The 72,089-nt window shown below is 36.1% G+C and overlaps 3 protein-coding genes and 1 long non-coding RNA gene across 4 annotated transcripts; 3 read left to right on the top strand and 1 right to left on the bottom strand.

Annotated features, from left to right (window-relative positions):
- The first annotated feature begins 6,702 nt into the window (after window positions 1–6,702).
- On the top strand, window positions 6,703–7,239 carry LOC113326833 (cell wall / vacuolar inhibitor of fructosidase 2-like). Its single transcript, XM_026574510.1, has one exon. The coding sequence runs from the start codon at window positions 6,703–6,705 to the stop codon at window positions 7,237–7,239; it is 537 nt and encodes a 178-aa protein (XP_026430295.1).
- Window positions 7,240–31,418: 24,179 nt separating this feature from the next.
- Window positions 31,419–32,104, top strand: LOC113326081 (cell wall / vacuolar inhibitor of fructosidase 2-like). The gene has a single exon (XM_026573886.1). It carries the CDS (start codon window positions 31,453–31,455, stop codon window positions 31,987–31,989), a length of 537 nt encoding a protein of 178 aa, XP_026429671.1. The 5' UTR covers window positions 31,419–31,452; the 3' UTR covers window positions 31,990–32,104.
- Window positions 32,105–49,408: 17,304 nt separating this feature from the next.
- LOC113326744 lies at window positions 49,409–54,278 on the top strand. Its single transcript, XR_003348522.1, has 3 exons — window positions 49,409–49,497; window positions 49,602–49,784; window positions 54,169–54,278. It is a non-coding gene; the product is annotated as an uncharacterized LOC113326744 (long non-coding RNA).
- A 13,581-nt stretch (window positions 54,279–67,859) lies between these two features.
- LOC113326829 (bromodomain-containing protein DDB_G0278469-like) lies at window positions 67,860–69,446 on the bottom strand. The gene is made up of 5 exons (XM_026574503.1): window positions 69,390–69,446; window positions 68,578–69,124; window positions 68,264–68,439; window positions 67,927–68,148; window positions 67,860–67,871 (listed from the first exon to the last, which is right to left on the bottom strand). Exons 1-5 carry the CDS (start codon window positions 69,444–69,446, stop codon window positions 67,860–67,862), a joined length of 1,014 nt encoding a protein of 337 aa, XP_026430288.1.
- Between the last annotated feature and the right edge of the window lie 2,643 nt (window positions 69,447–72,089).

Raw genomic sequence — 72,089 nt, 5'->3', positions numbered from 1 at the left:
TAATGAATTAGCGGTAGCTGATTTCAGTGTTAACTTAGCCATTTAGGAAAATAGTTGGATAAAAGGTTATCCACTTTACTTCAAAAAATTGTTTCTGTCTTGTAGGCCTCAAATGAAATGCGTAGGCCCAAAACTAGGCAAGGTTTCTAAGGGAAATTCCTATGGGAATCACCAAACTCAAAAATCCATTACAAGACCACCTTAGTTATATTGAAAGGATTAGCAGGAGAAGAAGAAGATATAAAGTTTATGGAGTCAGGCTACGTTGAGAAGAAATCAGCTGAAATTGTGGGTGAAGTGCTGACAGTCGATCTGTATAAGATACATGGTAAGCTTGGCTGAGCTTCTGAGGCAACTCATATCACTTTATTTTCTACTTTGTTTGAACTTGAGATTGCATAAGTTTGATTCATAGTAAACATCCTGACGCAGGGTCTAGCATTCTCAAGTGGATTCATTTACCTTTCACATTGTCTTGATGACTAGCTATTACATAAAGACCGCGTTTGGTTGGAAGAATTGGATTACTAGGAATTCAATTATGGGGAAATCCAATTCTTGGAATTGAATTCCATGGAATTGGATGCAATTCCAAAAACTTAGCGTTTGGTTGAGGTAATCCAATTTCTTTTGTTTTTATCTTGGAATCCAATTCCATTGCACTACTAGACCAATGCAATGGAAATCAATCATTTTGGGGGGAATTGGATTCCAAGGAATCAAAATTCTCAATTACATAGAGTTGGCTTGGACCGTTTGGTTCAAGGAATTGGTCGCATTCCCAGGAATTGGAATCCAATTCCTTGAACCAAACGCGCTGAAAGCTTATTATTAATTTGTTCTTTATGTTGTCAATCCTCAACTTTATGGCAGTATTTTCTGCTTTAGTTAAGTTACATTTCTCTGTTAATATGCATTTTGTTGCCCTCTTTATCTAATTGCATTTGGAGAACATGATGCATGGTTTAGTTACTTGTTTCGTTCTTATGCATATGGAAGCATAATTGTGGAAGTGAGGGAGATTGTTCTTAATTCTTAGCGTAGTGATAGATTTTTTGGGCTCTAAATTTGCACATCCACATGTTATGCTAAGGTACCTTCAGTTTCACATCGTAGAATTAGAAGTCTGAATTGGAAACAACACTCAAGTGTTTGCCTTCATTCATCAGTAAATTTCAGTTCCTGCATATGGTACTAATGTGTTAGCTAGGTACCTAGCCATAATTGAGCTTTCTTATGGAGATGTAAACGTAGTATTATTCGAAGACAAATAATTAGCTTTGCTTGTTTTAGTTAACATCAGAGTTGATATGTAAATCATATTAGCTATCACACAGAACCTTGCCTACTAGACTCAAAGACTCGAGAGAGATACACACAGAGTATAGCATAGGATACCATTACCACAATGGATAATTTCGAATGCTAGCCTGAACCAACTTCACTTAACTGTCAGGTGGTTTTAAAGCAATAGAAAATATCCAACAATAAAGCAGCTAGATAGAGAGAAAATATCAGGTGGTCTAAAAACCTGATATAGGGCTTGTTTTGTTACTCACTTAACTATCAGGTGGTCTGAAAGAAAGAGAAAATATCCAACAATGAAACAGCTAGCTAGAGAGCATTGTGCCTGAGCTTAAGTTTAAAAGAGGTCAGAAGATGAAAACCACAACTGATTAGGCGGAATAGGAATTAAACAAATGTTTAATCCACTACAGCAGATGTGTTTGTTTTGTAATCTTAAATATGCGGGTGTAAGAATGGGTAATTCTATCCATGTGTTGAATAGAAAAGGATACCATAGGATAGTGTTACGTACTTTGAAGCTGTCAGTATCGGTTAGTTTCGTTATCATCCTTGAGAATTTTATGTTTTGCTTCCATGGACTTGTATACACTGATTGGGAGAAAATTACGAGAGAGATAGCCGTATGATTCATAATGCATGTGTTGAATAGAAAAGGATGCCTTTTTGTTCAACTGGGCCTTGTGATTCTAGCTGTTGGAATTTGTTCACTGAACCAAGAAGCAGACTCTTCAAGAGCTTCATCATTCGTTGCCAGAATGAAACTTAGCCTTGTTTCTTAATCACTTAATTCACGTCAGCAGTTTCATCTTTAAAAATGAGCCTGTTTCGGCACATCTACGCGAACCAACTAATCGTTGTCCGCAATGAAGGCTATAGATTCTTAGTTAGAGGATCCTGACTTTTTGTAATTGTGTCTATATAATCAGGTATACAGCCTCTTTAAATATATGTGAAGTATTCCCTTCCCTTATATTGCACGATAGGGAGAGTCGAGAACCTTAAAGCAAATGTTACGTTTTTCATTTCCTCTGATTTCAGAATTCTGAATCTCCCACTTTTGAACAAGTAACGTTCACAATATTTTTTTGCTTTAGTTAAACTATATTGCTTTGTTAATATGTACTTTGCTGTCCTGTTTGATCTAATTGCAACTGGAGAAGATGATGCGTAGTTTAGTCACTCGTTTCGTTCTTATACATTGGTAGCATAATTGTGAAAGTGAGGGAAACTGTGTTCTTACTTCTTATCAGAGTGATAGATTTTTTAGGCTCTAAATTTGCGCATCCACATGTTATGCTAAGGTACACTCAGTTATAGTTGGAAGTCTGACTAGGAAACCACACTCAGCTTTGTCATCATTCATCAGTGAATTTCGTTTCCTGCATCTGGTACTAATGTGTTAGCTAGGTACCTAACCGGAATTGAGCTTTCCTAAAACCTCGGATTACTCGAAGACAAATAATTAGCGTAGCTTGTTTTAGTTAACGTCAGAGTTGAAAAAATGTAAATCATGTTAGCTGTCACACAGAACTTTGCCTACTCGACACAGAGACTCAAGAGAGATAGACACAGAACATAGCATAGGATACCATTAATCACAATGGTTGGTTCGGAATGCCACCGTTCACTAATTTCAGCTAGCAATAGCGGGCTTGCTTGTTACTCACTTAACTATCAGGTGGTCTGAAAGGAAGATGAAATATCCAGCAATGAAACAACTAGCTAGAGAGCATTGTTCCCGAGCTTAATTTTAGAAGAGGTCAGAAGATGAAAAACACGACTGACTAGATGAGTTTGTCTTGTAATCTTGAATCTCGAGGGTGTAAGAACGAGTATTTCTATCCAAACTTTACTATGTACTTTGAAGTCGATAGTGTTGGTTAATTTCTTTACCATCCTTGTGTGGTTTATGTTTTGCTTCCATGGATTCATAATGCTGTATAGAAAAGGGATACCATTTGATTTTATGGGGCCTCATTGATTCCATCTATTGGGAATATTTCACTCATTCACTGAAGTAGCAGACTCTACAAGAGCTTCATCATTCCCCCCTAATGAAAATTTTCCTTGTCGCGTAGTCACTTGATTCACGGCAGCAGTTTCATCTTTAAAAATGAGCGTGAAGTCTGTATGATCAGGTACAACCCCTTTGAATATATGTGAAGTATTCCTTATTCTTACATTGCGCAGTAGAGAGACTCAAAAGTTGAGACCCTTTTCATTCTTGCCAGTTGAGATAGGCCACCTGGAATCAGATGGTCAGTATGGACCGGCACTGACAATTTAGAGTCACTATTATATCATTTCAGGTGCTCAACTTATTCATTTTATTTTTAAGCCACGACCGGGTCTATATCTTCTAAACGGATCCAATCAGCAGGATTGACATCAGGGCATATCGTACCAGCCTTTTCGCAATACAACATTTGTGTTGTCCATGGTTGGAAGTGCAGAAAATAGGGAACCAATTTCTCCTAATCTGAGTCAATTCCATATCTTGCCCACACTACGAGCCAAAGAGATTTTTTTTCAGCTCAAGTGGTTAATTGATAGTCCTAGCATCCGGTTATATAAATTTTATTAAAATCTGATTTACATTTGAAAAGTTAAGATTATCATCGTGATTAATTTTAAATTGGAGAGAGAGAAAAAAATAGGAGAGAGAAAGAACATAATAAAGAATAGAATTTAAAGTAAATGGTATATATATGGCTAAATTTTCTTACATTTTTTTCCACCAAAACCTATAGTTTGTTTGTGCATAATTCCCATTCTTTATGTCTTGTTTATGAGATAAAATAATTTTTGGTCATAATAATTTAAATAAATACTACCAACTATGATATGACTTATTTCGACCCATGAGAACTTGTAGTTATGAAAATCTTACATATTTGTCGTCCAAATAGTTATAAATATGGTCACACCTGTAATTGGTTAAAATAATAATTTCTTATAAAAGTGCCAGGTAAATTATTTTATTTTTTCCTAAAATAATAATTTTTTATCGATCCTCAAAGACTGATGGTCTTTGATATTGTTTTGTGTTGTATTCAAAATATTATATATCTTGAATCTTCGTCGATATTTGCAACCATTTCCGGATGAAAATGTAACACCACTTTGCACATTTTCCATATTCGATATTTGCAAAACAAAAACAGGAATTGAGAAGATGGAGGTGAATCGTGATAAGAAAGAAGAATTTGGTCATAGCGATGGGTCGGTAATTGAAGGTTTAGATGACGATGTTCAATCGTGTTGTTATGGGGGAAAAACAATTAGGATGCAGAAGATAAAGAATATATGTTTAGTAGATACAGATGAAAAAAAGAAACTACCCAAAAATTCAGGGAGGTTTATGAAAGATTAAGGTTTCAATGTCCGTGTAACTTTGAAAAGGAATGTGATTCCAAGGTAGATTGTCGTTCGATTTGCAAATCTAAAGAGAATTCTATCTTGCGAAATTACATGTCATATCTAGGTCAATTATAAGATTTAAAGTATCATTTGTTTTTCACTAAAATTGAAATTAGGCATATGATTGAAGAAAAAGGTTTTGGTGATTCATTATCTACGTATATTTCAGTTGTATGTATTTGTTTTTATTTTTTAATTGTTCTAAAAAAATTAATTTAAATGAAAATTAATATTTCATATTTATAACATAAAGTTTTTTGTTCTTTGCAGGTTGATGAAGGACAATTAATTTATTTTAAGGAAGGTTACAACTCTTACATCCGTCGGATGTCTTTGGATAGGATGAAACTTGGATGGTCGGATGTAATGTTTGTCTCTCAAAATGTTATCCGACCGTCCAAGGCTCAAAAACCCATACTGTTTTGTATTATAGATACTGTATATGACCCAATTTCCGTAAAATTTCTACATATTTTGAAAATGTCATCACATTATAAAAATATCTTAATATCTCCTAATTAATGAAACAAAATAATATATTGGAGATCTGCAATCAAGTCATATATATACTCAATATTTTGTTTCCCAATAATCATATCTTTCTTCCAACATTAACATTCACAACTTCCCTATAAATACCATTCTTTGCTAAATATCCAAATTACAAATCAAATCTCAATAAAAAAGATTTTTAATCGGAGGAAAGCCAATATTACTAAAGGAAAAGATGACCATAGTCTATTTTATTTGACTCCATTTTAATATTGGGTGGATATACTAATAAGCTTTGCCCTATCAAAGATTATTATCGTTGGAGTTTAGTGTCCGATATCAACCTTTAACCTTACGCCGTTTGTACATCAACCCAAACTGTAGCATGTTATTTTGTCGCGAACAATCACTCAGTACACATTTCTTCGTATTTAGTTTAACTATATTTAAGTCCTTGAGCAACCTAACTGTTGATTAGTTATCCATTGATGAGTTGCTAAGGCACCGATTTATGTAACAGCAAAATGACTTCCTAAATGGCCATTGTAAATGATGCTTAATCAATTAACAAAATACTATCTGGAAAACTAAATAAGCAAGTTGATTATGAAGAACTCGTTAGCTTGTGTAAAAGAGTTCACAAATAAAAGAATAATGATTGTACCATGATTGCCTTTGGAATTGTTTTAGATTGATAGCAATTTTCTTCCACAACCTGGTATCTGCAACTTGATTCCCATCCTCCAGCTTAGCTTTATACAGTCCCATAGATTCTTCCCATGAACTCTGCATTAGCTTCGTTTGATTCTTCAATTGCGAGTGATGTAGAGTCGTTGTGGATATGATAGTTTTCTCCCACTTTGCTTTACTATTGCGATCAAAGTAATGTTCTTCATAGATGATTGGATTTTCTAGGGTTTCCTAATATTTTGAAGGGAACACTTTAATCTTCATACAGAGTGCATTTTAATCTTGATACGTAACAAGAGAAACCTAGGGTTATAAGGTTAAAGGGTGTCGCAGGAAACTAAACTCCAGCGATAATTTTTGATAGGGGGAAGATTATTAGTATATCAACCAAATATTGACACGGAGTCAAATAGACTAGACTGGGGTCAGCTTTCCCTCTAATAATAGTGGCTTTCCCCCTATCAAAAATAAAAAAAAATCCGTTTCGCTTATAGAATTGACTCAGGTTATTGACCTGATTAATTTTAAATGGGAGAGAGAAAAAAGAATAAGAGAGAGAAATGACATAATAAAGAATAAATTTTTTCTAGATCTTGAAAATGTTATCACATTATAAAAATATCTTAATATCTCCTAATTAGAGAAACAAAATATATTTTGTTTCCCAATAATCATATCTTTCTTTCAGCATTAACATTCACAACTTCCCTATAAATACCATTCTCTGCTAAATATCCAAAGTACAAATCAAATCTCAATAAAAAAAGTTGAAGAAGAAAAAAGAAAAAAGAAATGGCTTCATCAATTGTCCTCCTAATCTCCATTCTATTACCTCTTTCTCTCGTGCTCGGAGACGCTGACTTGATCCAGAAAGTTTGCCAGAAGACACAGTTTCCCGATCTATGCACATCGACATTAAACACCTCCCGGTTTAGCAAACCTGCAGATGTAAGACGTCTAGCCACTATTATGATTAATGCTGGCTCTGCTAGTGCTGCAGACACATTCAGATTCATACTCGCTGAGCTTGTTAAAACTGTTTCTGATCCAGCCGCAGTTAAAGCGTTTAAGAGATGCAGCGAAGAATATAAAGAAGCCAAGACTTCTCTGGATATATCAAGTGAATATTCGAGCTTCTTGGACTACGAAATGGCATTGAAAAAATTAAATTATGGCAGAGATCATGCTGATAGGTGCCGTGATTCGTTTACTTTGTTCAATCCTCCATTGTCTTATCCTGATGCACTGGAACAAAGAGAAGTCAGATTTGTGGAGTTGGTTGATGTTGCTGCTGATATCATCAAACAACATCTTGTGCATGTTAATTAATTAATTAAGATGGAGTTTTAATAGTGAGATCTTGATTTACCGATCAAAACAAAATAATGATTTAATGTTCTTTTAAAGTTATTTCGAACTATTAATGAGAATTGATTAAGTTTCCTCAAACAACTCCCTGCTTGCACTACATATATCTCAGTTCCTAGAATATTTTCAGTAACCTGGAAAAAATTGATCCAAGTAATTCCCATAATTATGTCGTTTTAAAGATAATTATATTACGGAATATCTTGAAGATTTGGGTTTACAAAACAATAAATTATGGGATATTCTCGTACCAAATAACTGTGAAATATGCAATTAATTTAGAATATTTGATTCCCATAATCAATTCTTTATTCCGACAATAACTTTCCTACATTCCACTATATGTATAATTCTCGTCGATAGATCAAAGTATAATTCAGTTTCAAGAAAGAAAAAGAATGGCTTCATCATCAATCGTCTACCTAATCTCTATTCCGTCCCTCATTTTCATTGTTCAAGAATCATCTATTCTTGTATTAGGAGATGCTGGATTGATCCAATCTACATGCCAACAGACGCGGTTACCCGATCTCTGTACATCGACATTAAACGCCGATCCTTCTAGCCAAACAGCCGATCCGTGGTTAACTTTCACAAAGTTAATTTTTTTCTTTAGTCACACTATATTGCTTTGTTACTATGCACTAGTATCTAACCCGTGCTACGCAATGGGAGGATGGGATCAGCCAATTTAGTGTGACGGGGCTTTGCCCCGTTCCCTGGTCAAATGCATTAGATTCTCTCTGAATAATCTTTGATTAGATTGATTTTTTAAAGAAATGGTAAACTATGATATGTTTAGGTATCTAATGATTTGACGATTGAAATTTGGAATGATAAACCCAAATTCATATATTTGTTTTACCAGCATATATTAAGATAAACCAATGAAACGGTTCATTATTGGAAAAATCAAAGGCTCAACTTGTCGAGGTTTTTTACAATATGTTATTAAAATGGTTTGGTTAACAGCTTCGGCCACTCTTGGAGCTCAACAATTAGTTAATCATAAACATATTTTAGTTAATGGTCATATGGTAGACATACCAAGTTATCGTTGCTAACCCTGAGGTATGCACCATGTAACTCAATTCATGAGCAATACAAAACATCCAATTTACATGTCCAATTTTGGCAATGATTTATTTGAGCATTATGAATTGTGCATGATTTATCCGAGCGTTTTGAATTATTTTACTTGGCATGACACATGCTGATTAGTATTTGAATTTATTTTATTGATTAGTTTAGCTGTGTCATTTTCTAACATCACGGTCTAAAAACCTTCTGGACTCCATTGATGAAGCGATTCAGAAAAGGAATGTTACTCTAAAGTGTGTTGGATCTAAACATATCAACTGACGATGATTGGTTCTTTGTTTCCATTTTGGGATTAAATTACTGAAAAGTTTGGATTTTTACGCAGTTCTCCAAATGCTTTTTTTCATCCCCGTCGATCAAATCGCTATGTAGGCTTTGTAAATTGTTAAATTATCTTCGTAAATCAGAAAATGAGGATTTCTTATAATGATGTTTTGTAAATTCCTAAATTTCATGTAGTCTATGTAGCTTCAATTGAGTTACTTTCTGGCCCTTATGGTCTCTCCTTGTGCATATTTGAATTGTCTTTCTGTTCTTTTTAGTCTTTCTTATTTTAAGAATTTTTTTTCTTTTTTTTGGTTTGAGTAATTTCTTTAAATTTTGAATGTTTTAGTGGTTGTTGAAGATTCTATTAAAGTTATCCGGGTATTATAATTTATTCCTTATTACGCTATTTTATAATTTACATAATTTCTTATCAAACTCGTGATTTTTTTTTTTCTATTTCGAATAGTTGTACCCTTTGGATGTTTTTTTTCTCATTTGTTTTCTTGGGTAAATTGCAGATTCCACTAAGCTGGAAGCATTCAACTCTTGGCAGGACACTGGTTGTGCATGCTGATATCGATGATCTCAACAGAGGTATGCATTATATTCTTTCACAGAACTCTTTGAATAAATGAATATATAGGAATTTTAAAGCCGAAACCGTGAATCTCTTGATTGAGATGTTTGTATGTAAACAAATCAATTCTTTTAAGTTTGAGCAGTTCGGGGGTATGTTTTTTTTAAGCAGAATGAAGTTTGATTTCAAGTCATTAGCCATAGAGTTTTTTAAATACACCACAGTTGTTGGCAGATAGAGTTATCTTCCATCTTGACTCTGCTTTAAGTACTTCAAATCCACGTATCTCTTTGCATCCTCTCGTATCACTGATGAATCACTAAGGTAGGAGAGAGGAACTGACGAAGCATTAAACAACTTCGGTATAAATTTGAAAACTTTTAGAAAAGTTAATAAAAACATTTTCTCGAAATATTTTTCTCTCACATCTTCTTTTTTATTAGAATTGTAGCCATGCTGGAAAGGATTTCAAATGTTGTTGGTTGATCAATGACCATCCATACAGAACCATCGAGGCATAAGAATTATAAAGGACCTCATTTCTTGTAAATTATTCGGGTTTGGTCTAAATCAACATGAGAAACAAAAGGCAATCTTAAATTAGTAACTGCATAGTATATATAATTGATGCATACTCTCTATGTACCACACATATAGCCGGAGTTTTATATTTTGGTTGTTCCTTTAGATAGGCGAATCTCAATTTTCAAGATGGGTTTTTCCACATGTGACCCCTATTTAATATGCATTGGTATCACCACAATTGAGATATTGTTTCTAGCATTGGAAATTGGATAAGGGAAAACACAGGAAAGAAAGTGGATATTTATGAAACTAAAAAAGTTTCTTAATCTAAGAGATTTTGCTTTTGTCGCCTATATATCTGGTACGGAGGGAGTAATTACCATCTAATAAATTAAAATTGCATAATATCTTTCCAACATCAGTGCGTGAGACCCTCGTTGCTTTCTTATATATTTGACACACAAAAAACAAAAAGAATAAGATTGGACATAACTGGAGTCAAATAAAATTAATGTACTCCATGTTTAAAGAGTTTCAGTTGGTTGTGTTAATTTCGATGAACACCAAGCTAAAGTAGTCCAAATCTTAATCCTACTTTTAAGTTGTACCCACTATGGTCACTATAAAAGCCGTTCTTTCATCGTATTAAGACTGATTTGCAATAAGCGAGTTTTATAACTTATATTACAAATGACGCAGCCAACCCAAAAACCGATAATCGTTAACCTATTCAGAAAAAATCATTTTGAAGTACCAAAATAAAATTTACCTTAAAAATATGTAGTAGACAACAGATCACCCTAGGACCAATGAAATTACCGGTGGTTATTGACCCAATTAAGGATCCGGTCAGTCCCTAGAGATTCTAATGCTCAGTCATATCAGTACCACCTGGTTCAATTGAATCCTAAAAGTAGAATAACATATTCAACTTGAAATGAAGCTATCATGTGATATCAGCACTATAATCATCGTCACCACCACACCTTCCACCAAAATAAATTTCTCCGGGACTACCATAAAAATAACAGAAAATTAAATTGGAGCAAATATTATATTTTATTTGGAAAAATACTAAAATATGAAAAATAAGTTAGCATGAATGAATGAGTAATATTACCTTGATGTTCGAAGTGAATGGAAAATCACATCCGGTATCTAATATATGCATTTTGGACAATCAAAGAGATGACGCATGTGGTGAGTACAACCACAGTATGAACATGATAACCCTTTTAAACCAATAAATTAATGACTCATTACCTTTCCAACACAAATTTATATTTACACACTGATAATCACCTCAAACAGCTTGTAACTGTTTTAGTAACTTAAGCATAATCATAGTTACTATATTACTATATAAAGAGAAACCACCAATCATCCACTGTCAAAAATAGTAAAAATATCAACAAAAAATTAGAATTACAAATTTCAAAATTTATACAATTGAAACACAACAAAAAGAATTAAAATGATATGAAGTTAAAAATTAAAATGAGATAAAGTCTAACGGCAATTTGTAATGATAACAAAAATGTAAGTGTGTATAACTGATTAAAATGCCTTCAATGACATCGCGTGAGGTTCTACTAAAAATGGAAACATAATCTTACGTTTTGAATATGGGTCGTATAGACTTGTTAGAAATTCCTTCAAAATGGCATCGACAACTGGTGCTGATTATAACCTGTAACCATTTCAAGAAATAAAATATGAATATTATATCTCAAATTCTATTCCAAGTTGTGCAACAATAAATGATAAAATTTAAAATGCCTAGACAACGCATCAGAATAACATGAATTATTCCCTGACTCAATATGCCCGTGGGCACCTCAATTGCAAGCAATTACTTCAACATACAGGTACTCAACATCTAACAGAAAACAACTAAAATAAAATTGCGAATTAATATTTTCTTGATCATATTAAGCTAGGTGAAACACCATATTCAATTAATTGCCTTCACATTTTCTTTTTCGGAGTTGAATTTTGAATTTTAAATTAAGAAATATCACGCATTCATTAATAACCTTTGTCCTCAACAACCCACTTCCATTTTGCATACTGTTGATGAGTAGAATGTGGGAAGGAGGAATTATCCCTAATCACAGAAAGTACTCCCAAGGAGAAGGTAGATAGTTATAAGTGATGGGGAATTAATGATGATATTAAGAAGTGTACCTTCTTTTCCTTTTATAATGTCCCTCTTATGGATAAACACCCATAAGGTTACCATATTACTAAACTGCCATTTCCCTCTCCTTAAGTTAATACCAAACCCTAAAGGGTGTTTCTCTTTAATCCAAAGCCCAACTTCCTTAGTGTTTTATTGTGTGGACTAGAACTTCCCATCTTAATGGGTTAGACCTAGTCCCCAAGTCCCTTTTATTCCTAAAAAGAGGAACCTTGGTAGGTTAAGGAGAGGCTATTTGTATGATTAATCATATTCATGTATGGTCAAAGACCATGTCAACAGTCACATGTGTGCGTCACGATTCCAAAAGGAAGTTATTGGGCGGTTTAAGTTCACGACTCTTGGAAGACGTCGGTTACTGATCTATTCAGTAACCGCTCCTCCTTTTACCATCCTATAAATAAAGGAGACCTCGCCTCACAATCTTCATCTTTTACATTCTCTCTTTCTCTCTCTTGTTCGTTCTTTTTGTTCATCATGTCCGACGGATCACCCGTCCGTGAATCTCCTCCTAGGCTTGATCCATATACATTAGAAGACTTTGTACACAATCCCAGTTTCAAAGAGAAAATCAGGCCCCCCGCTAGGGATGATGGCACTACTCTTTTCCCTGCCGACGATGTTTGGGTCACGCGCATGCTTAATCCTCACCCATTTCCTCCTTCCAGGTCTGTAGAATGACTTATTCGCTCAGGACGACTCACCCACTATGCCTTCTTTCGAATATTCTCCTCGCTTGGAATTCCATAGGGGAGATTACACATTTCCTACGATTCACCATCGTTCGTCCACTGAATCGCATGAATCGTGGGAACCATGGATTGACTACATCCACTCGAATCTAAAAAACGCGGCTACCATTCTTTCTCTGGGTATAAAGGAGGCTTTGGATTCTTCCAAGTTTAGGGATGTCCGGCGGGATTATAACAGCGTAAATCGGTTGTGCGCTCGCTGGGGCATCGATCCTCATACATTTTTTTTTCCTGGGGTGAAGCGACCCCGGTCTTAGAGGATGTAGTGGCGCTTACCAGTTTGCCTGTTCATTGTTTTGTAGTCTATGACAGCTGCTGTCTTTATAAATCTCTGGATGAATAGGACGACATGATTCCCCTGCACACGTTTCATCTTCCACGAAACTCATGGTATCTTCCATAAAAGCCGCTCGGCAACAGCCCTCTCCTGTTGAAGGGGCTAATGATGTAAAGGAGGTGAAAGGAGGTCAAAAGCAGAAGTCCGGACAACGTCGAGCTTCTTTTTCATGCTGGATCAAGTACTAGGGTCCTTTGCAGTCTGGTTCTGGCAAGGGTGTTCCTCCTCGATAAAGGGAGACGGACAAGGCGGAACTGGCTGCATTTATACTCTTTTGTCTTTGTCATGATGTCTTTGAATATAATCCCCGGGATACTATCAAGAACGAGTTGATCCCTATGGTGGTATCAATGTCTCGTGGTGTGTCTTTCCCACTTTCCCCTATGTTTCTGGGTGGTCTGTATCATCATCTAGACTTGCTGGTTCGCGATATTCGTCGCGTGGATGGATCCTACACGTTTGAAACTTTCCTTCCTGCCAACTTCATTCAGGCGTGGACTTGGGAGCGCTTCCCTAAGTAAAGGCCTTCTCATTTGAATCCTTTGTCCCTTTCTCGGCAAGTGGAAGTCGTTCGAAAAGATGGGTCCAAGCGTTTGGTGACAAAACCAAAGTGTCATCCCCGGATGGCTCTTTATCACAAGAAAGGTCATCACCCTAAGGAGAAGCATAAGGACTTTATGTATAAGGGTGCAGAATATAATCCCCTCACATATCAGGATGGTCGTACTGGTTCTCTCCACTACAATTTTGTTAGCCAAACCCAACGAAGGATTTCTTCAGCAAAGACGCCTTCAACGGATGAATTTGATATGCTCGTCTCTGTTTTACCTGGGCGTCTTCCTGGATTTTATGGTGGGAAATTTTCTTCCGAGTCGTACAACACTGTTCGTGTCACGCGACAATTAAGCTTTGATCAGGGAGTTCCTTTTGATGTTTTCCTTCCTTCTTCAATTGACGAGGACAAAGAGGTCCGGAAAAGCTTTGATCGCTGTGTTTTCAAAAGTGGGCTTCGAATGAGCGATCACCCGTCCTTCTTTGATCTTAGTTATCCTCAACCCCGCCGCCAAGTTCATGTTACCAAGGAATGGCTTGGGTATCGCAATAGTGTTAGTCCGAATGTGCTTAACCTACTCATCAAGGAGCCATATGCTCCCCGCCCTTTGACCGAGATGGATTTCAGGGAGATGCATGCCTCAGTTCGTGTGAAATTGAATGCTGAGGTTGCTAAGAAGTATAAGCTATCTTCCAACAATAAGGGTCGCCTCTCTTTATCAACCAGCTGGGACCCCCTTATAGGTGACGAGCTTTCTCAAGGAGATGGGAAAGGTAGTGATCTTCCTCCATCCAATTCCAAGAAGAGGAGGCGTGTTCCTCCTATGAAGCCTTTGCAAATTCCTTCGGCTGCGTCAACTCCTCCTGCTAAGGTATTCCCTTACTCTTTCTGTGTTATTTTTTTTATCAAGTAACTTACTTAGTTATTTTGGTTCGCCACACATTTCTAGAATTCTCTGCCTGTCTGCTGCAAACCTATAGGCCTCATGTTTGAAGAATATATTAACCTTCCCATAGAAGAGTGGAGGGACGATCGACTTGCTAAGAAGATGAGACGATATCCTGTTATATTACCCAATCCGTGATTGCCTTCTTTCTGGACCGCTAATGTTTCTCCTTTCATTTTCTCCGCAGGCTCCAAAAGTGGGGTCATCATCCGCCAGTACTTTTATTGAACATGTGGAGCGTCAACTTGGTCGAGAAGTTAGCCAGAGCGGTCCTGAAGTACTTTATCCCCGTATGACTCTTCACTCTACTCGTCCTTTAATTGTTCGAACGATTAAACATCCCAATCATCCTCTTCACACTCCTTCCGACATGTTAGGTGATAAGTCAGAGTCGGATCGTTCCATCAATGATTATTCTCAAGAGGGTAGTGGTCTTAAAAGCGGGGCCCGGGGTCAGAGTTCGTCCCCTCGTAAATCCTGTGAGTGTACTGTGTTCATGATTATTTAACTTTGACGTATCGACGCGTGTCGATTAAAATTTTTCCGTTACAACTTATTTAACGCATTTGACCACCTATATATGTATCTCCACTTCCCTCATTTTGAGTGACTATTTTATTTTTCTCTCTGCTTTCGATTTCTCTTGCCCCCTAGGTCATTCTGAACCGGATGTGTCAAGTTCGTCTTCTTCTTCTCGCCAATCAGTTCATTCTCCTGTTAATTCACCTCCTCCTTCCGATCCGTATGCGTGTATTTTGAATTTCTCTTACTGTTCCAAGATATCTTGCCTATAATTGTTTTTTCTTAATAGCCGTCTTCTTTTTTTTCTTTTAGAATATGGGAAAACGCGACGACGCTCAAGGGAAGGGAAGCGGTTCAAATCAACCTGTTAAAGGAAGCGAATCTGGTAGCGCTAGTGGCAAGCGTCAAAAATCAACACCCAAAGTTTCTCAGGGCGTGAACGCGGATGCTGAACTGATGGCTATTCCGGAGGATCCCAAATTTTAATACACGCGTGTCGTGTCTTCGGCGGAGGCTGATTTGGATAACCGTTACATTCTAGTACACGAATTTTGGGTTCCTTCTGCTAAAGCAGCCACCTATCGTCGCATAGTGGAGAAGTTTGGTCATATGTGCATTCATGAAGAAATGCCTATCAATTCCTTGATCGTGGCTACCGAGGACTTACTCGACATAACGGAAGGGCTTTCTTTGGCGGAGGAAACTCCAATTGATCCGGATGTTTTGAAGAAGTGAGACGCTAACATTCAGAGCCTGATGGATCTTCGCTTCCCCATCAAATGGATCAAGGAATCGTTGGACTCAGCAAAGGCTAGTCATAGTGCATGGATCACTCTACCTCCCTTTGTTGCTGCTCTTATTCCGCGACTCTTTTTATTTCTTGTTTTCTAATTTTGGGTAGGATTTTGCACCTACTAATCCATGGCGGATTAATTGCCTAGTTCGCATAAGCTTAATTTCGACAGGGGAGGTCTAATATACTGCGCAGGGCGCAAAACCCTAATTTTTGTAAATTAGTTAGGGTAATATCTGAATTTATGAATTATCACTAACTTGATTGAATTCTATGTGTTGACACAAAGTTCTTTTTAAGTTTATTTGCCAGAGAGCAGTATGATTTCCGATTGAATACTTTTATGCAAGGACCTTAACCTTGATACTTGGAAATTCGTGCTACTCTGTTGCGAATGAACACAAATTCTCATGCCACATCAATAGTAAGGGTTCAGCCGGGGAACACAGCATAGAAAGCATTCAAAGAAACTTATATTAACTGAATAATACAGGCAAGGTGCTAAAATTTACAGAATATCTGGGATTATTGCTACATGCACCATTCTGGATAAATTTCATGTGAATATATTGAATTCCTCAATAAATGTGCCAGCGTAGAGGTTAAACACTCGTCACTTTTACATGGCTCCGTTTCTTTGCTGAGTGACGACACATTAAATGCAGGGTTTTACAAATTTTAGCCCTGAACTAAAAACCACCATCAACACCTGTCAAATTATACAGGTAACCAAAGAAAAAGTTTGGTTTCCTGTGCTCTTTCACAGGTTTCCGAACTTGTTCGCTGTTTAAATATTATGCCGAAATATACTCTGTAGCGTGTTGATTGAGTTATTGGATTCTACTTACAAGTCACAAGTCACACGTAAAACTAAAACCTAAACCCAATCAAAAAAAATATAAAAGCGTAATATATACCAAACTAATTTTTTAAAACACATAAACAAACGTAACTAAACCATACGAAATCCATATCTAAGATGTTTTCTGAAACTACAACCATACGAAACCCGTAACTAAGATGTTTTCTGAAACTAAACAGTACAAAATCACTGACGACCACTACGACGAACCCTTTTCCTTACTCGTTGATTACGAGTGTTAGGTTGAACTTAATCCTCACTTGGGGTTTCACCTCCTGCACCAGTTTCTTACACCGTGGGACGAACAACGCAAGTTGAAAATTCTCCTTGTTGTCGACCCTTCTTCAATGGCTTAGACTGACTTGGATCCACCATTCTTTGAGATATAATACCGTCCCACTAGCCATAGATGTCAATTTGTTCCTAAGTCGACATCGACTCTCCATTACGGATTTTGGTCAGCGTTTTCTTCAACAATTTCTTACCCTTCTTCACTTGATTTCAATTATAACCACAATTAAATATATTTTCAACACTTTGTAACAACTTGAAGTATAAAGAGAAGAAAGTTTCTTACCACATTATCCCATAACTTAAGGTCATCTTCTCCACAAATAAGTATCTCCTCCTGAACTCTCTCAGCCTCCTTCTCCTTCACCTCCGCCTTATCAGCACGAGATTGCTGTTGTATTTATTACAATATGATGACTAATACCTTGATACCGCTCCAAATAATTTTTGACACATTCATCTGGATCTTCACCTAAAGTTACATAATCAATTAAAGGTAAATAATTAATACTTATTAAGTTCAATCCAATGTTGTACCGATGAAGTTGGTTCATGTTTTAGGATAAAACAATTTTCAGTATTATTTGTTCCTCTAACCACCAAATTGAAATTTTTATTCTCCTGCTCGGGTATAATTTGGATACAGAAAAGTTACTTATTACTCTCTGTGGATTATACATTGAGTAGCCGTTAGGATACCAAAAGGGTCCATAGTAACCCTAGGCCAAAGACAAATCCTAGATTTCGACTTCGACTTCATCTTCATCCTCATCTAGTTCATCAGGTACACCATATGGGTGAAACACCACATGTTTCAACGTCATATTATCCAATTTATCCCTCAATGAAATCAACTGAATTTTTTTGGACTTCTCTTGCGCGTCCACGAAAACCCATTTTCCTATCGTAAGAGCGCCGTAAGGATAATGTTTCTTCTCCGAAGCCAGTTCCTCGGAGAAGTGGTCGTACACCCAAACCTATGTGAAGAACCGAAAATATTAACCCCATAAATAAAAAATAAATTGGAAGACCAAAGTCTTGTCGAACAATATGATAATTTTTAATGTAAAAGGTCATCTAAATAAGTGTTAAGTAGACCCCAATTTGAGTTATCTTAATCCTCGACCATTTTTTTATCTCTCCTTGAATGAATGCAAGCACCTAGTGGCCCAAGAGTAGTTTTTCATCTCATCGAGGTCCTTCAAAAGTTGTATATAATGTGCATAGAACCTATATCCAGAAGTGTCAGGAAAAATAATAGTTTCTAGCTGATATAACCAATGAGCAGTGATATGGTTCTTAATATTCTCCTCGTCCATCGCAAACTTTCCCTGCTTTACCTTTCTTGTTGTCCTTCCAAATTGTTCCTTCAAGGGTACCAACTTGAATTTCTTCACCATTTTTTTCATCGCTCAATTTGGCTCTCTTCGGATTATACTCCTGGTTAGGATCGGCTCCGTCACAGAATGTCTAAACTCACATTGTGTCTTTCATGCATCCCATACTATACACTTTAGAGTGAATGCTTCAAGAGCTTCATAACGTATCGAGTGGTTGTATCCTTCTCGAAGACATTTACCTCCCACTAGTAGGATGTTGATTCTCATGCAATGAACGGGAGTAATTGTCATCTCGCAAAACAGAAGATGTATGGTATCCTGGCCATTGTCTCTCGAGAAATGCAGATATGGTGACAACATCAAATTATTCATTGCGTAATTAATGATGACACATTTTTTAACCTTCTCCTGAAACTCGTCACACTCCTTGAAAAGATCCCATTTGGCCGCCTTTTGATGACGAATAAGACGAACTGCATCATTATGATCGTACAAAAAGAACATCACACTATTAATACTTAACAAAATATATGTACAAAAAATAACCATACTTGTTTTGATAGTTAAGAATAGATTTGTCGCATCCCATGAGTGTTTTTAACCAAACAATACATTCCCTCCATCATTTAGAGTACCATAAGTTGGTCTCTTTGGCGACAAACACAAATCATCATGAGGAATGTGTGAACATTTAGGACAAGGCGGCTTCGACTTATTTTTTTTTTATCATGAACAATTTGCTTCTTTTCCTCTTCTTCCGACTCTTCCTCTTTTTCCAACTCTTCCTCTTCTTCTTGACCTTCTTATTTTTGTCCTTCTTCTTCTTTAGACTCTTCCTATACTTTTTTTCCTTATTATTCTTTGTAATCTTGATCTTGTTATCCTTTTTTGCCTTTTCCTTGTTTTTCTTCCTCTACATCTTCATCCTCTTCATTTCCTTTCTCTTATTCATCATCTTTTTCTTCTTCAATAGCATGATCAACTGTATTCTCTATCACCTCTTCATTAACATCTTGGATTACATTCCGAACATTCTCTTGGTTGACTTCCGTTAACGATCCCCCTCCATGTTAAGTCTTTTTGGTACAACGGTTTCGGAAATCTAAGTGTATTCTACCACGATGGTTGGGAGTTCTCAAATCTTCGTCAAGGTGTAGATTAACTTTTCTTCATTTGGTCTTAATGAATGAAAACCAAAGTATTGGCCTAAATTTCTCACTTATGCTATAAAATATTTTGGTCTTTAGTTCTGCTAAATTTTTCTCACTTATGCTAAAAACTATTTTCTCTAAAAAACCCTACTAAATTCTAGAAATTTAGGCCTTTTGAGATTGGATATAAATATACAAAAGAGGGTTTGTTTAAGGTTTCGGGGAATATTCGATGGAATCTTACCTATGAATAGTTGGATTCATCTTTCTTACGCAGTTTCCAACTTATAGTAGTATGGAACTATAACAGTTGTGCCACTATGTGAACTAGTATGCATACTGTCTTGTATCCAGATGTACAATAGTTCTATATCTCTCTATTAATCAATTCGCAACATTCCTGAATAACATCAATGACACATATCACTGTTCCAGGCTATTTTCAAATGATTAAATCTTGAATCATAATTTATATCATAACCAATAAATTTTTCTTAACCAAATTCATCAAGCATGAACAAATGTTCTTAAGCTTAGTCAACATATTTCAAGAATGATTAACAAGATAAATTTGACTCGAAATTTATTTATGCATGTACCTATTTAGTCACGCAACAGTGTCTCATAGATAGAAAGATGAAAACTTAAGTAATATGAGGTTCAGTCTTCACTTACCTTTTGTTAATGAAGTTTTTCAAAATCTTCGGTTGATCTTCGCCTTTAAACAGTAGAACACAATGATGTCTGATACTAAACTACACACTTATATCCTAATCCATTACTTGACTAAAATGTAGATCAGAAATTAAGATATAGTTTTGATCAACTAAATTTGACAACAAGCTTGAGATAGAAACGCTTGTGAGTTTGACCAAGCAATGCACTAACACCATGTTTATGCCCACATAGCTCGATTCAGTTACGATAGGGATAACCGTTTTTTTGTAAGTTTTTTGTGTTAGAATTAGATTACATGTTTGTCTACAAAAATCGATTGTGTATCCTTCGATTTCTCAACTGCTTATCCCATAATCGGATTATATGAGCACTTATAAAAATCAATTCTTGTTGTGCAATGTTAGGAATCAGTCTTTATATGTATATCTTGTAAACCGACTCTTGTGAGCAAAAATGCCCAACATTTCTGTATGTTTTTTATTTTAAAATCAAATTACATGAGAACTTATATAAACCGATTTTTGATGTGTAGTGTTAGGAATCGGTCTTTATATGTGTATCGTGTAAACCGATGGTATACCTTGAATTACAAAATATACATTGAATTCCATTGTTGTTTGTCGTTTATCTTCGTATTATCCATGGACAACAAGGACAAGCAACAAATGCAAGATGAAAATAAATATATGAAGAAACATGACATTGCTTTTCCTCAAAGTTCGTAACCTCGTCGAAAGGACGGTAAAAATTTGGATGCTTCCCTCCGAAGGGTTTCGGAGGAAAACCGCGTCAATGCCACACCACCTCAACCGGAGCAACAAACAAAAGAAAAATCCGATTCCGCTAAACCTATTGAAGAAGAAGGTAATGAAGAAGAAATTGGTGATAAAGAAGTTGATGAATAAGAAAGTGGTGACGAGGAAGTTGACGAAGAAGAAAGTGACAAAGAAGTTGGTAAAGAAGAAAGTGGGAAGGAAGTTGATGAAGAAAGAGGAGAAGTTCAAGAACAAGTCCAAGGAGGATAAATTCAAGAACATGTCCAAGGAGGACAAGTACAAGAACAAGTCCAACAACAGTTTCAACAACAAGGTAAGAAACATGGTAAGAATCGTAGTCCAAAGAAGAAGAAAGGGGACCATGTGTCCAACCCGCTGAATATGTATTTTCGCGGCCCATGAAGGACAATTGTTATGGGGGTACATAGAGAGTTGGGCCGCTGTTGTCTGTCATAACATAGTAACTACCTAAACCTTATGTTATGTAAGATAAGACTTATTATTTGTTTAGTGTTTTGATTATTGTGTATCGGATTTATTTTGTTTTATAGGATCATAAGGATGTCGTTCATTGTAGAAACCAGGAACGTCAGTGTGGATGATGAAGAATTGTCCACTGGAAGCAATAGAATCAACCGTAGGAGAAGTAGAGGAAGTAATCGATCTAGTCAAATCAACAGGGTTGTTGGCTGCGTCGACAATTTAGTTGTTGGTTACGACATACCTCTTGTTTTCGCCTTCGCCAAAATATTTTATGGGGAAACAAATACTTTCCATCTTTCGGTTGGCGACATGAAGATAACTCCAAATAATGTGAAGTTGATTATCGGGCTAACGGTAGAAGATAAATCCGTGAAGCACAAAAAATAGGTTCAAGAGTTTGAGTGGGACAAGATTTACGAGTTTACCAAGAATGTGTTCGAATGGGATAAGGAGATGACCAAGTTATAGATGCTATTAGGTAAAGAAAAGCAGGGTATATTTCATCTAGCGGGTTTGAGGTACCACTTCGTGAGAACAAAGAAGCTTCGTGCTCAGGAAAAAGAAGTGACCAAGGAATGTATCTTCGTTACAACCAATGGATATGTCCTCTACATCCTGGGATCTGTTATCTTCCCCGACATTTTCGGTGAGCGTGTGAACGCCAACTTTATTTAGTGGTTGCAACCATTTGACAGGATTCACGAATACTCTTAGGGATCTCCCATCCTAGCACACTCGTTGAACGAGTTGAGAAAGGATTCTATGGCTCTAAGGAACAAAATCGGAGGGAATATGGCTTTTCTGCTTGTGTGGATATATTTTCACTTCTTAATATTTGCTAAAAAGGCTTTTGTGAACAAGCAATGGGACAGTCAGTGTTATGGATACAAGTACAACTTCAACGGTAATTCGAAGTCCCAAGATGAGGAATATCTAGAATTGAGACGTCAGTTGGACAACTTGACGACAAAAGATGTTGTATTTCACCCTTACAAGGAAGTTTTGGCTAAAGTAAAGATTGTTAGATATGCCGAGCAAGAACGTTATTTTGGGCCTTTGTTTCACCCATGAGGATATGTAATGTACAACCCGACGAGAGTCACAAGACAATCCGGATACGTACAAAAAATCCTAGAGGGACACAAGAAGTTTAAAATCAATGAGACCGAAATTCATTCAGTTGATAATGATATTAAGGTTGTTCACAAACCTTTACCAACATCTAAATACTGGGAATATAGAAGGTACCGAAAACATGATATGGATGGTTGTTCACAAACAGATGACGAGGAAACTCCGGATGACATCCCATGGTACCTCAACGTTTCACATACTCGAGTGATACGAGTATATGAGTGGCCCCAGATACATGACAAAGATACAAATCTCGAATACCTGGTGCATATTATTTCTCAATTATGGTTTTGTTAATGGTTTTTCCATGATTTGTTGAATGTTTGTTGTTTAAAATGGAAACAGAGAAGACGAATCAGGCATCTGATAACCCAATCAACGTTATGTATTAGGGAAGGGAAATATGTTGAGGCAAATGAAAAAATGATTGATAAATTGAACAGTCTCGAAGATGTAGATGCGGGTGCAAGGTTTATGGAAGCGGTGTTGTAGAACAAAAAGAAAAAGATGAGGAAAGCCATTCAGAACATGTACTCTTAATGTGAATCGAGCAGCGCGCAAAATATGCATGATGTCGGCGAAGAAGACCTGCTAAATGAGGACGAGGTGGTCGTGGTACTGGACGTGGACGTGGTCGTGGTGGGAATGTTGATGAATGAATGGTTTCTTTGTTTTCCAAACTTATGTCTTTAAGTATGGACAATTATAGAGTCAAAAATTATGTCTTAAAATTATTATCGAATAATTTTTGGTTGTGTTCTCTAGTTTATCAATGATTGTGGTTTGTTTTGATTTTTTTTTTGTGTTTGCTTAAGATGCGACAAAAGAACCAACTACAATGTGTGTGCAAAAAAAGGCAGGATTCTGGCAGTTTTTTCAGTCAGAATCGGTTTACAGTTACCTACATAAAATCCAATTTTCTAATTTCTCTATGGGTACAACTTCAGAATCGGGTTTTAGGGGTGCATCACATAGATCAATTATGAGAATTCCATGCACTATATTCAATTATTTTGAATGAGGATGAAAAATTCTATTATGACCGCACCATGAATCCAAAAGACCGTAAATGGAGAGACTTAGCTTTTCGATTCCAATACATTGAAATTGCAACGCGAGAGTATGCTAAAATTAGAAGAATGGTGTACGACCATCATCCACAAGCTCCTCTAAGTGAGAAAGGGAGTAATCCGACATTTTTTATAGTACCCATGACATTATTTAATGTTTGCATACTAACATTTAATTCATTTAACTGCAGTTGGAATTATTCACCGGCCTATGGAGAATTCGTAATGGGGAAAAGAAGTTCATTCACCACAAGGAATACATGGTGTTGTACCCTTGTGCTCGGAGGTTTATTGACGATGTATTGATGTGCAAGATTTAAGAATTCGCATACTGAATTGTCCTATATATATAATGCGCTAATATCCTGAATTATGTAATGAATAATTTTTTTTGTAAAAATATGGCATAGTCGGTTTATATAGACGTTTATAAACTCTGTTTTTTATAATCGATTTATGTCTACATAGACAAAAACTGATTCTGAGTTTTCTTCGTCAATTGAAAAAACTCAAACCAAAATCGGTTTACTACTGCACTAACATCAATCGATTTTGCGTTTAATTTTTTCAATTTTCTTATAGAATTTTTTCAAGTTTTGATAATGAATTAGCGGTAGCTGATTTCAGTGTTAACTTAGCCATTTAGGAAAATAGTTGGATAAAAGGTTATCCACTTTACTTCAAAAAAATTGTTTCTGTCTTGTTGGCCTCAAATGAAATGCGTAGGCCCAAAACTAGGCAAGGTTTCTAAGGGAAATTCCTATGGGAATCACCAAACTCAAAAATCCATTACAAGACCACCTTAGTTATATTGAAAGGATTACCAGGAGAAGAAGAAGATATAAAGTTTATGGAGTCAGGCTACGTTGAGAAGAAATCAGCTGAAATTGTGGGTGAAGTGCTGACAGTCGAGCTGTATAAGATACATGGTAAGCTTCGCTGAGCTTCTGAGGTAACTCATATCACTTTATTTTCTACTTTGTTTGAACTTGAGATTGCATAAGTTTGATTCATAGTAAACATCCTGACGCAGGGTCTAGCATTCTAAAGCTTATTATTAATTTGTTCTTTATGTTGTCAATCCTCAACTTTATGGCAGTGTTTTCTGCTTTAGTTAAGTTACATTTCTCTGTTAATATGCATTTTGTTGCCCTCTTTATCTAATTGCATTTGGAGAACATGATGCATGGTTTAGTTACTTGTTTCGTTCTTATGCATATGGAAGCATAATTGTGGAAGTGAGGGAGATTGTTCTTAATTCTTAGCGTAGTGATAGATTTTTTGGGCTCTAAATTTGCACATCCACATGTTATGCTAAGGTACCTTCAGTTTCACATCGTAGAATTAGAAGTCTGAATTGGAAACAACACTCAAGTGTTTGCCTTCATTCATCAGTAAATTTCAGTTCCTGCATATGGTACTAATGTGTTAGCTAGGTACCTAGCCATAATTGAGCTTTCCTATGGAGATGTAAACGTAGCATTATTCGAAGACAAATAATTAGCTTTGCTTGTTTTAGTTAACATCAGAGTTGATATGTAAATCATATTAGCTATCACACAGAACCTTGCCTACTAGACTCAAAGACTCTAGAGAGATACACACAGAGTATAGCATAGGATACCATTACCACAATGGATAATTTCAAATGCTAGCCTGAACCAACTTCACTTAACTATCAGGTGGTTTTAAAGCAATAGAAAATATCCAACAATAAAGCAGCTAGATAGAGAGAAAATATCAGGTGGTCTAAAAACCTGATATAGGGCTTGTTTTGTTACTCACTTAACTATCAGGTGGTCTGAAAGAAAGAGAAAATATCCAACAATGAAACAGCTAGCTAGAGAGCATTGTGCCTGAGCTTAAGTTTAAAAGAGGTCAGAAGATGAAAACCACAACTGATTAGGCGGAATAGGAATTAAACAAATGTTTAATCCACTACAGCAGATGTGTTTGTTTTGTAATCTTAAATATGCGGGTGTAAGAATGGGTAATTCTATCCATGTGTTGAATAGAAAAGGATACCATAGGATAGTGTTACGTACTTTGAAGCTGTCAGTATCGGTTAGTTTCGTTATCATCCTTGAGAATTTTATGTTTTGCTTCCATGGACTTGTATACACTGATTGGGAGAAAATTACGAGAGAGATAGCCATATGATTCATAATGCATGTGTTGAATAGAAAAGGATGCCTTTTTGTTCAACTGGGCCTTGTGATTCTAGCTGTTGGAATTTGTTCACTGAACCAAGAAGCAGACTCTTCAAGAGCTTCATCATTCGTTGCCAGAATGAAACTTAGCCTTGTTTCTTAATCACTTAATTCACGTCAGCAGTTTCATCTTTAAAAATGAGCCTGTTTCGGCACATCTACGCGAACCAACTAATCGTTGTCGGCAATGAAGGCTATAGATTCTTAGTTAGAGGATCCTGACTTTTTGTAATTGTGTCTATATAATCAGGTATACAGCCTCTTTAAATATATGTGAAGTATTCCCTTCCCTTATATTGCACGATAGGGAGAGTCGAGAACCTTAAAGCAAATGTTACGTTTTTCATTTCCTCTGATTTCAGAATTCTGAATCTCCCACTTTTGAACAAGTAACGTTCACAATATTTTTTTGCTTTAGTTAAACTATATTGCTTTGTTAGTATGTACTTTGCTGTCCTGTTTGATCTAATTGCAACTGGAGAAGATGATGCGTAGTTTAGTCACTCGTTTCGTTCTTATACATTGGTAGCATAATTGTGAAAGTGAGGGAAACTGTGTTCTTACTTCTTATCAGAGTGATAGATTTTTTAGGCTCTAAATTTGCGCATCCACATGTTATGCTAAGGCACACTCAGTTATAGTTGGAAGTCTGACTAGGAAACCACACTCAGCTTTGTCATCATTCATCAGTGAATTTCGTTTCCTGCATCTGGTACTAATGTGTTAGCTAGGTACCTAACCGGAATTGAGCTTTCCTAAAACCTCGGATTACTCGAAGACAAATAATTAGCGTAGCTTGTTTTAGTTAACGTCAGAGTTGAAAAAATGTAAATCATGTTAGCTGTCACACAGAACTTTGCCTACTCGACACAGAGACTCAAGAGAAATAGACACAGAACATAGCATAGGATACCATTAATCACAATGGTTGGTTCGGAATGCCACCCTTCACTAATTTCAGCTAGCAATAGCGGGCTTGCTTGTTACTCACTTAACTATCAGGTGGTCTGAAAGGAAGATGAAATATCCAGCAATGAAACAACTAGCTAGAGAGCATTGTTCCCGAGCTTAATTTTAGAAGAGGTCAGAAGATGAAAAACACGACTGACTAGATGAGTTTGTCTTGTAATCTTGAATCTCGAGGGTGTAAGAACGAGTATTTCTATCCAAACTTTACTATGTACTTTGAAGTCGATAGTGTTGGTTAATTTCTTTACCATCCTTGTGTGGTTTATGTTTTGCTTCCATGGATTCATAATGCTGTATAGAAAAGGGATACCATTTGATTTTATGGGGCCTCATTGATTCCATCTATTGGGAATATTTCACTCATTCACTGAAGTAGAAGACTCTACAAGAGCTTCATCATTCCCCCCTAATGAAAATTTTCCTTGTCGCGTAGTCACTTGATTCACGGCAGCAGTTTCATCTTTAAAAATGAGCGTGAAGTCTGTATGATCAGGTACAACCCCTTTGAATATATGTGAAGTATTCCTTATTCTTACATTGCGCAGTAGAGAGACTCAAAAGTTGAGACCCTTTTCATTCTTGCCAGTTGAGATAGGCCACCTGGAATCAGATGGTCAGTATGGACCGGCACTGACAATTTAGAGTCACTATTATATCATTTCAGGTGCTCAACTTATTCATTTTATTTTTAAGCCACGACCGGGTCTATACCTTCTAAACGGATCCAATCAGCAGGATTGACATCAGGGCATATCGTACCAGCCTTTTCGCAATACAACATTTGTGTTGTCCATGGTTGGAAGTGCAGAAAATAGGGAACCAATTTCTCCTAATCTGAGTCAAATCCATATCTTGCCCACACTACGAGCGAAAGAGATTTTTTTTCAGCTCAAGTGGTTAATTGATAGTCCTAGCATCCAGTTATATAAATTTTATTAAAATCTGATTTATATTTGAAAAGTTAAGATTATCATCATAATTAATTTTAAATTGGAGAGAGAGAAAAAAATAGGAGAGAGAAAGGACATAATAAAGAATAGAATTTAAAGTAAATGGTATATATATGGCTAAATTTTCTTGCATTTTTTTCCACCAAAACCTATAGTTTGGTTGTGCATAATTCCCATTCTTTATGTCTTGTTTATGAGATAAAATAATTTTTGGTCATAATAATTTAAATAAATACTACCAACTATGATATGACTTATTTTGACCCATGAGAACTTGTAGTTATGAAAATCTTACATATTTGTCGTCCAAATAGTTATAAATATGGTCACACCTGTAATTGGTTAAAATAATAATTTCTTATAAAAGTGCCAGGTAAATTATTTTATTTTTTCCTAAAATAATAATTTTTTATCGATCCTCAAAGACTGATGGTCTTTGATATTGTTTTGTGTTGTATTCAAAATATTATATATCTTGAATCTTCGTCGATATTTGTAACCATTTCCGGATGAAAATGTAACACCACTTTGCACGTTTTCCATATTCGATATTTGCAAAACAAAAACAGGAGTTGAGAAGATGGAGGTGAATCATGATAAGAAAGAAGAATTTGGTCATAGCGATGGGTCGGTAATTGAAGGTTTAGATGACGATGTTCAATCGTGTTGTTATGGGGGAAAAACAATTAGGATGCAGAAGATAAAGAATATATGTTTAGTAGATACAGATGAAAAAAAGAAACTACCCAAAAATTCAGGGAGGTTTATGAAAGATTAAGGTTTCAATGTCCGTGTAACTTTGAAAAGGAATGTGATTCCAAGGTAGATTGTCGTTCGATTTGCAAATCTAAAGAGAATTCTATCTTGCAAAATTACATGTCATATCTAGGTCAATTATAAGATTTAAAGTATCATTTGTTTTTCACTAAAATTGAAATTAGGCATATGATTGAAGAAAAAGGTTTTGGTGATTCATTATCTACGAATATTTCAGTTGTATGTATTTATTTTTATTTTTTAATTGTTCTAAAAAAAATTAATTTAAATGAAAATTAATATTTCATATTTATAAAATAACGTTTTTTGTTCTTTGCAGGTTGATGAAGGACAATTAATTTATTTTAAGGCAGAAATGAGAGTTTTAGATATTGTAACCACAAATGTTCTTGTGTTATTTGTTCTTAATTTGTGGGATGATGAAGGTGGGTTAGTTCGATTTTAAAAAGATATGAGTTAATTTATTTATTTTAATAAAAAATATGATTTATGAGTTTTACATAGTTGTAGCATTTGATTGGTAAGAATTTTTGTTGTTGCGCAGTATTCTTTTTAATTGGTAAAGAACTAATTATGAGGCTTATCAGCGCATACATCCATACCTGAAGGTTACAAATATTACATCCGTCGGATGACTTTTTCTGGGATGACACTGAAATGATCAGATACAACCAAGTAGACGTTTGTAATTGACCATGTAATGAGCGATTATTTTCCTTTACGCTACTATGTATGACATGTTTTCCTTTCTTCTATTAAAACAACTCTTACATGATCAAAGCTTAGATAAGTATATTCTTAAAAATAAAAGAAAATTTGTTAAACCAAGATTTTCTAAAAGATTTAAAAAATTAACTTATTGTGCTTTATTTTTAAATATTTTTATTTTACATTTAAAGGATCTTTCTCAAATATATAGAGTTTTTTTTTAAAACAAAAACCCACACTTAAAAAATTAAAATAAATGTTAATATTGTTAATAATTTAGAATTTGTAGATGTTGAAGACCTAACAATTAGTTTTAAGTCATTTGAGTTACGAGGTGATTCCAAAATACATAAATGTTATACTATTGAGGAAATTCACCATAGGTTAGACAATGTTCATATATTTATTTAACCATTTATATATTTGTAGATGGAGAATTGGAAAAATCTAATAATTAAATAAGTAAAGTAAATGAACTTTAATTTTATTTTCCATATTCATTTTTATTTATGATCTTATTATGAGGGAACCCAATCAATGCGAAGTCATAAAGAAAAGAGGTTACAACTCTTACATCCGTCGGATGTCTTTGGATAGGATGAAACTTGGATGGTCGGATGTAATGTTTGTCTCTCAAAATGTTATCCGACCGTCCAAGGCTCAAAAACCCATATTGTTTTGTATTATAGATACTGTATATGACCCAATTTCCGTAAAATTTCTACATATCTTGAAAATGTCATCACATTATAAAAATATCTTAATATCTCCTAATTAACGAAACAAAATAATATATTGGAGATCTGCAATCAAGTCATATATATACTCAATATTTTGTTTCCCAATAATCATATCTTTCTTCCAACATTAACATTCACAACTTCCCTATAAATACCATTCTTTGCTAAATATCCAAATTACAAATCAAATCTCAATAAAAAAGATTTTTAATAGGAGGAAAGCCAATATTACTAAAGGAAAAGCTGACCATAGTCTATTTTATTTGACTCCATTTTAATATTGGGTGGATATACTAATAAGCTTTGCCCTATCAAAGATTATTATCGTTGGAGTTTAGTGTCCGATATCAACCTTTAACCTTACGCCGTTTGTACATCAACCCAAACTGTAGCATGTTATTTTGTCGCGAACAATCACTCAGTACACATTTCTTCGTATTTAGTTTAACTATATTTAAGTCCTTGAGCAACCTAACTGTTGATTAGTTATCCATTGATGAGTTGCCAAGGCACCGATTTATGTAACAGCAAAATGACTTGCTAAATGGCCATTGTAAATGATGCTTAATCAATTAACAAAATACTATCTGGAAAACTAAATAAGCAAGTTGATTATGAAGAACTCGTTAGCTTGTGTAAAAGAGTTCACAAATAAAAGAATAATGATTGTACCATGATTGCCTTTGGAATTGTTTTAGATTGATAGCAATTTTCTTCCACAACCTGGTATCTGCAACTTGATTCCCATAGATTCTTCCCATGAACTCTGCATTAGCTTCGTTTGATTCTTCAATTGCGAGTGATGTAGAGTCGTTGTGGATATGATAGTTTTCTCCCACTTTGCTTTACTATTGCGATCAAATTAATGTTCTTCATAGATGATTGGATTTTCTAGGGTTTCCTAATATTTTGAAGGGAACACTTTAATCTTCAGACAGAGTGCATTTTAATCTTGATACGTAACAAGAGAAACCTAGGGTTATAAGGTTAAAGGGTGTCGCAGGAAACTAAACTCCAGCGATAATTTTTGATAGGGGGAAGATTATTAGTATATCAACCAAATATTGACACGGAGTCAAATAGACTAGACTGGGGTCAGCTTTCCCTCTAATAATAGTGGCTTTCCCCCTATCAAAAATAAAAAAAAATCCGTTTCGCTTATAGAATTGACTCAGGTTATTGACCTGATTAATTTTAAATGGGAGAGAGAAAAAAGAATAAGAGAGAGAAATGACATAATAAAGAATAAATTTTTTCTAGATCTTGAAAATGTTATCACATTATAAAAATATCTTAATATCTCCAAATTAGAGAAACAAAATATATTTTGTTTCCCAATAATCATATCTTTCTTTCAGCATTAACATTCACAACTTCCCTATAAATACCATTCTCTGCTAAATATCCAAAGTACAAATCAAATCTCAATAAAAAAAGTTGAAGAAGAAAAAAGAAAAAAGAAATGGCTTCATCAATTGTCCTCCTAATCTCCATTCTATTACCTCTTTCTCTCGTGCTCGGAGACGCTGACTTGATCCAGAAAGTTTGCCAGAAGACACAGTTTCCCGATCTATGCACATCGACATTAAACACCTCCCGGTTTAGCAAACCTGCAGATGTAAGACGTCTAGCCACTATTATGATTAATGCTGGCTCTGCTAGTGCTGCAGACACATTCAGATTCATACTCGCTGAGCTTGTTAAAACTGTTTCTGATCCAGCCGCAGTTAAAGCGTTTAAGAGATGCAGCGAAGAATATAAAGAAGCCAAGACTTCTCTGGATATATCAAGTGAATATTCGAGCTTCTTGGACTACGAAATGGCATTGAAAAAATTAAATTATGGCAGAGATCATGCTGATAGGTGCCGTGATTCGTTTACTTTGTTCAATCCTCCATTGTCTTATCCTGATGCACTGGAACAAAGAGAAGTCAGATTTGTGGAGTTGGTTGATGTTGCTGCTGATATCATCAAACAACATCTTGTGCATGTTAATTAATTAATTAAGATGGAGTTTTAATAGTGAGATCTTGATTTACCGATCAAAACAAAATAATGATTTAATGTTCTTTTAAAGTTATTTCGAACTATTAATGAGAATTGATTAAGTTTCCTCAAACAACTCCCTGCTTGCACTACATATATCTCAGTTCCTAGAATATTTTCAGTAACCTGGAAAAAATTGATCCAAGTAATTCCCATAATTATGTCGTTTTAAAGATAATTATATTACGGAATATCTTGAAGATTTGGGTTTACAAAACAATAAATTATGGGATATTCTCGTACCAAATAACTGTGAAATATGCAATTAATTTAGAATATTTGATTCCCATAATCAATTCTTTATTCCGACAATAACTTTCCTACATTCCACTATATGTATAATTCTCGTCGATAGATCAAAGTATAATTCAGTTTCAAGAAAGAAAAAGAATGGCTTCATCATCAATCGTCTACCTAATCTCTATTCCGTCCCTCATTTTCATTGTTCAAGAATCATCTATTCTTGTATTAGGAGATGCTGGATTGATCCAATCTACATGCCAACAGACGCGGTTACCCGATCTCTGTACATCGACATTAAACGCCGATCCTTCTAGCCAAACAGCCGATCCGTGGTTAACTTTCACAAAGTTAATTTTTTTCTTTAGTCACACTATATTGCTTTGTTACTATGCACTAGTATCTAACCCGTGCTACGCAATGGGAGGATGGGATCAGCCAATTTAGTGTGACGGGGCTTTGCCCCGTTCCCTGGTCAAATGCATTAGATTCTCTCTGAATAATCTTTGATTAGATTGATTTTTTAAAGAAATGGTAAACTATGATATGTTTAGGTATCTAATGATTTGACGATTGAAATTTGGAATGATAAACCCAAATTCATATATTTGTTTTACCAGCATATATTAAGATAAACCAATGAAACGGTTCATTATTGGAAAAATCAAAGGCTCAACTTGTCGAGGTTTTTTACAATATGTTATTAAAATGGTTTGGTTAACAGCTTCGGCCACTCTTGGAGCTCAACAATTAGTTAATCATAAACATATTTTAGTTAATGGTCATATGGTAGACATACCAAGTTATCGTTGCTAACCCTGAGGTATGCACCATGTAACTCAATTCATGAGCAATACAAAACATCCAATTTACATGTCCAATTTTGGAATGATTTATTTGAGCATTATGAATTGTGCATGATTTATCCGAGCGTTTTGAATTATTTTACTTGGCATGACACATGCTGATTAGTATTTGAATTTATTTTATTGATTAGTTTAGCTGTGTCATTTTCTAACATCACGGTCTAAAAACCTTCTGGACTCCATTGATGAAGCGATTCAGAAAAGGAATGTTACTCTAAAGTGTGTTGGATCTAAACATATCAACTGACGATGATTGGTTCTTTGTTTCCATTTTGGGATTAAATTACTGAAAGTTTGGATTTTTACGCAGTTCTCCAAATGCTTTTTTTCATCCCCGTCGATCAAATCGCTATGTAGGCTTTGTAAATTGTTAAATTATCTTCGTAAATCAGAAAATGAGGATTTCTTATAATGATGTTTTGTAAATTCCTAAATTTCATGTAGTCTATGTAGCTTCAATTGAGTTACTTTCTGGCCCTTATGGTCTCTCCTTGTGCATATTTGAATTGTCTTTCTGTTCTTTTTAGTCTTTCTTATTTTATGAATTTTTTTTCTTTTTTTTGGTTTGAGTAATTTCTTTAAATTTTGAATGTTTTAGTGGTTGTTGAAGATTCTATTAAAGTTACCCGGGTATTATAATTTATTCCTTATTACGCTATTTTATAATTTACATAATTTCTTATCAAACTCGTGATTTTTTTTTCTATTTCGAATAGTTGTACCCTTTGGATGTTTTTTTTCTCATTTGTTTTCTTGGGTAAATTGCAGATTCCACTAAGCTGGAAGCATTCAACTCTTGGCAGGACACTGGTTGCGCATGCTGATATCGATGATCTCAACAGAGGTATGCATTATATTCTCTCACAGAACTCTTTGAATAAATGAATATATAGGAATTTTAAAGCCGAAACCGTGAATCTCTTGATTGAGATGTTTGTATGTAAACAAATCAATTCTTTTAAGTTTGAGCAGTTCGGGGGTATGTTTTTTTTAAGCAGAATGAAGTTTGATTTCAAGTCATTAGCCATAGAGTTTTTTAAATACACCACAGTTGTTGGCAGATAGAGTTATCTTCCATCTTGACTCTGCTTTAAGTACTTCAAATCCACGTATCTCTTTGCATCCTCTCGTATCACTGATGAATCACTAAGGTAGGAGAGGAACTGACGAAGCATTAAACAACTTCGGTATAAATTTGAAAACTTTTAGAAAAGTTAATGAGAACATTTTCTCGAAATATTTTTCTCTCACATCTTCTTTTTTATTAGAAGTAGCCATGTTGGAAAGGATTTCAAATGTTGTTGGTTGATCAATGACCATCCATACAGAACCATCGAGGCATAAGAATTACAAAGGACCTCATTTCTTGTAAATTATTCGGGTTTGGTCTAAATCAACATGAGAAACAAAAGGCAATCTTAAATTAGTAACTGCGTAGTATATATAATTGATGCATACTCTCTACGTACCACACATATAGCCGGAGTTTTATATTTTGGTTGTTCCTTTAGATAGGTGAATCTCAATTTTCAAGATGGGTTTTTCCACATGTGACCCCTATTTAATATGCATTGGTATCACCACAATTGAGATATTGTTTCTATCATTGGAAATTGGATAAGGGAAAACATAGGAAAGAAAGTGGATATTTATGAAACTAAAAAAGTTTCTTAATCTAAGAGATTTTGCTTTTGTCGCCTATATATCTGGTACGGAGGGAGTAATTACCATCTATTAAATTAATATTTCATAATATCTTTCCAACATCAGTGCGTGAGACCCTCGTTGCTTTCTTATATATTTGACACACAAAAAACAAAAAGAATAAGATTGGACATAACTGGAGTCAAATAAAATTAATGTACTCCATGTTTAAAGAGTTTCAGTTGGTTGGGTTAATTTCGATGAACACCAAGCTAAAGTAGTCCAAATCTTAATCCTACTTTTAAGTTGTACCCACTATGGTCACTATAAAAGCCGTTCTTTCATCGTATTAAGACTGATTTGCAATAAGCGAGTTTTATAACTTATATTACAAATGACGCAGCCAACCCAAAAACCGATAATCGTTAACCTATTCAGAAAAAATCATTTTGAAGTACCAAAATAACATTTACCTTAAAAATATGTAGTAGACAACAGATCACGCTAGGACCAATGAAATTGCCGGTGGTTATTGACCCAATTAAGGATCCGTTCAGTCCCTAGAGATTCCAATGCTCAGTCATATCAGTACCACCTGGTTCAATTGAATCCTAAAAGTAGAATAACATATTCAACTTGACATGAAGCTATCATGTGATATCAGCACTATAATCATCGTCACCACCACACCTGCCACCAAAATAAATTTCTCCGAGACTACCATACAAATAACAGAAAATTAAATTGGAGCAAATATTCTATTTTCTTTGGAAAAATACTAAAATATGAAAAATAAGTTAGCATGAATGAATGAGTAATATTACCTTGATGTTCGAAGTGAATGGACAATCACATCCGGTATCTAATATATGCATTTTGGACAATCAAAGAGATGACGCATGTGGTGAGTACAACCACAGTATGAACACGATAACCTTTTAAACCAATAAGTTAATGACTCATACCTTTCCAACACAAATTTATATTTACACACTGATAATCACCTCAAACAGTTTGTAACTGTTTTAGTAACTTAAGCATAATCATAGTTACTATATTACTATATAAAGAGAAACCACCAATCATCCACTGCCAAAAATAGTAAAAATATCAACAAAAAATTAGAATTACAAATTTCAAAATTTATACAATTGAAACACAACAAAAAGAATTAAAATGATATGAAGTTAAAAATTAAAATGAGATAAAGTCTAACGGCAATTTGTAATGATAACAAAAATGTAAGTGTGTATAACTGATTAAAATGCCTTCAATGACATCGCGTGAGGTTCTACTAAAAATGGAAACATAATCTTACGTTTTGAATATGAGTCGTATAGACTTGTTAGAAATTCCTTCAAAATGGCATCGACAACTGGTGCTGATTATAACCTGTAACCATTTCAGAAATAAAATATGAATATTATATCTCAAATTCTATTCCAAGTTGTGCAACAATAAATGATACAATTTAAAAAGCCTAGACAACGCATCAGAATAACATGAATTATTCCCTGACTCAATATGCCCGTGGGCACCTTAATTGCAAGCAATTACTTCAACATACAGGTACTCCACATCTAACAGAAAACAACTAAACGAAAATTGCGAATTAATATTTTCTTGATCATATTAAGCTAGGTGAAACACCATATTCAATTAATTGCCTTCACATTTTCTTTTTCGGAGTTGAATTTTGAATTTTAAATTAAGAAATATCACGCATTCATTAATAACCTTTGTCCTCAACAACCCACTTCCATTTTGCATACTGTTGATGAGTAGAATGTGGGAAGGAGGAATTATCCCTAATCACAGAAAGTACTCCCAAGGAGAAGGTAGATAGTTATAAGTGATGGGGAATTAATGATGATCTTAAGAAGTGTACCTTTTTTTCCTTTTATAATGTCCCTCTTATGGATAAACACCCATAAGGTTACCATATTACTAAACTGCAATTTCCCTCTCCTTAAGTTAATACCAAACCCTAAAGGGTCTTTCTCTTTAATCCAAAGCCCAACTTCCTTAGTGTTTTATTGTGTGGACTAGAAATTCCCATCTTAATGGGTTAGACCTAGTCCCCAAGTCCCTTTTATTCCTAAAAAGAGGAACCTTGGTAGGTTAAGGAGAGGCTATTTGTATGATTAATCATATTCATGTATTCATGTATGGTCAAAGACCATGTCAACAGTCACACGTGTGCGTCACGATAACAAAAGGAAGTTATTGGGCGGTTTAAGTTCACGACTCTTTGAAGACGTCGGTTACTGATCTATTCAGTAACCGCTCCTCCTTTTACCATCCTATAAATAGAGGAGACCTCGCCTCACAATCTTCATCTTTTACATTCTCTCTTTCTCTCTCTTGTTCGTTCTTTTTGTTCATCATGTCCGACGGATCACCCGTCCGTGAATCTCCTCCTAGGCTTGATCCATATACATTAGAAGACTTTGTACACAATACCAGTTTCAAAGAGAAAATCAGGCCCCCCGCTAGGGATGATGGCACTACTCTTTTCCCTGCCGACGATGTTTGGGTCACGCGCATGCTTAATCCTCACCCATTTCCTCCTTCCAGGTCTGTAGAATGACTTATTCGCTCAGGACGACTCACCCACTATGCCTTTTTTCGAATATTCTCCTCGCTTGGAATTCCATAGGGGAGATTACACATTTCCTACGATTCACCATCGTTCATCCGCTGAATCGCATGAATCGTGGGAGCCATGGATTGACTACATCCACTCGAATCTAAAAAACGCGGCTACCATTCTTTCTCTGGGTATAGAGGAGGCTTTGGATTCTTCTAAGTTTAGGGATGTCCGGCGGGGTTATAACAGCGTAAATCGGTTGTGCGCTCGCTGGGGCATCGATCCTCATACATTTTTGTTTTCCTGGGGTGAAGCGACCCCGGTCTTAGAGGATGTAGTGGCGCTTACCAGTTTTCTTGTTTATTGTTCTGTAGTCTATGACAGCTGCTGTCTTTATAAATCTCTGGATGAAGAGGACCACATGATTCCCCTGCACACGTTTCATCTTCCACGAAACTCATGGTATCTTCCATAAAAGCCGCTCAGCAACAGCCCTCTCCTGTTGAAGGGGCTGATGATGTAAAGGAGGTGAAAGGAGGTCAAAAGCAGAAGTCCGGACAACGTCGAGCTTCTTTTTCATGCTGGATCAAGTACTAGGGTCCTTTACAGTCTGGTTCTGGCAAGGGTGTTCCTCCTCGATAAACGGAGACGGACAAGGCGGAACTGGCTGCATTTATACTCTTTTGTCTTTGTCATGATGTCTTTGAATATAATCCCCGGGATACTATCAAGAACGAGTTGATCCCTATGGTGGTATCAATGTCTCGTGGTGTGTCTTTCCCACTTTCCCCTATGTTTCTGGGTGGTCTGTATCATCATCTAGACTTGCTGGTTCGCGATATTCGTCGCGTGGATGGATCCCACACGGTTGAAACTTTCCTTCCTGCCAACTTCATTCAGGCGTGGACTTTGGAGCGCTTCCCTAAGTAAAGGCCTTCTCATTTGAATCCTTTGTCCCTTTCTCGGCAAGTGGAAGTCGTTCGAAAAGATGGGTCCAAGCATTTGGTGACAAAACCAAAGTGTCATCCCCGGATGGCTCTTTATCACAAGAAAGGTCATCACCCTAAGGAGAAGCATAAAGACTTTATGTATAAGGGTGCGGAATATAATCCCCTCACATATCAGGATGGTCGTACTGGTTCTCTCCACTACAATTTTGTTAGCCAAACCCCACGAAGGATTTCTTCAGCAAAGATGCCTTCAACGGATGAATTTGATATGCTCGTCTCTGTTTTACCTGGGCGTCTTCCTGGCTTTTATGGTGGGAAATTTTCTTCCGAGTCGTACAACACTGTTCGTGTCACGCGACAATTAGGCTTTGATCAGGGAGTTCCTTTTGATGTTTTCCTTCCTTCTTCAATTGACGAGGACAGAGAGGTCCGAAAAAGCTTTGATCGTTGTGTTTTCAAAAGTGGGCTTCGAATGAGCGATCACCCGTCCTTCTTTGATCTTAGTTATCCTCAACCCCGCCGCCAAGTTCATGTTACCAAGGAATGGCTTGGGTATCGCAATAGTGTTAGTCCGAATGTGCTTAACCTACTCATCAAGGAGACATATGCTCCCCGCCCTTTGACCGAGATGGATTTCAGGGAGCTGCATGCCTCAGGTCGTGTGAAATTGAATGCTGAGGTTGCTAAGAAGTATAAGCTATCTTCCAACAATAAGGGTTGCCTCTCTTTATCAACCAGCTGGGACCCCCTTATCGGTGACGAGCTTTCTCAAGGAGATGGGAAAGGTAGCGATCTTCCTCCATCCAATTCCAAGAAGAGGAGGCGTGTTCCTCCTATGAAGCCTTTGCAAATTCCTTCGGCTGCGTCAACTCCTCCTGCTAAGGTATTCCCTTACTCTTTCTGTGTTATTTTTTTTATCAAGTCACTTACTTAGTTATTTTGGTTCGCCACACATTTCTAGAATTGTCTGCCTGTCTGCTGCAAACCTATAGGCCTCATGTTTGAAGAATATATTAACCTGCCCATAGAAGAGTGGAGGGACGATCGACTTGCTAAGAAGATGAGACGATATCCTGGTATATTACCCAATCCGTGATTGCCTTCTTTCTGGACCGCTAATGTTTCTCCTTTCATTTTCTCCGCAGGCTCCAAAAGTGGGGTCATCATCCGCCAGTACTTTTATTGAACGTGTGGAGCGTCAACTTGGTCGAGAAGTTAGCCAGAGCGGTCCTGAAGTACTTTATCCCCGTATGACTCTTCACTCTACTCGTCCTTTAATTGTTCGAACGATTAAACATCCCAATCATCCTCTTAACACTCCTTCCGACATGTTAGGTGATAAGTCAGAGTCGGATCGTTCCATCAATGATTATTCTCAAGAGGGTAGTGGTCTTAAAAGCGGGGCCCAGGGTCAGAGTTCGTCCCCTCGTAAATCCTGTGAGTGTACTCTGTTCATGATTATTTAAATTTGACGTATCGACGCGTGTCGATTAAATTTTTATCGTTACAACTTATTTAATGCATTTGACCACCTATATATGTATCTCCACTTCCCTCATTTTGAGTGACTATTTTATTTTTCTCTCTGCTTTCGATTTCTCTTGCCCCCTAGGTCATTCTGAACCGGCTGTGTCAAGTTCGTCTTCTTCTTCTCGCCAATCAGTTCATTCTCATGTTAATTCACCTCCTCCTTCCGATCCGGTATTCGTGTATTTTGAATTTCTCTTACTGTTCCAAGATATCTTGCCTATAATTGTTTTTTCTTAATATCCGTCTTCTTTTTTTTCTTTTAGAATATGGGAAAACGCGACGACGCTCAAGGGAAGGGAAGCGGTTCAAATCAACCTGTTAAAGGAAGCGAATCTGGCAGCGCTAGTGGCAAGCGTCAAAAATCAACTCCCAAAGTTTCTCAGGGCGTGAACGCGGATGCTGAACTGATGGCTATTCCGGAGGATCCCAAATTTTAATACCCGCGTGTCGTGTCTTCGGCGGAGGCTGATGTGGATAACCGTTACATTCTAGAACACGAATTTTGGGTTCCTTCTGCTAAAGCAGCCACCTATCGTCGCATAGTGGAGAAGTTTGGTCATATGTGCATTCATGAAGAAATGCCTGTCAATTCCTTGATCGTGGCTACCGAGGACTTACTCGACATAACGGAAGGGCTTTCTTTGGCGGAGGAAACTCCAATTGATCCGGATGTTTTGAAGAAGTGAGACGCTAACATTCAGAGCCTGATGGCTCTTCGCTTCCCCATCAAATGGATCAAGGAATCGTTGGACTCAGCAAAGGCTAGTCATAGTGCATGGATTACTCTACCTCCCTTTGTTGCTGCTCTTATTCCGCGACTCTTTTTATTTCTTTTTTTCTAATTTTGGGTAGGATTTTGCACCTACTAATCCATGGCGGATTAATTGCCTAGTTCGCATAAGCTTAATTTCGACAGGCGAGATTTAATATACTGCGCAGGGCGCAAAACCCTAATTTTTGTAAATTAGTTAGGGTAATATCTGAATTTATGAATTATCACTAACTTGATTGAATTCTATGTGTTGACACAAAGTTCTTTTTAAGTTTATTTGCCAGAGAGCAGTATGATTTCGGATTGAATACTTTTATGCAAGGACCTTAACCTTGATACTTGGAAATTCGTGCTACTCTGTTGCGAATGAACACAAATTCTCATGCCACATCAATAGTAAGGGTTCAGCCGGGGAACACAGCATAGAAAGCATTCAAAGAAACTTATATTAACTGAATAATACAGGCAAGGTGCTAAAATTTACAGAATATCTGGGATTATTGCTACATGCACCATTCTGGATAAATTTCATGTGAATATATTGAATTCCTCAATAAATGTGCCAGCGTAGAGGTTAAACACTCGTCACTTTTACATGGCTCCGTTTCTTTGCTGAGTGACGGCACATTAAATGCAGGGTTTTTCAAATTTTAGCCCTGAACTAAAAACCACCGTCAACACCTGTCAGATTATACAGGTAACCAAAGAAAAAGTTTGGTTTCCTGTGCTCTTTCAAAGGTTTCCGAACTTGTTCGCTGTTTAAATATTATGCCGAAATATACTCTGTAGCGTGTTGATTGAGTTGTTGGATTCTACTTACAAGTCACAAGTCACACGTAAAACTAAAACCTAAACCCAATCAAAAAAAATATAAAAGCGTAATATATACCAAACTAATTTTTTAAAACACATAAACAAACGTAACTAAACCATACGAAATCCATAACTAAGATGTTTTCTGAAACTACAACCATACGAAACCCGTAACTAAGATGTTTTCTGAAACTAAACAGTACAAAATCACTGACGACCACTACGACGAACCCTTTTCCTTACTCGTTGATTACGAGTGTTAGGTTGAACTTAATCCTCACTTGGGGTTTCACCTCCTGCACCAGTTTCTTACACCGTGGGACGAACAACGCAAGTTGAAAATTCTCCTTGTTGTCGACCCTTCTTCAATGGCTTAGACTGACTTGGATCCACCATTCTTTGAGATATAATACCGTCCCACTAGCCATAGATGTCAATTTGTTCCTAAGTCGACATCGACTCTCCATTACGGATTTTGGTCAGCATTTTCTTCAACAATTTCTTACCCTTCTTCACTTGATTTCAATTATAACCACAATTAAATATATTTTCAACACTTTGTAACAACTTGAAGTATAAAGAGAAGAAAGTTTCTTACCACATTATCCCATAACTTAAGGTCATCTTGTCCACAAATAAGTATCTCCTCCTGAACTCTCTCAGCCTCCTTCTCCTTCACCTCCGCCTTATCAGCACGAGATTGCTGTTGTATTTATTACAATATGATGACTAATACCTTGATACCGCTCCAAATATTTTTTGACACATTCATTTGGATCTTCACCTAAAGTTACATAATCAATTAAAGGTAAATAATTAATACTTATTAAGTTCAATCCAATGTTGTACCGATGAAGTTGGTTCATGTTTTAGGATAAAACAATTTTCAGTATTATTTGTTCCTCTAACCACCAAATTGAAATTTTTATTCTCCTCCTCGGGTATAATTTGGATACAGAAAAGTTATCTTATTACTCTCTGTGGATTATACATTGAGTAGCCGTTAGGATACCAAAAGGGTCCATAGTAACCCTAGGCCAAAGACAAATCCTAGATTTCGACTTCGACTTCATCTTCATCTTCATCTAGTTCATCAGGTACACCATATGGGTGAAACACCACATCTTTCGATGTCATATTATCCAATTTATCCCTCAATGAAATCAACTGAATTTTTTTGGACTTCTCTTGTGCGTCCAAGAAAACCAATTTTCCTGTCGTAAGAGCGCCGTAAGGATAATGTTTCTTCTCTGAAGCCAGTTCCTCAGAGAAGTGGTCGTACACCCAAACCTATGCGAAGAACCGAAAATATTAACTACATAAATAAAAAATAAATTGGAAGAACAAAGTCTTGTCGAACAATATGATAATTTATAATGTAAAAGGTCATCTAAATAAGTGTCAAGTAGCCCCCAATTTGAGTTATCTTAATCCTCGACCATTTGTTTATCTCTCCTTGAATGAATGCAAGCACCCAGTGGCCCAAGAGTAGTTTTTCATCTCATCGAGGTCCTTCAAAAGTTGTATATAATGTGCATAGAACCTATATCCAGAAGTGTCAGGAAAAATAATAGTTTCTAGCTGATATAACCAATGAGCAGTGATATGGTTCTTAATATTCTCCTCGTCCATCGCAAACTTTCCCTGCTTTACCTTTCTTGTTGTCCTTCCAAATTGTTCCTTCAAGGGTACCAACTTGAATTTCTTCACCATTTTTTTCATCGCTCAATTTGGCTCTCTTCGGATTATACTCCTGGTTAGGATCGGCTCCTTCACAGAATGTCTAAACTCACATTGTGTCTTTCATGCATCCCATACTATACACTTTAGAGTTAATGGTTCAAGAGCTTCATAACGTATCGAGTGGTTGTAGCCTTCTCGAAGACATTTACCTCCCACTAGTAGGATGTTGATTCTCATGCAATGAACGGGAATAATTGTCATCTCGCAAAATAGAAGATGTATGGTATCCTGGCCATTGTCTCTCGAGAAATGCAGATATGGTGACAACATCAAATTCTTCATTGCGTAATTAATGATGACACATTTTTTAACCTTCTCCTGAAACTCGTCACACTCCTTGAAAAGATCCCATTTGGCCGCCTTTTGATGACGAATAAGACGAACTGCATCATTATGATCGTACAAAAAGAACATCACACTATTAATACTTAACAAAATATATGTACAAAAAATAACCATACTTGTTTTGATAGTTAAGAATAGATTTGTCGCATCCCATGAGTGTTTTTAACCAAACAATACATTCCCTCCATCATTTAGAGTACCATAAGTTGGTCTCTTTGGCGACAAACAAAAATCATCATGAGGAATGTGTGAACATTTAGGACAAGGCGGCTTCGACTTATTTTTTTTTTATCATGAACAATTTGCTTCTTTTCCTCTTCTTCCGACTCTTCCTCTTTTTCCGACTCTTCCTCTTCTTCTTGACCTTCTTATTTTTGTCCTTCTTCTTCTTTAGACTCTTCCTATACTTATTTTCCTTATTATTCTTTGTAATCTTGATCTTGTTATCCTTTTTTGCCTTTTCCTTGTTTTTCTTCCTCTACATCTTCATCCTCTTCATTTCCTTTCTCTTATTCATCATCTTTTTCTTCTTCAATAGCATGATCAACTGTATTCTCTATCACCTCTTCATTATCATCTTGGATTACATTCCGAACATTCTCTTGGTTGACTTCCGTTAACGATCCCCCTCCATGTTAAGTCTTTTTGGTACAACGGTTTCGGAAATCTAAGTGTATTCTACTACGATGGTTGGGAGTTCTCAAATCTTCGTCAAGGTGTAGATTAACTTTTCTTCATTTGGTCTTAATGAATGAAAACCAAAGTATTGGCCTAAATTTCTCACTTATGCTATAAAATATTTTGGTCTCTAGTTCTGCTAAATTTTTCTCGCTTATGCTAAAAACTATTTTCTCTAAAAAACCCTACTAAATTCTAGAAATTTAGGCCTTTTGAGATTGGATATAAATATACAAAAGAGGGTTTGTTTAAGGTTTCGGGGAATATTTCGATGGAATCTTACCTATGAATAGTTGGATTCATCGTTCTTACGCAGTTTCCGACTTATAGTAGTCCACTCCCAGCCACCTTTCGAGCTCGGAGCCGTTTTCTTTCTTAAAGTCGCATAAAAGGGTTTGTTTAAGGTTTCAGAGAATGTTCCGATGGAATCTTACCTATGAATGGTTGGATTCATCGTTCTTACGAGGTTTCCAACTTATAGTAGTATGGAACTATAACAGTTGTGCCACTATGTGAACTGGTATGCATACTGTCTTGTATCCAGATGTACAATAGTTCTATATCTCTCTATTAATCAATTCGCAACATTCCTGAATAACATCAATGACACATATCATTGTTCCAGGCTATTTTCAAATGATTAAATCTTGAATCATAATTTATATCATAACCAATAAATTTTTCTTAACCAAATTCATCAAGCATGAACAAATGTTCTTAAGCTTAGTCAACATATTTAAAGAATGATTAACAAAATAAATTTGAATCGAAATTTATTTATGCATGTACCTATTTAGTCACGCAACAGTGTCTCATAGATAGAAAGATGAAAACTTAAGTAATAGGCGGTTCAGTCTTCACTTACCTTTTGTTAATGAAGTTTTTCAAAATCTTCGGTTGATCTTCGCCTTTAAACAGTAGAACACAGTGATGTCTAATACTAAACTACACACTTATATCCTAATCCATTACTTGACTAAAATGTAGATCAGAAATTAAGATATAGTTTTGATCAACTAAATTTGACAACAAGCTTGAGATAGAAACACTTGTGAGTTTGACCAAGCAATGCTCTAACACCATGTTTATGCCCACATAGCCCGATTCAGTTACAATAGGGATAACCGGTTTTTTGTAAGTTTTTTTTGTTAGAATTAGATTACATGTTTGTCTACAAAAATCGATTGTGTATCCTTCGATTTCTCAACTGCTTATCCCATAATCGGATTATATGAGCACTTATAAAAATCAATTCTTGTTGTGCAATGTTAGGAATCAGTCTTTATATGTATATCTTGTAAACCGACTCTTGTGAGCAAAAATGCCCAACATTTCTGTATGTTTTTTATTTTAAAATCAAATTACATGAGAACTTATATAAACCGATTTTTGATGTGTAGTGTTAGGAATCGGTCTTTATATGTGTATCGTGTAAACCGATGGTATACCTTGAATTACAAAATATACATTGAATTCCATTGTTGTTTGTCGTTTATCTTCGTATTATCCATGGACAACAAGGACAAGCAACAAATGCAAGATGGAAAGAAATATATGAAGAAACATGACACTGCTTTTCCTCAAAGTTCGTAACCTCGTCGAAAGGACGGTAAAAATTTGGATGCTTCCCTCCGAAGGGTTTCGGAGGAAAACCGCGTCAATGCCACACCACCTCAATCGGAGCAACAAACAAAAGAAAAATCCAATTCCGCTAAACCTATTGAAGAAGAAGGTAATGAAGAAGAAATTGGTGATAAAGAAGTTGATGAATAAGAAAGTGGTGACGAGGAAGTTGACGAAGAAGAAAGTGACAAAGAAGTTGGTAAAGAAGAAAGTGGGAAGGAAGTTGATGAAGAAAGAGGAGAAGTTCAAGAACAAGTCCAAGGAGGATAAATTCAAGAACAAGTCCAAGGAGGATAAGTACAAGAACAAGTCCAACAACAGTTTCAACAACAAGGTAAGAAACATGGTAAGAATGGTAGTCCAAAGAAGAAGAAAGGGGACCATGTGTCCAACCCGCTGAATATGTATTTTCGCGGCCCTACTGATCCCATTTACGGGTTACCCGATGATGAAGGACAATTGTTATGGGGGTACATAGAGAGTTGGGCCGCTGTTGTCTGTCATAACATAGTAACTACCTAAACCTTATGTTATGTAAGATAAGACTTATTATTTGTTTAGTGTTTTGATTATTGTGTATCGGATTTATTTTGTTTTATAGGATCATAAGGATGTCGTTCATTGTAGAAACCAGGAACGTCAGTGTGGATGATGAAGAATTGGCCACTGGAAGCAATAAAATCAACCGTAGGAGAAGTATAGGAAGTAATCGATCTAGTCAAATCAATAGGGTTGTTGGCTGCGTCGAAAATTTAGTTGTTGGTTACGACATACCTCTTGTTTTCGCCTTCGCCAAAAGATTTTATGCGGAAACAAATACTTTCCATCTTTCGGTTGGCGACATGAAGATACCTCCAAATAATGTGAAGTTGATTATCGGGCTAACGGTAGAAGATAAATCCGTGAAGCACAAAAAATAGGTTCAAGAGTTTGAGTGGGACAAGATTTACGAGTTTACCAAGAATGTGTTCGAATGGGATAAGGAGATGACCAAGTTATAGATGCTATTAGGTAAAGAAAAGCAGGGTATATTTCATCTAGCGGGTTTGAGGTACCACTTCGTGAGAACAAAGAAGCTTCGTGCTCAGGAAAAAGAAGTGACCAAGGAATGTATCTTCGTTACAACCAATGGATATGTCCTCTACATCCTGGGATCTGTTATCTTCCCCGATATTTTCGGTGAGCGTGTCAACGCCAACTTTATTTAGTGGTTGCAACCATTTGACAGGATTCACGAATACTCTTAGGGATCTCCCATCCTAGCACACTCGTTGAACGAGTTGAGAAAGGATTCTATGGCTCTAAGGAACAAAATCGGAGGGAATATGGCTTTTCTGCTTGTGTGGATATATTTTCACTTCTTAATATTTGCTAAAAAGGCTTTTGTGAACAAGCAATGGGACAGTCAGTGTTATGGATACAAGTACAACTTCAACGGTAATTCGAAGTCCCAAGATGAGGAATATCTAGAATTGAGACGTCAGTTGGACAACTTGACGACAAAAGATGTTGTATTTCACCCTTACAAGGAAGTTTTGGCTAAAGTAAAGATTGTTAGATACGCCGAGCAAGAACGTTAATTTGGGCCTTTGTTTCACCCATGAGGATATGTAATATACAACCCGACGAAAGTCACAAGACAATCCGGATACGTACAAAAAATCCTAGAGGGACACAAGAAGTTTAAAATCAATGAGACCGAAATTCATTCAGTTGATAATGATATTAAGGTTGTTCACAAACCTTTACCAACATCTAAATACTGGGAATATAGAAGGTACCAAAAACATGATATGGATGGTTGTTCACAAACAGATGACGAGGAAACTCCGGGTGACATCCCATGGTACCTCAACGTTTCACATACTCGAGTGATACGAGTATATGAGTGGCCCCAGATACATGACAAAGATACAAATCTCGAATACCTGGTGCATATTATTTCTCAATTATGGTTTTGTTAATCGTTTTTCCATGATTTGTTGAATGTTTGTTGTTTAAAATGGAAACAGAGAAGACGAATCAGGCATCTGATAACCCAATCAACGTTATGTATTAGGGAAGGGAAATATGTTGAGGCAAATGAAAAAATGATTGATAAATTGAACAGTCTCGAAGATGTAGATGCGGGTGCAAAGTTTATGGAAGCGGTGTTGTAGAGCAAAAAGAAAAAGATGAGGAAAGCCATTCAGAACATGTACTCTTAATGTGAATCGAGCAGCGCGCAAAATATGCATGATGTCGGCGAAGAAGACCTGCTAAATGAGGATGAGGTGGTCGTGGTACTGGACGTGGACGTGGTCGTGGTGGGAATGTTGATGAATGAATGGTTTCGTAGTTTTCCAAACTTATGTCTTTAAGTATGGACAATTATAGAGTCAAAAATTATGTCTTAAACTTATTATCGAATAATTTTTGGTTGTGTTCTCTAGTTTATCAATGATTGTGGTTTGTTTTGATTTTTTTTTTTGTGTTTGCTTAAGATGCGACAAAAGAACCAACTACAATGTGTGTGCAAAAAAAGGCAGGATTCTGGCAGTTTTTTCAGTCAGAATCGGTTTACAGTTACCTACATAAAATCCAATTTTCCAATTTCTCTATGGGTACAACTTCAGAATCGGGTTTTAGGGGTGCATCACATAGATCAATTATGAGAATTCCATGCACTATATTCAATTATTTTGAATGAGGATGAAAAAATTCTATTATGACCGCACCATGAATCCAAAAGACCGTAAATGGAGAGACTTAGCTTTTCGATTCCAATACATTGAAATTGCAACGCGAGAGTATGCTAAAATTAGAAGAATGGTGTACGACCATCATCCACAAGCTCCTCTAAGTGAGAAAGGGAGTAATCCGACATTTTTTATAGTACCCATGACATTATTTAATGTTTGCATACTAACATTTAATTCATTTAACTGCAGTTGGAATTATTCACCGGCCTATGGAGAATTCGTAATGGGGAAAAGAAGTTCATTCACCACAAGGAATACATGGTGTTGTACCCTTGTGCTCGGAGGTTTATTGACGATGTATTGATGTGCAAGATTTAAGAATTCGCATACTGAATTGTCCTATATATATAATGCGCTAATATCCTGAATTATGTAATGAATAATTTTTTTTGTGAAAATATGGCATAGTCGGTTTATATAGACGTTTATAAACTCTGTTTTTTATAATCGATTTATGTCTACATAGACAAAAACTGATTCTGAGTTTTCTTCGTCAATTGAAAAAACTCAAACCAAAATCGGTTTACTACTGCACTAACATCAATCGATTTTGCATTTAATTTTTTCAATTTTCTTATAGAATTTTTTCAAGTTTTGATAATGAATTAGCGGTAGCTGATTTCAGTGTTAACTTAGCCATTTAGGAAAATAGTTGGATAAAAGGTTATCCACTTTACTTCAAAAAATTGTTTCTGTCTTGTAGGCCTCAAATGAAATGCGTAGGCCCAAAACTAGGCAAGGTTTCTAAGGGAAATTCCTATGGGAATCACCAAACTCAAAAATCCATTACAAGACCACCTTAGTTATATTGAAAGGATTAGCAGGAGAAGAAGAAGATATAAAGTTTATGGAGTCAGGCTACGTTGAGAAGAAATCAGCTGAAATTGTGGGTGAAGTGCTGACAGTCGAGCTGTATAAGATACATGGTAAGCTTCGCTGAGCTTCTGAGGTAACTCATATCACTTTATTTTCTACTTTGTTTGAACTTGAGATTGCATAAGTTTGATTCATAGTAAACATCCTGACGCAGGGTCTAGCATTCTCAAGTGGATTCATTTACTTTTCACATTGTCTTGATGACTAGCTATTACATAAAGACCGCGTTTGGTTGGAAGAATTGGATTACTAGGAATTCAATTATGGGGAAATCCAATTCTTGGAATCGAATTCCATGGAATTGGATGCAATTCCAAAAACTTAGCGTTTGGTTGAGGTAATCCAATTTCTTTTGTTTTTATCTTGGAATCCAATTCCATTGCACTACTAGACCAATGCAATGGAAATGAATCATTTTGGGGGGAATTGGATTCCTAGGAATCAAAATTCTCAATTACATAGAGTTGGCTTGGACCGTTTGGTTCAAGGAATTGGTCGCATTCCCAGGAATTGGAATCCAATTCCTTGAACCAAACGCGCCGAAAGCTTATTATTAATTTGTTCTTTATGTTGTCAATCCTCAACTTTATGGCAGTATTTTTTGCTTTAGTTAAGTTACATTTCTCTGTTAATATGCATTTTGTTGCCCTCTTTATCTAATTGCATTTGGAGAACATGATGCATGGTTTAGTTACTTGTTTCGTTCTTATGCATATGGAAGCATAATTGTGGAAGTGAGGGAGATTGTTCTTAATTCTTAGCGTAGTGATAGATTTTTTGGGCTCTAAATTTGCACATCCACATGTTATGCTAAGGTACCTTCAGTTTCACATCGTAGAATTAGAAGTCTGAATTGGAAACAACACTCAAGTGTTTGCCTTCATTCATCAGTAAATTTCAGTTCCTGCATATGGTACTAATGTGTTAGCTAGGTACCTAGCCATAATTGAGCTTTCCTATGGAGATGTAAACGTAGCATTATTCGAAGACAAATAATTAGCTTTGCTTGTTTTAGTGAACATCAGAGTTGATATGTAAATCATATTAGCTATCACACAGAACCTTGCCTACTAGACTCAAAGACTCGAGAGAGATACACACAGAGTATAGCATAGGATACCATTACCACAATGGATAATTTCGAATGCTAGCCTGAACCAAATTCACTTAACTATCAGGTGGTTTTAAAGCAATAGAAAATATCCAACAATAAAGCAGCTAGATAGAGAGAAAATATCAGGTGGTCTAAAAACCTGATATAGGGCTTGTTTTGTTACTCACTTAACTATCAGGTGGTCTGAAAGAAAGAGAAAATATCCAACAATGAAACAGCTAGCTAGAGAGCATTGTGCCTGAGCTTAAGTTTAAAAGAGGTCAGAAGATGAAAACCACAACTGATTAGGCGGAATAGGAATTAAACAAATGTTTAATCCTCTACAGCAGATGTGTTTGTTTTGTAATCTTAAATATGCGGGTGTAAGAATGGGTAATTCTATCCATGTGTTGAATAGAAAAGGATACCATAGGATAGTGTTACGTACTTTGAAGCTGTCAGTATCGGTTAGTTTCGTTATCATCCTTGAGAATTTTATGTTTTGCTTCCATGGACTTGTATACACTGATTGGGAGAAAATTACGAGAGAGATAGCCATATGATTCATAATGCATGTGTTGAATAGAAAAGGATGCCTTTTTGTTCAACTGGGCCTTGTGATTCTAGCTGTTGGAATTTGTTCACTGAACCAAGAAGCAGACTCTTCAAGAGCTTCATCATTCGTTGCCAGAATGAAACTTAGCCTTGTTTCTTAATCACTTAATTCACGTCAGCAGTTTCATCTTTAAAAATGAGCCTGTTTCGGCACATCTACGCGAACCAACTAATCGTTGTCGGCAATGAAGGCTATAGATTCTTAGTTAGAGGATCCTGACTTTTTGTAATTGTGTCTATATAATCAGGTATACAGCCTCTTTAAATATATGTGAAGTATTCCCTTCCCTTATATTGCACGATAGGGAGAGTCGAGAACCTTAAAGCAAATGTTACGTTTTTCATTTCCTCTGATTTCAGAATTCTGAATCTCCCACTTTTGAACAAGTAACGTTCACAATATTTTTTTGCTTTAGTTAAACTATATTGCTTTGTTAGTATGTACTTTGCTGTCCTGTTTGATCTAATTGCAACTGGAGAAGATGATGCGTAGTTTAGTCACTCGTTTCGTTCTTATACATTGGTAGCATAATTGTGAAAGTGAGGGAAACTGTGTTCTTACTTCTTATCAGAGTGATAGATTTTTTAGGCTCTAAATTTGCGCATCCACATGTTATGCTAAGGAACACTCAGTTATAGTTGGAAGTCTGACTAGGAAACCACACTCAGCTTTGTCATCATTCATCAGTGAATTTCGTTTCCTGCATCTGGTACTAATGTGTTAGCTAGGTACCTAACCGGAATTGAGCTTACCTAAAACCTCGGATTACTCGAAGACAAATAATTAGCGTAGCTTGTTTTAGTTAACGTCAGAGTTGAAAAAATGTAAATCATGTTAGCTGTCACACAGAACTTTGCCTACTCGACACAGAGACTCAAGAGAGATAGACACAGAACATAGCATAGGATACCATTAATCACAATGGTTGGTTCGGAATGCCACCCTTCACTAATTTCAGCTAGCAATAGCGGGCTTGCTTGTTACTCACTTAACTATCAGGTGGTCTGAAAGGAAGATGAAATATCCAGCAATGAAACAACTAGCTAGAGAGCATTGTTCCCGAGCTTAATTTTAGAAGAGGTCAGAAGATGAAAAACACGACTGACTAGATGAGTTTTTCTTGTAATCTTGAATCTCGAGGGTGTAAGAACGAGTATTTCTATCCAAACTTTACTATGTACTTTGAAGTCGATAGTGTTGGTTAATTTCTTTACCATCCTTGTGTGGTTTATGTTTTGCTTCCATGGATTCATAATGCTGTATAGAAAAGGGATACCATTTGATTTTATGGGGCCTCATTGATTCCATCTATTGGGAATATTTCACTCATTCACTGAAGTAGCAGACTCTACAAGAGCTTCATCATTCCCCCCTAATGAAAATTTTCCTTGTCGCGTAGTCACTTGATTCACGGCAGCAGTTTCATCTTTAAAAATGAGCGTGAAGTCTGTATGATCAGGTACAACCCCTTTGAATATATGTGAAGTATTCCTTATTCTTACATTGCGCAGTAGAGAGACTCAAAAGTTGAGACCCTTTTCATTCTTGCCAGTTGAGATAGGCCACCTGGAATCAGATGGTCAGTATGGACCGGCACTGACAATTTAGAGTCACTATTATATCATTTCAGGTGCTCAACTTATTCATTTTATTTTTAAGCCACGACCGGGTCTATATCTTCTAAACGGATCCAATCAGCAGGATTGACATCAGGGCATATCGTACCAGCCTTTTCGCAATACAACATTTGTGTTGTCCATGGTTGGAAGTGCAGAAAATAGGGAACCAATTTCTCCTAATCTGATTCAATTCCATATCTTGCCCACACTACGAGCGAAAGAGATTTTTTTTTAGCTCAAGTGGTTAATTGATAGTCCTAGCATCCAGTTATATAAATTTTATTAAAATCTGATTTATATTTGAAAAGTTAAGATTATCATCGTGATTAATTTTAAATTGGAGAGAGAGAAAAAAATAGGAGAGAGAAAGGACATAATAAAGGATAGAATTTAAAGTAAATGGTATATATATGGCTAAATTTTCTTGCATTTTTTTCCACCAAAATCTATAGTTTGGTTGTGCATAATTCCCATTCTTTATGTCTTGTTTATGAGATAAAATAATTTTTGGTCATAATAATTTAAATAAATACTACCAACTATGATATGACTTATTTCGACCCATGAGAACTTGTAGTTCTGAAAATCTTACATATTTGTCGTCCAAATAGTTATAAATATGGTCACACCTGTAATTGGTTTAAATAATAATTTCTTATAAAAGTGCCAGGTAAATTATTTTATTTTTTTCTAAAATAATAATTTTTTATCGATCCTCAAAGACTGATGGTCTTTGATATTGTTTTGTGTTGTATTCAAAATATTATATATCTTGAATCTTCGTCGATATTTGTAACCATTTCCGGATGAAAATGTAACACCACTTTGCACGTTTTCCATATTCGATATTTGCAAAACAAAAACAGGAGTTGAGAAGATGGAGGTGAATCATGATAAGAAAGAAGAATTTGGTCATAGCGATGGGTCGGTAATTGAAGGTTTAGATGACGATGTTCAATCGTGTTGTTATGGGGGAAAAACAATTAGGATGCAGAAGATAAAGAATATATGTTTAGTAGATACAGATGAAAAAAAGAAACTACCCAAAAATTCAGGGAGGTTTATGAAAGATTAAGGTTTCAATGTCCGTGTAACTTTGAAAAGGAATGTGATTCCAAGGTAGATTGTCGTTCGATTTGCAAATCTAAAGAGAATTCTATCTTGCGAAATTACATGTCATATCTAGGTCAATTATAAGATTTAAAGTATCATTTGTTTTTCACTAAAATTGAAATTAGGCATATGATTGAAGAAAAAGGTTTTGGTGATTCATTATCTACGTATATTTCAGTTGTATGTATTTATTTTTATTTTTTAATTGTTCTAAAAAAAATTAATTTAAATGAAAATTAATATTTCATATTTATAACATAACGTTTTTTGTTCTTTGCAGGTTGATGAAGGACAATTAATTTATTTTAAGGCAGAAATGAGAGTTTTAGATAAGTAACCACAAATGTTCTTGTGTTATTTGTTCTTAATTTGTGGGATGATGAAGGTGGGTTAGTTCGATTTTAAAAAGATATGAGTTAATTTATTTATTTTAATAAAAATTATGATTTATGAGTTTTACATAGTTGTAGCATTTGATTGGTAAGAATTTTTGTTGTTGCGCAGTATTCTTTTTAATTGGTAAAGAACTAATTATGAGGCTTATCAGCGCATACATCCATACCTGAAGGTTACAAATATTACATCCGTCGGATGACTTTTTCTGGGATGACACTGAAATCATCAGATACAACCAAGTAAACGATTGTAATTGACCATGTAATGAGCGATTATTTTCCTTTACGCTACTATGTATGACATGTTTTCCTTTCTTCTATTAAAACAACTCTTACATGATCAAAGCTTAGATAAGTATATTCTTAAAAATAAAAGAAAATTTGTTAAACTAAGATTTTCTAAAAGATTTAAAAAATTAACTTATTGTGCTTTATTTTTAAATATTTTTATTTTACATTTAAAGAATCTTTCTCAAATATATAGAGTTTTTTTTTAAAACAAAAACCCACACTTAAAAAATTAAAATAAATGTCAATATTGTTAATAATTTAGAATTTGTAGATGTTGAAGACCTAACAATTAGTTTTAAGTCATTTGAGTTACGAGGTGATTCCAAAATACATAAATGTTATACTATTGAGGAAATTCACCATAGGTTAGACAATGTTCATATATTTATTTAACCATTTATATATTTGTAGATGGAGAATTGGAAAAATCTAATAATTAAATAAGTAAAGTAAATGAACTTTAATTTTATTTTCCATATTCATTTTTATTTATGATCTTATTATGAGGGAACCCAATCAATGCGAAGTCATAAAGAAAAGAGGTTACAACTCTTACATCCGTCGGATGTCTTTGGATAGGATGAAACTTGGATGGTCGGATGTAATGTTTGTCTCTCAAAATGTTATCCGACCGTCCAAGACTCAAAAACCCATACTGTTTTGTATTATAGATATCGTATATGACCCAATTTCCGTAAAATTTCTACATATCTTGAAAATGTTATCATATTATAAAAATATCTTAATATCTCCTAATTAATGAAACAAAATAATATATTGGAGATCTGCAATCAAGTTATATATATACTCAATATTTTGTTTCCCAATAATCATATCTTTCTTCCAACATTAACATTCACAACTTCCCTATAAATACCATTCTTTGCTAAATATCCAAATTACAAATCAAATCTCAATAAAAAAAAGATTTTTAACAGGGGAAAAGCCAATATTACTAAAGGGAAAGCTGACCATAATCTGCCCTATCAAAGATTATTATCGTTGGAGTTTAGAGTCCGATATCAACCTTTAACCTTACGCCGTTTGTACATCAACCCTAACTGTAGCATGTTATTTTGTCGCGAACAATCACTCAGTACACATTTCTTCGTATTTAGTTTAACTATATTTAAGTCCTTGAGCAACCTAACCGTTGATTAGTTATCCATTGATGAGTTGCTAAGGCACCGATTTATGTAACAGCAAAATGACTTGCTAAATGGCCATTGTAAATGATGCTTAATCAATTAACAAAATACTATCTCCAAAACTAAATAAGCAAGTTGACAAATAAAAGAGTTCACAAATAAAAGAATAATGATTGTACCATGGCTGCCTTTGGAATTGTTTTAGATTGATAGCAATTTTCTTCCACAACCTGGTATCTGCCTTTGGTATTATAATTTATTCCTTATTATGCTATTTTATAATTACATAATTTCTTATCAAACTCGTGATTTTTTTTTCTATTTCGAATAATTGTACCCTTTGGATGTTTTTTTTCTCATTTGTTTTCTTGGGTAAATTGCAGATTCCACTAAGCTGGAAGCATTCAACTCTTGGCAGGACACTGGTTGCGCATGCTGATATCGACGATCTCAACAGAGGTATGCATCATATTCTCTCACAGAACTCTTTGAATAAATGAATATATAGGAATTTTAAAGCCGAAACCGTGAATCTCTTTATTGAGATGTTTTTATGTAAACAAATCAATTCTTTTAAGTTTGAGCAGTTCGGGGGTATGTTTTTTTTAAGCAGAATGAAGTTTGATTTCAAGTCATTAGCCATAGAGTTTTTTAAATACACCACAATTGTTGGCAGATAGAGTTATCTTCTATCTTGACTCTGCTCTAAGTACTTCAAATCCACGTATCTCTTTGCATCCTCTCGTATCACTGATGAATCACTAAGGTAGGAGAGAGGAACTGACGAAGCATTAAACAACTTCGGTATAAATTTGAAAACTTTTAGAAAAGTTAATGAAAACATTTTCTCGAAATATTTTTCTCTCACATCTTCTTTTTTATTAGAATTGTAGCCATGCTGGAAAGGATTTCAAATGTTGTTGGTTGATCAATAACCATCCATACAGAACCATAGAGGCATAAGAATTACAAAGGACCTCATTTCTTGTAAATTATTCGAGTTTGGTCTAAATCAACATGAGAAACAAAAGGCAATCTTAAATTAGTAACTGCATAGTATATATAATTGATGCGTACTCTCTATGTACCACACATATAGCCGGAGTTTTATATTTTGGTTGTTCCTTTAGATAGGCGAATCTCAATTTTCAAGATGAGTTTTTCCACATGTGACCCCTATTTAATATGCATTGGTATCACCACAGGTGAGATATTGTTTCTAGCATTGGAAATTGGATAAGGGAAAAACAAGAAAGAAAGTGGATATTTATGAAACTAAAAAAGTTTCTTAATCTAAGAGATTTTGCTTTTGTCGTCTATATATCTGGTACGGAGGGAGTAATTACCATTTAATAAATTAATATTGCATAATATCTTTCCAACATCAGTGCGTGAGACCCTCGTTGCTTTCTTATATATTTGACACACAAAAAACAAAAAGAATAAGATTGGACATAACTGGAGTCAAATAAAATTAATGTACTCCATGTTTAAAGAGTTTCAGTTGGTTTGTGTTAATTCCGATGAACACCAAGCTAAAGTAGTCCAAATCTTAATCCTACTTTTAAGTTGTACCCACTATGGTCACTATAAAAGCCGTTCTTTCATCGTTTTAAGACTGATTTGCAATAAGCGAGTTTTATAACTTATATTACAAATGACGCAGCCAACCCAAAAACCGGTAATCGTTAACCTATTCAGAAATAATCATTTTGAAGTACCAAAATAACATTTACCTTAAAAATATGTAGTAGACAACAGATCACCCTAGGACCAATGAAATTACCGGTGGTTATTGACCCAATTAAGGATCTGTTCAGTCCCTAGAGATTCCAATGCTCAGTCATATCAGTACCACCAGGTTCAATTGAAGCCTAAAAGTAGAATAACATATTCAACTTTACATGAAGCTATCATGTGATATCAGCACTATAATCATCGTCATCACCACACCTGCCACCAAAATATACTTCTCCGAGACTACCATAAAAATAACAGAAAATTAAATTAGAGCAAATATTCTATTTTCTTTGGAAAAATACTAAAATATGAAAAATAAGTTAGCATGAATGAATGAGTAATATTACCTTGATGTTCGAAGTGAATGGACAATCACATCCGGTATCTAATATATGCATTTTGGACAATCAAAGAGATCAGGCATGCGGTGAGTACAATCACAGTATGAACATGATAACCCTTTTAAACCAATAAATTAATGACTCATTACCTTTCCAACACAAATTTATATTTACACACTGATAATAACCGCAAACAGCTTGTAACTGTTTTAGTAACTTAAGGCATAATCATAGTTACTATATTACTATATAAAGAGAAACCACCAATCATCCACTGTCAAAAATATAAATATCAACAAAAAATTAGAATTACAAATTTCAAAATTTATACAATTGAAACACAGCAAAAAGAATTAAAATGATATGAAGTTAAAAATTAAAATGAGATAAAGTCTAACGGCAATTTGTAAGGATAACAAAAATGTAAGTGTGTATAACTGATTAAAATGCCTTCAATGACATCGCGTGAGGTTCTACTAAAAATGGAAACATAATCTTACGTTTCGAATATGAGTCGTATAGACTTGTTAGAAATTCCTTCAAAATGGCATCGACAACTGGTGCTGATTATAACCTGTAACCATTTCAAGAAATAAAATATGAATATTATATCTCAAATTCTATTCCAAGTTGTGCAACAATAAATGATAAAATTTAAAAAGCCTAGACAACGTATCAGAATAACATGAGTTATTCCCTGACTCAATATGCCCGTGAGCACCTCAATTGCAAGCAATTACTTCAACAGACAGGTACTCCACATCTAACAGAAAACAACTAAGCGAAAATTGCGAACTAATATTTTCTTGATAATATATTAAGCTAGGTGAAATACCATATTCAATTAACTGCCTTCACATTTTCTGTTTCGGAGTTGGATTTTGAATTTTAAATTAAGAAATATCACGCCTTCATTAATAACCTTTGTCCTCAACAACCCACTTCCATTTTGCATACTGTTGATGAGTAGAATGTGGGAAGGAGGAACTATCCCTAATCACAGAAAGTACTCCCAAGGAGAAGGTAGATAGGTAAAAGTGATGGGGAATTAATGATGATCTTAAGAAGTGTACCTTCCTTTCCTTTTATAATGGCCCTCTTATGGATAAACACCCATAAGATTACGATATTACTAAACTGTCATTTCCCTCTCCTTAAGTTAATACCAAACCCTAAAGGGTCTTTCTCTTTAATCCAAAGCCCAACTTCCTTAGTGTGTTCTTGTGTGGACTAGAACTTCCCATCTTAATGGGTTAGAACTAGTCCACAAGTCCATTTTATTCCTAAAAAGAGGAACCTTGATAGGTTAAGGAGAGGCTATTTGTATGATTAATCATATTCATGTATCAACATTAGTCCCCTGACTGTTTGACTGGTCAAAGACCATGTCAACAGTCACACGTGTGCGTCACGATTCCAAAAGGAAGTTATTGGGCGGTTTAAGTTCACGACTCTTGGAAGACGTCGGTTACTGATCTATTCATTAACCGCTCCTCCTTTTACCCTCCTATAAATAGAGGAGACCTCGCCTCAGAATCTTCATCTTTTACAATATCTCTTTCTCTCTCTTGTTCGTTCTTTTTGTTCATCATGTCCGACGGATCACCCGTCCGTGAATCTCCTCCTAGGCTTGATACATATACATTAAAAGACTTTGTACACAATCCCAGTTTCAAAGATAAAATCAGCCCCCCTGCTAGGGATGATGGCTCTACTCTTTTCCCTGCCGACGATGTTTGGGTCACGCACATGCATAATCCTCACCCATTTCCTCCGTCCAGGTCTTTAGAATGACTTATTCGCTCAGGACGACTCACCCACTATGTATTCTTTCGAATATTCTCCTCGCTTGGCAGTCCATAGGGGAGATTACACATTTCCTACGATTCACCATCATTCGTCCGCTGAATCGCATGAATCGTGGGAGCCATGGATTGACTACATCCGCTCGAATCTAAACAACGCGGCTACCATTCTTTCTCTGGGTATATAAGAGGCTTTGGATTCTTCCAAGTTTAGGTATGTCCGGCGGGAATACGACAACATAAATCGGTTGTGCGCTCGCTGGGGCATCGATCCTTATACATTTTTGTTTTCCTGGGGTGAAGCGACCCCGGTCTTAGAGGATGTAGTGGCGCTTACTGGTTTCCCTGTTCATTGTTCCGTAGTCTATGACAGCTGCTGTCTTTATAAATATTTGTATGAAGAGGACCACATGATTCCCCTGCACACGTTTCATCTTCCACGAAACTCATGGTATCTTCCATAAAAGCCGCTCGGCAACAGCCCTCTCCTGTTTAAGGGGATGATGATGTAAAGGAGGTGAAAAGCAGAAGTCCGGACAACTTCGAGCTTCTTTTTCATGCTGGATCAAGTACTGGGATCCTTTGCAGTCTGGTCCTGGCAAGGTTGTTCCTCCTCGATAAGGGGAGACGGACAGGGCGGAACTGGATGCATTTCTACTCTTTTGTCTTTGTCATGATGTCTTTGAATATAATCCCCGGGATACTATCAAGAACGAGTTGATCCCTATGGTGGTATCAATGTCTCCTGGTGTGTCTTTCCCACTTTCCCCTATGTTTCTGGGTGGTCTGTATCATCATCTAGACTTGCTGGTTCGCGATATCATCGCGTGGACGGATCCCACACGGTTGATACTTTCCTTCCTGCCAACTTCATTCAGGCGTGGACTTGGGAGAGCTTCCCTAATTGAAGGCCTTCTCATTTGAATCCCTTGTCCCTTTCTCGGTAAGTGGAAGTCGTTCGAAAAGATGGGTCCAAGCGTTTGGTGACAAAACCAGAGTGTCATCCCCGGATGGCTCTTTATCACAAGAAAGGTCATCACCCTAAGAAGAAGCATAAGGACTTTATGGATAAGGGTGCGGAATATAATCCCCTCACATATCAGGATGGTCGTACTGGTTCTCTCCACTACAATTTTGTTAGCCAAACCCCACGAAGGATTACTTCAGCAAAGATGCCTTCAACGGATGAATTTGATATGCTCGTCTCTGTTTTACATGGGCGTCTTCCTGGCTTTTATGGTGGGAAATTTTCTTCCGAGTCGTACAACATTATTCATGTCGCGCGAAAATTAGGCTTTGATCAGGGAGTTCCTTTTGATGTTTTCCTTCCTTCTTCAATTGACGAGGACAGAGAGGTCCGGTAAAGCTTTGATCGTTGTGTTTTCAAAAGTGGGCTTGGAATGAGCGATCACCAGTCCTTCTTTGATCTTAGTTATCCTCAACCCCGCCGCCAAGTTCATGTTACCAAGGAATGGATTGGGTATCGCAATAGTGTTAGTCGGAATGTTCTTAACCTACTCATCAAGGAGCCATATGCTCCCCGCCGTTTGACCGAGATGGATTTCAGGGAGATGCATGCCTCAGGTCGTGTGAAATTGAATGCTGAGGTTGCTAAGAAGTATAAGCTATCTTCCAGCAATAAGGGTCTCCTATCTTGTTCAACCAGCTGGGACCCCCTTCTAGGTGACGATCTTTCTCAAGGAGATGGGAAAGGTAGCGCTCTTCCTCCATCCAATTCCAAGAAGAGGAGGTGTGTTCCTCCTATGAAGCCTTTGCAAATTCCTTCGGCTGCGTCTCCTCCTACTGCTAAGGTATTCCCTTACTCTTTTTATGTTATTTTTTTTATCAAGTCACTTACTTAGTTATTTTGGTTCGCCACACATTTCTAGAATTCTCTGCCTGTCTGCTGCAAACCTAGAGGCCTCATGTTTGAAGAATATATTAACCTGCCCATAGAGGAGTGGAGGGATGATCGAGTTGCTAAGAAGATGAGGCGAGATGCTGGTATATTACCCAATCCGCGATTGCCTTCTTTCTGGACCGCTAATGTTTCTCCTTCATTTTCTCCGCAGGCTCCAAAAGTGGGGTCATCATCCGCCAGTACTTTTATTGAACGTGTGGAGCGTTAACTTGGTCGAGAAGTTAGCCAGAGCGGTCCTGAAGTACTTTATCCCCGTATGACTCTTCACTCTACTCATCCTTTAATTGTTCGAACGATTAAACATCCCAATCATCCTCTTCACACTCCTTCCGACATGTTAGGTGATAAGTCAGAGTCGGATCGTTCCATCAATGATTATTCTCAAGAGGGTAGTGGTCTTAAAAGCGGGGCCCAGGGTCAGAGTTCGTCCCCTCGTAAATCCTGTGAGTGTATTGTGTTCATGATTATTTAACTTTGACGTATCGAAGCGCGTCGGTTAAAATTTTTCCGTTACAACTTATTTAATGTATTTGACCACCTATATATGTATCTCCACATCCCTCATTTTGAGTGACTATTTTATTTTTCTCTCTGCTTTCGATTTCTCTTTCCCCCTAGGTCATTCTGAACCGGCTGTGTCAAGTTCGTCTTCTTCTTCTCGCCAATCAGTCATTCTCCTGTTAATTCACCTCCTCCTTCTGATCCGGTATGCGTGTATTTTGAAGTTCTCTTACTGTTCCAAGATATCTTTCCTATAATTGTTTTTCTTAATATCCGTCTTATTTTCTTCTTTTAGAATATGGGAAAACGCGACGGCGCTCAAGGGAAAGGAAACAGTTTGAATCAACCTGTTAAAGGAAGCGAATCTGGCAGCGCTAGTGGCAAGCGTCAAAAATCAACTCCCAAAGTTTCTCAGGGCGTGAACGCGGATGCTGAACTGATGGCTATTCCGGAGGATCCCAAATTTTAATACCCGCGTGTCGTGTCTTCGGCGGAGGCTATTGTGGATAACCGTTACATTCTAGTACACGAATTTTGGGTTACTTCTGCTAAAGCAGCCACCTATTGTCGCATAGTGGAGAAGTTTGGTCATATGTGCATTCATGAAGAAATGCATGTCAATTCCTTGATCATGGCTATGGAGGACTTACTCGACATAGCGGAAGGGCTTTCTTTGGCGGAGGAAACTCCAATTGATCCGGATGTTTTGCAGAAGTGGGACGCTAACATTTAGAGCCTGATGGATCTTCGCTTCCCCATAAAATGGATCAAGGAATCGTTGGACTCAGGAAAGGCTAGTCATAGTGCATGGATCACTCTACCTCCCTTTGTTGCTGCTCTTATTCCGCGACTCTTTTTATTTCTTGTTTTCTAATTTTGGGTAGGATTTTGCACCTACTAATCCATGGAGGATTAATTGCCTAGTTCGCATAAGCTTAATTTCGACAGGCGAGGTCTAATATACTGCGCAGGGCGCAAAACTCTAATTTTTGTAAATTAGTTAGGGTAATATCTGAATTTGTGAATTATCACTAACTTGATTGAATTCTATGTGTTGACACAGAGTTCTTTTTAAGTTTACTTGCCAGAGAGCAGTATGATTTCCGATTGAATACTTTTATGCAAGGACCTTAACCTTGATACTTGGAAATTCGTGTTACTCTGTTGCGAATGAACACAAATTCTCATGCCACATCAATAGTAAGGGTTCAGCCGGGGAACACAACATAGAAAACATTCAAAGAAACTTATATTAACTGAATAATACAGGCAAGGTGCTAAAATTTACAGAATATCTGGGATTGTTGCTACATGCACCATTCTGGATAAATTTCATGTGAATATATTGAATTCCTCAATAAATGTGCCAGCGAAGAGGTTAAACACTCGTCACTTTTACATGGATCTGTTTCTTTGCTGAGTGACGGCACATTAAATGCAGGGTTTTACAAATTTTAGCTCTGAACTAAAAACCACCATCAACACCTGTCAAATTATACAGGTAACCAAAGAAAAACTTTGGTTTCCTGTTCTCTTTCACAGGTTTCCGAACTTGTTCGCTGTTTAAATTTTATGCCGAAATATACTCTGTAGCGTGTTGATTGAGTTGTTGGATTCTACTTACAAGTCATAAGTCACAGGTAAAACTAAAACCTAAACCCAATCAAAAAAAATATAAAAGCGTAATATATACCAAACTAATTTTTTAAAACACATAAACAAACGTAACTAAACCATACGAAATCCATAACTAAGATGTTTTCTGAAACTACAACCATACGAAACCCATAACTAAGATGTTTTATGAAACTAAACAGTACAAAATCACTGACGACCACTACGACGAACCCTTTTCCTTACTCGTTGATTACGAGTGTTAGGTTGAACTTAATCCTTACTTGGGGTTTCACCTCCTGCACCAGTTTCTTACTCCGTGGGACTAACAACGCAAGTTGAAAATTCTCCTTGTTGTCGACCCTTCTTCAATGGCTTAGACTGACTTGGATCCACCATTCTGTGAGATATAATACCGTCCCACTAGCCATAGATGTCAATTTGTTCCTAAGTCGACATCGACTCTCCATTACGGATTTTGGTCAGCATTTTCTTCAACAATTTCTTACCCTTCTTCACCTGATTTCAATTTTAACCACAATTAAATATATTTTCAACACTTTGTAACAACTTGAAGTATAAAGAGAAGAAATTTTCTTACCACATTATCCCATAACTTAAGGTCATATTCTCCACAAATAAGTATCTCCTCCTGAACTTTCTTAGCCTCCTTCTCCTTCACCTTCGCCTTATCAGCACGAGATTGTTGTTGTATTTATTACAATATGATGACTAATACCTTGATACCGCTCCAAATAATTTTTTACACATTCATTTGGATCTTCACCTAAAGTTACATAATCAATTAAAGGTAAATAATTAATACTTATTAAGTTCAATCCAATGTTGTACCGATGAAGTTGGTTCATGTTTTAGGATAAAACAATTTTCAGTATTCTTTGTTCCTCTAACCACCAAATTGAAATTTTTATTCTCCTCCTCGGGTATAATTTGGATACAGAAAAGTTATCTTATTACTATCCGTGGATTATACATTGAGTAGCCGTTAGGATACCAAAAGTGTCCATAGTAACCCTAGGCCAAAGACAAATCCTAGATTTCGACTTCGACTTCATCTTCATCTTCATCTTCATCTAGTTCATCAGGTACACCATATGGGTGAAACACCACATCTTTCAATGTCATATTATCCAATTTATCCCTCAATGAAATCAACTGAATTTTTTTGGACTTCTCTTGTGCGTCCAAGAAAACCAATTTTCCTGTCGTAAGAGCGCCGTAAGGATAATGTTTCTTCTCTGAAGCCAGTTCCTCAGAGAAGTGGTCGTACACCCAAACCTATGCGAAGAACCGAAAATATTAACTACATAAATAAAAAATAAATTGGAAGAACAAAGTCTTGTCGAACAATATGATAATTTATAATGTAAAAGGTCATCTAAATAAGTGTCAAGTAGCCCCCAATTTGAGTTATCTTAATCCTCGACCATTTGTTTATATCTCCTTGAATGAATGCAAGCACCCAGTGGCCCAAGAGTAGTTTTTCATCTCATCGAGGTCCTTCAAAAGTTGTAAATAATGTGCATAGAACCTATATCCAGAAATGTCAGGAAAAATAATAGTTTCTAGATGATATAACCAATGAGCAGTGATATGGTTCTTAATATTCTCCTCTTCCATCGCAAACTTTCCCTGCTTTACCTTTCTTGTTGTCCTTCCAAATTGTTCCTTCAAGGGTACCAACTTGAATTTCTTCACCATTTTCTTCATCGCTCAATTTGGCTCTCTTCGGATTATACTCCTGGTCAGGATCGACTCCTTCACAGAATGTCTAAACTCACATTGTGTCTTTCATGCATCCCATCCTATACACTTTAGAGCGAATGCTTCAAGAGCTTCATAACGTATTGAGTGGTTGTATCCTTCTCGAAGACATTTACCTCCCACTAGTATGATGCTGATTCTCATGCAATGAACGGGAGTAATCACTACGGGAAAAATCATCATTGACGACACAAGATAAGAGTTGCAGTACCCCTACGACAACTCCATTTCATGCATTGTGGAACGAGGGTATTGTAGAAAGTCCAAGTTTTTCTACAATGGTTGACAAGTGTTGTAAAGGGTGATGTGATTCATGGTTCGACAATATTTTGTCAATGTTGTGATTCTCTTTCGATTTTTTTTGATAACCTAACACAACTCTTGCTTGTATTGTAGAACAATCGTGGACAACATAAGTAGCATATCGTAGAAACATATGCAACAACAATTACCAGTATTATGAATAATATTTGCACAACACTTGTATGAATTGTAAAACTATATTGGACAACACAAACTTATGTTGTAAAGTAACTGTTTCACAATATCTAGTTTATGTAGTTGAAAACCTTTTCACGATGTCTATTAGTATTGTGAATACTCCTCTCATTACACTTCCTTGAGTTGTATAACTATTCTGAACAACACCTGCTGATGTTGCAAGATTTCATTTTACAATGATTGTGGTATGAAGTAGAAATTGTTAACACAACACTTACTAGTATTGTGAATATTACAGTCAGTACACTTGTTAGCATTGTAGAACATTTGTTTTTACAATTATTGTCATGGGTAGTAGAAATTTTTAACACAACACTTATTAGTATTGTGAATATTACAGTTAATACACTTGTTAGCATTGTAGAAGTACCTTGATACAACTATACTATGTGTAGTAGGACTATCTTGGACAACACATAGTTATGATTGTAAATAAACTATTTTACAATACTTGTGAATAAGATCAAACCCATATTTCAGAATATATATTTCACTTTTGTCACTCCTATTTGTGAAATGTAAAGAAACAACTAGATTAAACTGATATGTAAATAAACAATTGGATTAAACTGAAAGATTCATTCAAATTAAACCAAACCCAGAGTTAAAGCATTCACATACCAATGTGATATACACAAAACATACAAAAAAGTGGCAGTGATATGTTTGTTACCAAAAGTTAAGTCTCCAAAAAGATCACAGAAGATTAAGAAGTCTATTGGTAGATTATTCTATCTTTGGGCCATGTGATAAAATTTGAAACAGCATCATGAACAGTTCTGACTTCTGAAGTAGCTTGGTAGACAAGAGCATCATCCACATAAGAAACCTTCACACATACAGTGTAAGCTCCAAGACCGACTGGTTTTCCATCTATCTGCTTACTTGGATCTATTTCATCAATTTCAGCCTCTGCAACCACCTCGTTCTCCTTGTACCAGCTTAACAACTTGCAAACTTGGAATCTCTTTGGCACTTGAACCTCATTTCATTTCCTGACATGACTTGGAGTGGTATCAGTTGAGTCTCTTTCATTATAGATAACATTTCTGTTAGTGCTAGCCTCATGATTGTTGCTGGGACTTAACATGTGAGAGGGTAAGACTCCATTGCAGACACATTTTGATTTCGTTCCCTATATTAAGACCAATCAGCAGTATGAGGGGCATTATCGAGTTTGATTTTATCAAGAAAAGGAGACTAATAAAAGACAAGTTAAATTCTCACCTCTAGCTGCACCACTCGATCACTCAATGCTTTATAGGATTCTTGACACTCTTTAATCATCATCTTATAGTGGGACTGTGCAACAACCTTTTTACATGTCGCTCCAAAACCAATTCCTTTAAGTCTCCCTTTAGTTTTCTTGTCCTCACCAAAGGCCTTTGCAAGAATATCATCTGTCACGGATGATCCACAATCAACATGATACTTTTATCGAGATTTTTCAAGTTTTTCCTGTGTAAGCGTGTAAAACATCAGATATTTTTGACTTTTTCAAGCACACACAAATAAAAAAAAGTAACATGAGAAGATTTCTTACCAAAGCTTCTACAACACCATGATGTGGTTTCTTTCCTTTGCGCTGTTTATGACCAACTTTCCAGATTATAGCTCTATCAATCTCTTTGGTTGTGTTTTGCTCTTTTTGCTGCCAAATAAATGTATCAATACATGAGTCATCAAGAATAGCATAACAACATGGTATTATCTCAGAATATTTCTAAGATAAAACTTTGTAGAGAACTTCAAACAATTATATTTTTAACGATGCAATAGCTTTCACATGGTGAATATCAAGACTGTAGAACATACCAATTTCACCTCCAATCGGGCGTAACCTTCTCGACTTATGGTATGTGGGGTGGTGTGTTTTGAACGATTTTCTTGCATTTTTATTCTTCTGACCTGAATAGAAAAGTAAAAAAATCATTTGACAGACTTTAAAGTTTTTAATATAAATATATAGGCATTCTATATAATAGAAATTACTTACTCTGAATTCAATAGAGTCTACATGTTTCACAAACTCTTCCCACTCCCTAACTGTCATGTTCTTGGGCATTAACTTCTCCATCAGTTTCTTTTGTTCTTCCCCTTGTAGCCGATCCAAAGCGTCGAGTACCAAACCAGCTTTCCTTGACCTTGCTTCTCTAAGATAAGTTCCCATCTTGCTGAAATAATAGTCTTTGTAATACTCAGGCACAATGAATCGGTTCTACAAATAAATTTAAATAATTGAATTAGAATACACTATGAATTAAATAATTGTTGACTATGACTTAAATAATTATTGACGAATGAAAAGAGTTAAAGAGTTATCAATTGCGAACCGAGACTATCTTCCATATGTTTTCTTTGGCTTCATAAGGGACAAGTATCCAATCCTTGTACGTTAATGGAAGTTTCCGAACAAGCACCCCTAGCACATTGGCAAGTTGCACAGATGGATCACCAATCGGTTGTTCATTTGTGTTGAAGGAAATTGTTCTTTTCGGATCAGCAGAATCTAACTTCAGTGCATACATCTGGGTTGGACCACGTGGAACATATTTTCTTTTCTTCGCTTATTTTCCTTCTTCACCTTCCTCATTATCATCATTACCATTATCATTTTCTTCTTCCAATTCAGGCTCATCACCATTACCATTATCATTCTCTTCTTCCACATTAGGCTCCACATGATCAGAGTTATCCTCTTCCACAGCTTCCTCCTCCTCTTCCTCTTCTTCTTCATCTTGAAAATCTGCGAGAGTGTCGTGTGGATCCCTAAGTTGAACATTCAGACATGGGCTTGTGCTGCTTGTGTCAAGTTTCCGCTTTACATTCTTTCGCCCCACTCCAGATTTTTCAGTATCTCCTTCAGAGCTTTTTGATTGGGACTTTGTAGTTGTGGTCTGTGAATGTTGAGCACTTTCAGATTGCACATTCTTCTTCCTAGTAGCCTGTATCTTTGTAGTTGGTGATGACATTTTAGCACTTTCAGGTTGTCGACGACGCTTTGGAGTTGTTGCGTATTTAGTTAGAGAAGAAACAACATCACTTGGTTCTAACTTCTTGTTCCTTTCTGATGATCGCCTACTTCCAGGTGAAAGAGATGGTTCCGCGGACTTGGTTTGAGTCGGGGTTTGCAGCTTTGAAGTGAGTGAAGCACTTTCAGTTGGGGACTGTTGAGTGTTCTGCTTGTTTTTCATCTGCAAAAAGTGTAGCTTAGTTAAAATGAGAAGGTAAGTAGTTTGTTATGAAATTGAGATGAAAAGTCTTTACCTTTATCGCAAACTTCTTGTTCCTTGGTGATGATCGCCTACTTTCAGGTGGAAGGGATGGTTCTGCAGATGGAGAACCTTTATCAGTTTTGGACTGTTTGTTTTTCATCTTCAACAACAATGCATATAGGTTAGTTAAAATGATATGGTGAATAAATTTATTTACACTGAAATTGAGATGAGAAGCCTTTACCTTTATGGCCAACTCCCTGACCAGCTTTTTCTTTATTGTTTCCTTGTTAGTCTTCATTATTGCAGTTATGCCTTGCAAAAATATAATCACAGTGGCTAAACTTCATTCTTTGGCACAAATTAATCAAATCATACACCTAAATAGAATAAGGCTACACCTATCAAATCAAAAATTCTTACGAATTCTAAATTATACTTCATGCATCATAGTGGCTAAACTTCTGCACTAGTACTCCACATATCTTTGCTACTACAATTATTACACTAAAGCTGTAGTCATGAGCCCATGAAGAGCACCTCCCCGTTAACATGATTTTTTATTCCCTGTTGCTAATGGGAATCATGGCCATCTAGGGTTCTCTGTATATGTTAATTGAAATATGGAGAGAGGGATTGGAAATAGGAAGGAAGAAAAGGGGGGATTTTTTGTTATAACACAGAACAAAGACCTAAAAAACTAGAACATGAGCTGCAGAGACAATCATCGAAATGAAAATCATCATAAAAAGACCTAAAATCAAAAATTTCCAAAATTAAATAAGACCCAATACCAATTTCATCATGGAAACAACAAATCCTAAATTGCATGTGAAGATCTGAACATTTATGTGAAGAAAAAAAAAACACAAAATTACTAAAATAGAAAACTGGAACAAAGAGATTTATTTTCTTAAGATTTGAGAGTATGAGAGATTACCCCTTCGTGAAATCCTTTTCTTGAAAATTTGTTAGGGTTTTCTTCAAAGTTGAAGAGCTCTGAGATTAATAGATAGTTATGGTTTTCTGAAGAGTTTGAGTGATTGAGAGATTGTTAGGGTTTCCTGATGAGAGATTGTTAGGGTTTTCTGATGAGAGATTGTTAGGGTTTTCGGATAAGAGATTGTTAGGGTTAGAGCTTCACAGTTGCAGACATGGCGATAGGTGAGAGATTTTTTTCTTTTTTTTTGGTGAGAGAGTTTTCTTATTTTTGTGAAGAGTGAAGAGAATAATGATTTTGGGAGCTTTGTGAAAATACTGGGGGGAATTAACATGGGATAGGACACGTTGCAGTGGTCAAACATTAAATATTGTCTGAAAATCTCTTGGGCAGACACGTGACCAAATTTGGGCGGGATCTGGGGCGGGAAAAGTGGAATATTCTGATTGGTCTAAGCAAAAGCATACGGATTGGCAAAGAAACACAATTTTTGACAAACAAACACAAGATTCCTACCGTTATATTTAATAGAAGTTGCTTCCCCTAATTTTGGTACGTTGGATTAGACAAAATTACAAAAAAAAAATTGGTGGTAACACTCTAAGTAACATAGATATAACCTGGCTCCGAGCTCGAAACCTGGCGGTAACTGGTAAGTGGACTATTCTAAGTCAGAGACTTCGTAAAAACGATGAATCCGTCTATCTATAAATAATATCGGTGCCATTAGAATATTCCTCCAACCCTTAAACCTGTCCGGTTTTGGAAACTTCGAGATATAACATGGCTCCGAGATCGAAACCTGGCGGTGAGTGGACTACTCTAAGTTAGAGACTTCATAAGAATGATGAATCTGTCGATTCATAGGTAAGATGCTTTCATAATATTCCTCCAACCCTTAAACCTGACCGGTTTTGGAAACATTGAGACATAACATGGCTCCGAGGTCGAAACATGGGGGTGAGTGGACTACTCTAAGTTAGAGACTTCATAAGAACGATGAATCTTTCGATTCATAGGTAAGATTCTTTCATAATATTCCTCCAACCCTTAAACATGACCAGTTTTGGCAACTTCGAGACATAACATGGCTACGAGATCGAAACCAAGCGGTGAGTGGACTACTCTAAGTCAGACACTTCATAAGAACGATGAATCTGTCGATTCATACGTAAGATGCTTTCATAATATTCCTCCAACCCTTAAACTTGACCGGTTTTGGCAATTTCGAGACATAACATGGCTCCGAGATCGAAACCTGGCGGTGAGTGGACTACTCTAAGTCAGAGACTTCATAAGAACGATGAATCTGTCTATTCATAGGTAAGATGTTTTCATAATATTCATCCAACCCTTAAACCTGACCGGTTTTGGCAACTTCGAGACATAACATGGCTCTGAGATCGAAACCTGGCGGTGAGTGGACTACTCTAAGTCAGAGACTTCATAAGAACGATGAATCTGTCGATTCATAGGTAAGATGCTTTCATAATATTCCTCCAACCCTTAAAACTGACCGGTTTTGGCAACTTCGAGACATAACATGGCTCCGAGATCGAAACCTGGCGGTGAGTGGACTACTCTAACTCAGAGACTTCATAAGAACGATGAATCTGTCGATTCATAGGTAAGATGCTTTCATAATATTCCTCCAACCCTTAAACCTGACCGGTTTTGGCAACTTCGAGACATAACATGGATCCAAGATCGAAACTTGGCGGTGAGTGGACTACTCTTACTCAGAGACTTCATAAGAACGATGAATCTGTCGATTCATAGGTAAGATGCTTTCATAATATTCCTCCAACCCTTAAACCCGTCCGGTTTTGGAAACATCGAGACATAACATGGCTCCGAGATTGAAACATGGCGGTGAGTGGACTACTCTAAGTCAGAGACTTCATAAGAACGATGAATCTGTCGATTCATAGGTAAGATGCTTTCATAATATTCCTCCAACCCTTAAACCTGACCGGTTTTGGAAACTTCGAGACATAACATGGC

The sequence above is a fragment of the Papaver somniferum genome, unplaced genomic scaffold (genome assembly GCF_003573695.1).
Source record: "Papaver somniferum cultivar HN1 unplaced genomic scaffold, ASM357369v1 unplaced-scaffold_10, whole genome shotgun sequence".
Taxonomy (NCBI): Eukaryota; Viridiplantae; Streptophyta; class Magnoliopsida; order Ranunculales; family Papaveraceae; genus Papaver; species Papaver somniferum.
This window is presented reverse-complemented; position numbering and strand designations above follow the sequence as displayed.

Excerpts from the sequence above, each read along its gene's own strand:
- LOC113326833 (XM_026574510.1), top strand. The coding sequence starts at position 6,703 with ATGGCTTCATCAATTGTCCTCCTAATCTCCATTCTATTACCTCTTTCT.
- LOC113326081 (XM_026573886.1), top strand. The coding sequence starts at position 31,453 with ATGGCTTCATCAATTGTCCTCCTAATCTCCATTCTATTACCTCTTTCT.
- LOC113326829 (XM_026574503.1), bottom strand. The coding sequence starts at position 69,446 with ATGAAGACTAACAAGGAAACAATAAAGAAAAAGCTGGTCAGGGAGTTG. Across the intron at positions 69,125-69,389 it reads TCAGGGAGTTGGCCATAAAG|ATGAAAAACAAGCAGAACAC; the intron begins GTAAAGGCTTCT and ends CACTTTTTGCAG. Across the intron at positions 68,440-68,577 it reads GGAAGAAGAGAATGATAATG|ATTCTGCTGATCCGAAAAGA; the intron begins GTAATGGTGATG and ends CACTGAAGTTAG.